This window comes from Tasmannia lanceolata, unplaced genomic scaffold, assembly GCF_043159265.1.
Source record: "Tasmannia lanceolata isolate RefF3 unplaced genomic scaffold, GAP_Taslan_0.1 ptg000003l, whole genome shotgun sequence".
NCBI lineage: Eukaryota > Viridiplantae > Streptophyta > Magnoliopsida > Canellales > Winteraceae > Tasmannia > Tasmannia lanceolata.
This window is the reverse complement of record NW_027518680.1, coordinates 52,400,321-52,472,409: the sequence shown is the minus strand read 5'-3', so window position 1 is coordinate 52,472,409 and position 72,089 is coordinate 52,400,321. Positions and strand designations below refer to the sequence as shown.

The following is a 72,089-nucleotide window of genomic DNA, read 5'->3' as shown; positions in this document are numbered from 1 at the left end:
CCGGTTAGACCTATTCAACCCTTCAAAGGTTCCACCACCTCTGTTTATGCTGCATCAAAGCAGAGGGATGAATCGAAAGGGAAAGAAAAAATGTCAGAATTTGAGCCTCCGAAGAATGTCAGGGCAGAGAGCATGATGCCACCAGCAGGTTTTCAGGGGCAGTTTGGGCCCGGTCGACAGAACTACATGGGACCACCTCTTCCGAGATTCCTATACCAGGACCGAAACCACTAGCCGACAACATCATGGAGGAAGACGTGTACTTCTGAACTTCAGTGCCTAGTCCTTGTCCGCGTCCAAGTGTCATGTTTCAAGTGAGGTGTTCCAAATGTCATGTTTCAAGATTTAACTTCTATCGAGTGTATACCAACTCTTGTGTTGAAAGTTGGTGAGTCATAGTGTCAATGTCAAAAAAAAAAGAAAAAAAGAAGAAGGGGGTGTCCTGTTTGTCAGTCTTTTTCATTTAGAGTCAGTGTTTTATTTTCTGTCAAGTCTGATGTAGAGCCCACTGAGGCGTGTTGAGAATTATTGATGTACTTGAAAGTTTTCAATTCAATAAAGTTTGATTTCAATATCTTCAATGTTTTATGATTCACTCTTGGATCTAATGTTTAAAATAACTAAAGACACCTTTCTCGGGTGAGAATGCAGACGAAATTCCCCTCGAGATCTGAAACATGATCAAACAGGAGGAAGAACGTCGAGCATAGTCACTCAAAGAGGAAATCAAAGCTGTTGATAGTGGTATTGAAATCTGAAACTCGGGAAAGATGGATTGGCAAAATTTTATCTTCTGAGGAGAGCGAGGATTTGATAAACCTGTTTATAAGGGGTTTGAGGTAGTCTTGTTTGATCCTATAAAGATAAACCGGGTGAACGCCCTGTGCAAAGCCAGACTCCATCGGTTTTAGATATCAGTTGTAAAGCAAAATTCAAAAGAGGGAAACATCAGACATCAAGTGAAGTTGATGAGAACATTGAGAGAAGGTTTTCAGATGCAAAGTTGTATTCATAGAACTTGATCCACAAGAAGAACATTCGAGTTGTACATCTTGGTGGGATTTCAAGTCATTATATTCATATAGTAGGGACAATTCTTATGTCCAAAAGAAAGAGTACATCTAGAAGAAACAAGAGCCTGGAAAAGAGAAGGGAATGTGTCCCTAAGACAACTCCTTAGAAAAATCAAAGACCCAAGTGATGGAGTCTATGAGATAGATTGGATATCAAAATTGTCTCCAACATTTGGAGATTATCGAGAGCGGTATAATCTTGAGCATAAATTCAAGATATTCGAGAAGCGCGCAAGTTTAAGTGGAGCACCGTGGTTGAAGTCTTGCTTGCAAATACCGCCAGACTCTCGAAAAAAAAAAAAAAATTCCAAGTCTTGAACCTTAAACATTCAAAAGCTTGTACATCAAAACACCAGGAGGCCATCATTGGACGTTTGAGCCTTTATAGCCAAAATCTCAGCGTTAAAAAAAAAATCCTTTTGTGCCTTTGAGCCACATTTTAAAACCAAACAATTCTTTTAACCATATTATAAACCAGGGGCATTTTATGCACCTGAACTACGTCATGACCTGATCCCCAACTCTTCGGGGGTACGTAGGCAACTTGATCAATTCAGGTTCGGTCAAATCCTTGGGGATAAAAGCTAAATCATCCCCTTTTCAAACTTTTGAAGCTAAAAAGCTAAACCATTCTTTGTTAAACCCAAAGCGAACTACGCGGATCTGATCCTCCATTTTTGGGGTACGTAGGTAGTCTGGCAAGACCAGATTCGGTCCAAATCGTTTGAACTTTTGATATCTAACCCTTTTGAACCCGAGCTTACCTGAAAAGTCCTTATGGTAAAACAAGCAAAGGTTCAAGGCAAATAGAACAAAAACAGAAAGAAAAGAAAAGAACGAGAGTCTGAAGACCCACTAGGTTGAAAACCCGAAAAGGGCAGCTTAGAGAAAAGAAAAGTCTTGCTAAGTCAACAACCAAAGGTGTTGGCTTATGCAAAAGCAAGGGTAGCGGTTTGCTAGATTGAAAACTCAAAGAGACAATCTAGTCAGCAACAAGATTTCCCATGAAAAAGAGCTGATGAGTTGTGGAAGGAGTTCCTCAGCCGTGAAGAACTCAAGAATGCAAGCAGCACAAACAAGAGTTGAGACAGACGGTCTGCAAGACTGAAAATCTGGAAGACATCCGTTTGACTTCCTAGAAAGAAGGAGAATTAAAGAGTTGGAGAAGCAGTCTTCAAACAGGGCAGGATCCCGGAATCTGAGTAGTGTCGGCGAGACTTACTTTGATACCTTTCTAAACTAGGGGCATTAAAACTGAGCAATCCGAAGGGGGTAATAACCATGACGGAAATACCGATGGAGGAAATTAGAACCTCTTGACATGGTTTTCGAAATTACTCTGAGAGTGGCTAGCCTCACCTTAAAAAAAAAAATAAAAAAAAAATAATAATGCATTGGATCTAAGGGTGAATCAAAAGTGAGTCGTCCCTTGAATCGTATAAATTTTCTTTGATCGAGTCATTCGAAGTTTATTCCTCATTCTTGTCCATGTTTCTGTCAAAGTCTCAAGTTCTCAAGGTCTAAAGTTGTCTGGCACTGAAGAGCGAGAGTACACCTTCCAAAATGCGAGGAAAATTTAAAGTGAATCCTGGTTAGGAATCAAAGAGGGGCAAGAGACATCTTGTTTAGACCGGCCAGAGACATCAAAATTTCGAATAGTGAGCATCGACAGAAGAAATTCTTAGCCTCAGCCATGGTAGAGATTGTTTTCCCTATTTCAAAGAAAGAACCCATACCCTATCTCAAAGAAAGAACCCATACAAATTCAAATTTCCCTTACCTATCCTGGTTCCGCTTCCTTAAGACTCTTCTCATGGAATCACAACACACTAGGGGCATCTTTTATGACTTGCGTCATAAAAGATATCAAGCACAAAAGGCAATCAGTGCCAATGTCTTCAGTAAGTTGAGATAAGAGATGTACGAGTATATCTCGAGCCAAACTTCCAACTTCTCAGACGAGTGCACTCTCTGAAAGGTCAACTTCCCCAGAAAATCAGTTTCTCCAGTGGAGTTTAGAATTTGCTCCCACAACCTTCAATCTCCAGTAGAATTCAGTTCTCTCAGAAAAAATGGTCTACTCAAAACCTCAGCACGTTACTTATGTCCGGTCCTCAGCAGAGACCGCACATTCCCAGAGTTCTCGGCAAGAGACAATCAATCTTGTAATGGAATTGATCGAAATCTCGATTTCTTGAATCAAAGTTGTTCCTTCTTGAGTTTCATGTTCTTGATTCCTAGAGTGGTTTGATCATGATGATTGTCTAATTATACCGCTTTGTTGATCTGTCAAGATGCTGTCTTCTCAGATCCTAAATTCAGGTTTGATCATGATGTTGTCTAATCATTCCGCCTTGTCGATCTGTCAAGATGCTGTCTTCTCAGATCCTAATTTAGGTTTGATCATGATGCTGTCTAATCATTCCACTTTGTTCATCTGTCAAGATGCTGTCTTCTCAGATCCCAATTTAGGTTTGATCATGATGCTGTCTAATCATTCCGCTTCGTTCATCTGTCAAGATGCTGTCTTCTCAGATCCCAATTTAGGTTTGATCATGATGCTGTCTAATCATTCCGCTTCGTTCATCTGTCAAGATGCTGTCTTCTCAGATCCCAATTCAGGTTTGATCATGATGCTGTCTAATCATTCCATTCTGCAAATTGTGAGAGTCTGTATCACCATTCCATTGAGAATCTGTCTCACCATTTCATTGAGCCTTTTACTCATTCGCAGTCTCGCTCATATCCTCGACCTTTCGGTTCATTCGCAACCAAGTCAATCCTTTGAGTTTTGACTCATTCGCAGTCTCACTCATATCCTCGACCTTTCGGTTCATTCGCAACCAAGTCAATCTTTTGAGCCTTTGACTCATTCGCAGTCAAGCTTCTATCCCTGACTTTTCGGTTAATTTGTAACCGAGTTTAATCCTGCAACTTCTGATTCTGTCAGATTATTATTTTTTGGTTCATTCGCAACCAAGTCATCATCTCGGCCTTTTGGTTCATTCGCAACCAGGTCAAAATCTTAAGCTTCCGACTCATTCGCAGTCAGGTCTATTTTCTAAATTCTTGTCTCATTCGCAGTCAAGTTAATCTCTTTGACTTCGGTTCGTTCGCAACCAAGTCATCATTCCGGCCTTTTTGGTTCATTCGCAATCGGGTCAAAATCTTAGACTCTTCGGCACGTTCGCTGCCAAGTTTCTCGCTGATTTCTTGATTCATTCGCAATCACGATAATCTCCCCGACTTTGACCCATTCACAGTCGAGTCAATCTACCAATTCTTAGCTCGTTTGCAGCTAAAATCAAATTTCTGACTTTCTGGTTCGTTCGCAACCCAGTCATTATTCTGGTCTCATAGTTCATTCGCAACTAGGCCAATATCCATGACTCTGTCTCATTCGCAGTCAAGCCAATCCTTTTGCTTTTTGGTTCGTTCGCAACTAAGCAAATTTCTGGCCTTCCGACTCATTCGCAGTCAAGTTCAATATCCGATCTTCTGGTTCGTTCGCAACCAAGATAATATTCATGATTCTTAAGCTCATTCGCAGCTAAAATCCAATTCCTGATTCTTTCCGGTTCATTCGCAACCGATCCAATTCTGACTTCGGTTCATTCGTAATCAAGTCATCGATCTGGCCTTTTGGGTTCATTCGCAACCAGGCCAAAATCTTAGACTCTTCGGCTCATTCGCTGTCAAGTTTCTCGCTGATTTCTTGATTCATTCGCAATCAACGTACTCTCCTTGACTCCGACTCATTCGCAGTCGAGTCAATCTTCCAATTCTTAGCTCGTTCGCAGCTAAAATCAAATTTCTGACTTTCTGGTTCGTTCGCAACCCAGTCATTATTCTGGTCTCATAGTTCATTCGCAACTAGGCCAATATCCCTGACTCTGTCTCATTCGCAGTCAAGTCAATCCTTTTGCTTTTTGGTTCGTTCGCAACTAAGCAAATTTCTGGCCTTCCGACTCATTTGCAGTCAAGTCCAATATCCGATCTGCTGGTTCGTTCGCAACCAAGATAATATTCATGATTCTTTGACTCATTCGCAGTCAAGTCAATTCCCCGGCTTCTGGTTCAGTCGCAACCAAGCCGATATCTTTCCCGGCTCTCTCGCAGCCAAGCTAACCTTTGAACCTTGACTCGTTCACAGCTAAAATAATTCTTTCAATATTTCCAGCTCGTTCGCAGCCAATCGATCCTGTCGATACCCTTTGCAAGGGATATCTGAGCAATGTCCCTTCAAAAATTTTCCATTAGATGCTAGAGTAGCGCCATCTAGAACCTTTCTCTTTGAATCATTTTCATCCAATATTTTGGGCCAGTCAAAATGTGTTGTCTGTTCGGCTTCGGCATTCACGCGACCAGCGCCCTCTGCCAAAGAGGGGCATCTGTAGACACCCCATTTTGACCAGGCCCTAAAGCCCCTAAGGTAGAGTCGAGGTTTCAGAGTTGAGTAATTCCCAGAGAGAGTGGGCCCGGAATGAGAGGAAAGCTTAAATTTTCGTCAGCATATGGCCCACATTCGTGGGTACAAATTCCCCGAGAGGTCGTTTGTGTTCCCAAGATTATCCCTGCAAAATTTCGGGGCAATCGGGCGAGAAATGGAAAATAAGACAAGCGGAGTGTGTGCTATAATCAAAGATGGATGTGTTGGGGTGAATTGTCCAGGCATGGGTGTGCAAATATCCCCCCCCTTTTATTATAAAAGCCAAAGGATTTCTATGGGATTCATTATCTTAAGAAGGGCATTTTTGTAATCCCTGCGTAGCTTTGGTAGGAAGCACCCCCTAAGGCCCCTTAGATCAAATAGAAGGCTAGGATTGTGCAAGAAAAAGGGAATCTTCCTTTTCATATCACCCATATTCTACCCGAGCCACCCCCTGCTAGTATAGAAGAATAGTGATAATGCATAGAAAGGGGCTGCCCAAGTGAATCGGAGGGGGGGTAAATTTATTACTTCCCTTTGCTACAAAACCCAACAAATTAGGGTTTTTGGGGGGACCCATTTTCATTGAGCTGCAAGAGGGATAGCAGAGAAAGAGAGAGAGAGAGTCTTCTCCTCCGGCAACCCAACCGGATTCCGGCCACCTTCTCCGGCATCCTCCCAGCCAACCACCGGAGCTCCACCGGCATCCCATCTCCTCCATCTCCAACCTCCCCTCCCTCCAAACCCAAAACCGAAACCCTTCCTTCCATACCCCATAAAACCAAAACCCATTAAAAAAAAATCTCAAAACCCCATCTCTGCAACTCCCAAAATCCGGCATCACCACTTCAGCCGCCATCAAAGCCGGCCATAGAGCTACCCTCTTCTCTATCTTCCATCACCGAGCCGCCACCTCCATTAAACCTCCACCCTCAGCCACCGTACCCCACCACCTCCTCCACAGCCACCCAACCACCACCGAAACCCCACCAAAAATCCATCTCTGCAACCGGCCAATCCCGCCTTCGGCCGGCCAACCCCTACCAATCCCCAACCACAAAACCCCATTTTCCAAAAACCATCAACCCAAACCCATTTCGGAAAAAAACCCGACAACCGCCACCGCCCACACCACCAACAAACCCCCCAACCCTTCGAAAATCCTCTTCCCTCTCCAACCTCCCCTCCCCCCAAACCCAAAACCGAAACCCTCTTTCCTACACCTAAGAAAATCAAAACCCATTCTAACCGAAAACTCCCTTTTCTCGGCAACCACCGCCACCATCCTCACCACCACCAAGCCGCCACCTCCATTAAACCCCCCTCCTCTTCCCACCTCGCCGCACCTCTACCATACCCGAACCACCACCCTCAGCCACCGTTCCCCACCACCTGCAACTCCATCGCCGACCCCCTTTCACCTCCTCCAGCCACCGAAACCCACCGAAACCCTCTCCCCCACCTCGTGGTATCTCCCAAACCCCATTAAACCCAAATCCCCCACCCCATTTCTACCCATTTCGAAAACCCATCCCACCTCCTTTTCTTTATTCCCATCATTTTATTTAACAGAGAGAGAGAGGGAGAGAAGAGAGAGAGAAACAGAGAGAAAGAGGAAGGGAGTTTGAGCCTCACCGCGTCACCACCAACCGCCGTGCCACCTCCGGCCGGCCGATCTTCCCTTCCACCACCGCTACCTCCCATTTTCAAAAAAAAAAAAGGAAAACAGAGAGAGAGAGAGAGAGAGAGAGAGAGAGAGAGAAAGAGAGAGGCTCGTTTTTTTTATTTTATTTTTTATATAGATATATATATATATAGAATAATATAAAAAAAAATATAAAAAATATTTTCCGCAGGAGAACTCGAGCCCCACTTTCCGGACACTCTCCGATCAACCCCGTTTCATCCACCGAGGCCCCATCTCCTCATTTCGTTGTCCGCCATCTGCTATTCGCTTAGGAGAACTCGAGCCCCACTTTCCGGACACTCTCCGATCAACCCCGTTTCATCCACCGAGGCCCCATCTCCTCATTTCGTTGTCCGCCATCTGCTATTCGCTTAGGTAACTCAAATATCTCGTCCATTCATTTATCTTTATTTTTATGTTTATTTATTTATTTATTTTTATTCTTTTTGTGTTTCTAATATTGCATTGCATGTGTGATTGTTCGAAGTTGATTTTTGTTTTGTTTAGCTTGGTTGTTTTGGTGAACTGTAATTGGATCCTAACAATGCCATTGGGTCATATTGGGAATTTGTAAATGTGATTGTGATGGGTTTAATGCTGTTTAATTTTATTGTTTCAAATTTTGTGAAGCCTGATTCATTATCTCCTTGCGTGAGTTTACTTCCCTTATCATCGGTGTCGATACTCATTAAACTCCATTTGGTCCGTGGAATACCCTTACTGATCCGGATTCCTGTGTGCTTACCTCGCCTTTGGTTATTATGGAACTTCAATCCTTGTGATCAGGAATGAATTTTGTTCCTTGACTCATTCATTAAACCTCAATTGTGGACAAAGAGAAGAGTCCGGCCTTGTGGTTAAATCTCATTCTGAGTTTCGAGCTCGTAGGCTATGATGAGGCTACTCGGAGCCCACACTAATCTTCCTCTTTCCTTCCCTTTCGAGGGTCCTCTTAGTTTTAGGATTTTTCCTTAAATCTTAGGGTTCTTATAGATTTTCAAGAGGTTGTCCATCGATTTCAGAGGTCACCTCGGCGGGTCCAGGCTATGACGGAACGCTTCTTGAGCCAACCCCTTCCCTTCCTGCCTTAGAGTTTTCGCAGGTTAAGGGATTTCTTCCTCTTTAGAGTCAGTCCTAGAGAGTTTAGGAGTCTGTCCTACCCCTGTAGAGTTTAGGATTCTGTCCTATCCCTTCATAAAATTTAGGATTCCGTCCCTCCATCTTTCAGAGTCGGTCATCGGCATAGGAGCCAGTCCTTCGGTCTTTCAGGAGTCTGTCCTATCATCGTAGGGGTTAGGATTTTGTCCATCCTCTCATCAAGTCACGTGATTTTATCCGCTCCTGCAAGGTATAGGATGCTGTCCAACCCTTGCAGAGTTGTTATTCTGTTCATTTCCCCCGCAAAGCATAGGATGCTGTCCAACCTTTGTGGGATATTCAGGAGTCTGTCCTCCCCTTATGATGATAGGATTTTGTTCCTCTTATGTCAAAAATTCCAAAAAACATTTCAAAAACACTTGAAAATTCAAAAACATCTAAAAATCAAAATCTCAAAATCTCGAGTCATTAGGAGTAGTCAAGTCCGAACTACGGATGGCTTGATCCCTAGCTGAGGGGTACGTAGGCAGCTCAGGCGTGCTGCTGGCATCCTGAGTTCAGTCACCATTTTGCAAATATTTCCCACAACTTCATAACTTTCACAACTTCAAAACCTTCCAAAACTACAAAAATTCTTCAAAATAACTTTACCAACAATTTTCAAAAGATCCTCCCATAGAGTTAGGAGTCAGTCCTAGGCGTTTGGGGGTGTCGTAGAGTGGGGAGTCTGTCCTGATTGTGTTGCTTTGTCATGTCCGGTCGTGTGAGTGTCCCTAGAGTTAGGAGGCCTCAGGTCGTGGTCGGTTAGATACTTAGTCGAGCCGATGGCTAGACTAGAACGCGCTTAGATAGCGCACGGTTTTCCTTAGGACACACAGCCTAGTCACACCTAGGGTGTAGGGTTCACCTGCATTACTTAGGGCATATAGGGAGTCCTAAAAATTACCATTCACTTGAACTTAAGCAATGGCGCAAGAAGCTTTAAAAACTAGTCAGGTCTAGTTGATCGAGTCTAGGACAGCGGTCCTAGAGGGTTAGGCATTGTAGTTTAGCATAGGTCGCCGAACTACGTTGGCTCTGATTCTTCCCGAGGCCGGGATACGTAGTGCAGCTAGGATGGATGGCCATCCTGGTCCGAGTCAATTATCGCATTAGAGTCTAGGGTTTGTCATATTGTATGTTTTGCTGTGTTTTCTTACTTTCATGTACAGATCCTATACTTTTAGCTGTAGCATGCATGTGTTTGTCCACCAGAACATAGACACCAATTAGGCATAACACTCATAACCTAGCTATTCTTAGGTGGCATGTCTTTCATTTCTTTTTGTGTGTGCTTCTTATTCATCTCCGAGATATGCATGATTAGCTAGACGTTATCTCGGGGATATTCGTTCTCATTTCACATGATTTTTGCCCAAAACTCTTCAAAGTTAATAATAAATGGCATAAGAGACCAGGTGCTCGCACTTGGGCGAATCGGGGGCGCCTAATCCCTTCCCCATTCGTCATCAGGCACGGACCTTTTATATCTCTGGTTATCTGTTGCGACAGAGCACAGCATGGGATCCAGGGCCCACTTCCTTGGATGGCGACTCTTTCTTTGTTCGAGGTGCGTCTCGAATCCGGGCTAGTCCCCGAATCGAGAGGTATCTCACTTCACATCGCCGCTCATGCTGTGAGGGGCACTCTTTCGAGAGTTCCTTGGCGGAGCTCTCCTTCACGTGGATGATCCAGAGACTCGCGTGGGGGCCCGTCCTCCCGCCTGTCTCGGATCGGGGTCCACAGAACCTTACATGGAGGGTCTGCTTAATTGGTTAAAATAGAGAGAAAGAGAGAATTAACAGCTTAATATATATATATATATATATATATATATATATTAAGCAGTTTGAACCTTACATGGAGAGGGAATACTGAGCCGGTAAAAATAAAGGGAGATGATATTTTCACCCCTTTGCAGTACGCATTCGCCCCCTTTTAACGTGATTTTGACGTCAAAAAGCGTTACAATTGCCCACCATTCACACTATCAGGAGCGAATGCAAATGCGTACTACAGATAGGGGTGTAAACGGATCGAATTCGTATCGGATAGTGTTATATCTGAATTTGAATTCGATTACAATATTCAATATCCGTATCCGTATCTGAATCCGACGGATAATTATTATTCGTTACCAAATTCGCATCCGACAGATATTATTCAAATTCGGATATTATCCGTATCCGTTTATCCGGATTCAAATCGTATTCGAATATCCAAATTCGAATAAATCATATCCGAATGTCCGAATTCGTATCCGTATCCAAATTCGATTCATGTCTGTAACTTTAAATCAACTGGTTAAATATCCAAAATTATCTAATTGAAGTTGAATTCGAATGCGAATATCCGCATCCGTAACTGGATAACCGAGTTTGCATGCGAATCCGTATATCCGAATTCGAATACGAATTCAGATATACGGATACGGATGCGGATATTCGGGATAAACAGATGTACTTGTCGGATTCGGATGTTAAACAGATCGGATGCACCATTTACCAGATTCGAATTGTTAAGAACCGGATATCTCCTAAACGGATTCGGATAATATCCGCTTGAAGCGGATGCGGATAATATTCGCTTTAAACGGATTCGGATGCGGACGGTAATCGAATTTTCGAATATCCATTTACACCCCTAACTACAGAGGCGTGAAAATATCATCGCCCAAAATAAGTAGGCAACCTTTAGGGGCTGAATATCACCAAGCAGTACATAGAAATTAACAACTTATCCGTTTAGTAGTAATCGGGGCGGAGGGACATATAGCATGGGGTTGGCCACGGCCCCCAGTACTTGCAAAATCCCTTTTATTGTAATATGTGCAAAAATTATTAGAAAAAGTTAGTTAAGCGGCCCCACAATGACCAATGCTGGCTCCGGATCGTTGAGAAGTGTGCCTTCACTGTAGTTCATGTAATAATAGTGCAAGAAGGGAATTGGCGTTTCTAATGATTTTATACAAAGATCGATTCTCAGTGCATTTTCTCCATTTGCCATCTTCTTGACCATCAAAACTGGTGAAGAAAAATTAAGCCAGGCATGAATAAATATATAGTGTCATTCTGACATTTCTCGAAACAAATGATGTATCTCTTTTCTTTTTCTGTATGGGCGGACAATAACAATGTCCACGCATGTAATTATTGCTCCTCAAATTATAACATAAATCCATCTCCCAAGGACCCTACGATTTGTTTGCTTTCTTTGTTATGGTAGCATGTTTACATTCTTTGAGAAAATGTCGACACATTTAGGTCACAAATGACCCGTAAGAGAATGACCCGAAATCTTACGGGTCACAATTTGGTGAACCCAAACCCCACCTGTATGGGCCGGGTGGACACACAGGTCACTTAGATTTTTTTTATTTTTTTGGCTGTTTTTATTACCACACTATAAGATGATCCAAACCGTCCATGTGATGGGCCATTACGTAAATAGGTTGTGTCCTGAAAATCATTTCCATAGGATGATCCTAGCCTTCTGATCTATGGAGGAATTGCATATTAATATTGATGGAAACCTCTATAGATCGGAGGGCTAGGATCATCCTATGGAAATAATTTTTGGGGCACAACCTATTTACGTTTTGTTTTATCACATGGACAGTTTAAATCATCTTATGATGTCGTCTGTACAGTACTTTCTAAAAAATAGGGGACTATAAGGGCTTTCACCATATAAAATCTCAATCATTTGGGATTTTACGGGCACCCGCAGGTTCCCCCGGCCCGGTCCAGTTTTGATGGGACTCGTACGAGCTGAGTCAAATTTCAACAAGTCACTAATTAGTAACCAGACCCGAAAATTACAGGCGGGCCGGGTGGACCCACGGGTCCGGGTCGCTTTTTGCTAGGTCTGCACACATTGCTGATTAGTGGGTCCTGCCCGCAGATATATTTTTACCGGCCTCAGGCCTTCCGTAATACCCGGCCAAACAACAACTAAATAAGATTTTATGTTAGTTATATAGAAATTAAATATGGAGTGGGGCCCACATGAGTGACACCTTCTGCTTTATGGGCCCTATAATTTTTTCGGTGTCCTGCATTTGCCATTATATATGCATATCAACTCATGTTGCACTCAACTCCACCCAACCCATAAGCCAAGGAAAATATGGCAGCATTGGATCTTGCTAGGGAGCTTATATCTAATGTTTCTTTTTGCCCGACAGAGGTCGGAAACCAGAAATCTGGCGCAAAAATATTGGTTTCCATTGCATTATTCTTGATTGCTTGGTACGTATGGACGGCCAAGAAATCGAGCAAGGGACATTTTCCTTTACCGCCAGGCCCACGACGGTTGCCCTTAGATGATCCTAGCCCTCCGATCCTAGCCCTATGTAGATCGGAGGGCTAGGATCATCCTATGGGAATGATTTTTGGGCCACAACCTATTTACGTTGTGTCCCATCACATGGATGGCCTAAAAGGGCTTTGACTAAATAAAATCTCGATCATTTGAGTTTTTATGGGCTCCCGTAGGTCAACCCGGCCAGACCAAGTTTTGATGGGACCGGTATGGCCTGAGTCAAATTTAAACGTACGGCCTAGGTCCTACCTGCTGATATATTTTTTCAGGCCTTGGGCCTTCGGTAATACCCGGCCAAACAACAACTAAATAAGATTTTCTGTTAATTATTTAGAAATTAAATATGGAGTGGTACCCACTTGAGTGTCACCTTCTGCTTTATTGGCCTTAGTTTAAAATTTGTTTAACACATACTTTTTTCTGTGCCCTGCATTTGCCAATATCTATTTATATCAACTCATATTGCACTCAACTCCACCCAACTCACAAGCCAAGGCAAATATGGCAGCATTGGATCTTGCTAGGGAGCTTATATCTAATGTTTCTTTCTTCCCGACGGAGGTCGGAAACCAGAACTCTGGAACAAAAATATTGGTTTCCATTGCATTATTCTTGATTGCTTGGTACGTATGGACGGCCAAGAAATCGAGCAAGGGACATTTCCCTTTGCCGCCAGGCCCACGAGGGTTGCCCTTAGTTGGATTCCTCCCCTTTCTCAACGAGGAACTCCACCATCAATTCGAAAAACTAGCCAAGATATATGGCCCTATCATGAATGTCCGTCTTTTGAACAAGAATGTCATCGTGGTTAGCTCCCCTAAGCTAGCCAGAGAGGTGATGGGAGACCAGGACCCCATTTTTGCCAACCGCGACGTGACGGCCGCAGCATTGGCCATGAACTATAATGGGGCCGACATTGGGTGGGCCCCCAATGGGCCCCACTTGCGCCTCGTGCGCAGGGTTTGTAGCCGAGAGTTGATGAGCAACAAAGCACTAGGCAATTTCTACCCGCTTCGGCGAAGGGAGGTTCGTCAGGCAGTGAGGGAACTGTATTCAAAGATTAAGACCCCCATCAACCTATCAGAGATTACGTTTCAAATTGTGTTGAACTTGCTTATTAGTACAACGTGGGGTGCAACCTTGGATGGAGAGGGGAGACGTACTCTCGCTAAGGAGTTTCGTCAATGGACGCAGGATGCTTTGGTGCTTCAAACTAAGTTCAATGTTTCTGATCTTTTTCCTCTTATTGCCCGGTTCGACATTCAGGGGATTGTGCGAGAAATGAATAAGTTGTCGGTTTGGCTTGACAGTGTTTTTGATTCCATTATTGATCAACGGAGGAAGATGGATAGCGCGGTAGGGGGTGATGAAAAGAAGAAAGAAGGCAAGGATTTCATGCACTTGCTTTTGCAGTTGACAGAGGATGAAGACCGGAAAACACCTTTCAATATAACCAACATGAAGGCAATGATAGTGGTATTCTCTCTCTCTCTTCCCCCCCCCCCTCTTTTAGAATGTCAATTCAGGAACTTTCCTTTTTGGGTATGGTGGATTTCAACTTTGTGTCGAGTAATAAGTGGATCAACAAAAATCAGCACATTCACTTTTCCTGAAACAGCCTCTTTTGAGTATGTTACTATGAGATGCATAGAAAATATATGCTGAAATGTGGGAGATGATTTTTGACGTCTAATCATGTTACAAGGGGGCGCATTCTCCTACAGGGTCGAAAAAATCATTTTAAAAATTGCGCTGCTGTCGAATCAAATATCAAGGTGCATTATATGATGAATAATGCACCTTCATCATATAATTTCTTTACAAATCAAAGTTACTCTGCATAATAATCCACTTTCTTTCTGGTTGTAATTCAAGTGTAGATCCCAGTTTACACAAATAGCACTCAAATCTAGTCTCTCTTTCTCTCTTATGTAGCAACGATTGGTTTAAAATCATGGCTGGCCATATTAGAGATGTTAACATTGCTACTTACAATGCACTGATTATTGTCTATATCAACCTTGTTAATAGGACCTATTGGTGGGCGGAACGGATACGACATCAACAATGGTAGCGTGGTCCATGGGCGAGTTGCTGGGGCATCCTCACATAATGAGAAAAGTCCAAGAAGAATTAGAACAAGTTGTTGGGAAGAATAGCATAGTAGAGGAGTCTCATTTGCATGAACTCCATTATTTGGATGCAGTCTTGAAGGAAACCCACCGCTTGCACCCTGCCCTCCCTTTCTTAGTCCCCCGAAGCCCAAGCGAAACGTGTGTCGTGGGTGGATATAGAGTCCCCAAGGGCTCCAAAATCTTTGTCAATGCATGGGTAATACACAGAGACCCCATGATATGGAAAGATCCTTTAGAGTTCAAACCAGAGAGGTTCTTAACTGAAGAATTTAAAAAATGTGATATTAGAGGCACGGATTATCGTTTTATACCATTTGGATCAGGGCGAAGAACTTGCGTAGGACTCCCTTTAGCTGAGAGAATGTACCCTTATGTATTAGCTTCTCTCATCCATTCGTTTGATTGGAGGTGGCCGGACGGGACGAACTACGAATTTGAAGATAAGTTTGGGATTGTTACTAAGCAAGCAGTGCCTCTTGTTGCCATTCCAACTCCAAGGTTATCCAACCCAAAGCTCTATTGTTAATATTGTTGGTGGAACCCCTACTTCTATTTCACTAAGAATGGGATCTATTCACCCAAGAGGTGTTTGTGGTGTTTAGCAAATCTCAATTCGGTAAATCTTGTAATCGTATTGTATATGTTGTTGTTCGTTCCACTTTTATGTAGTTCCCTATGTTGCTTCATTTCTTCTTTTCTTTTGAATGAAGTATTACCGAATTTCCTCTAGTGTCTCTTTAGACCCCCGGCAAAGGATTCCAATTCCAATGACTGTTTGGCAGTGTGGGACATGATCCCGCGAGAGGGGCGTGGGGCGCGAGCCGCCGCGCGCTCTCCTTTGGTCTCTCGTTCCCACGCGATTGGCGTGTGCATTTTAATATTGATTTGAATTCGTCTTTCCTGTGGACTTGGGATCACTAAGGCAATCCGAATTCCACACGAAAGAGACTGACAGAGTCGCCACCTAGATGTGGGATCTAGGACCCATAATTAACCAGAAATCTAGACTCGCTACCTGGTTACGAGAATGGAAGGTATGGGGAGTTATCCACCACATGCACCATTCTTGTCCGATAATCGGTCTTCGATTCCAAAAGCTAACTCTTTTAAATTTATTTTAAATGGCTCATTCAACTCTATGTTAATGTGCGAACTAAGTGACATGCATCCTAGAATCTAATTTCAATGTGAATCCTAGATGTGTATCTTGATTTATTAATTTGTCTGGATTCATTCTAAGTGAAAGTTCTCCTAGAATTCTAATTTCATGGAAAACCCTAACTGATTTGATTAAGTATTTACAAGAAAATTAATATACAAAACACCACAATTTGTTGTGGTGCCGACTCGCGGGTGGTATGCCATCAGACATCCAAGCTGCCTACGTACCCAAGCCTCACTGGGATCAGAGTCGACGTAGTTCGGTGCACCTAAGCTAAGCTACTTATGCCTAACTCAACTAGGACACCGACTTAGACGGATTTGACTGTTTCAACAGTTTTGAAAGTAGTTATTTAATTCAAGTTGAGGATTTTATTATCTTAGGATTTCATCTAAGATGCTATATGATTCTTATCTGAATGCAAGTTGTCCCTTAGACTAATGCAGGTTTTGCCTACATCCTAGTTTACTAGGCTTGTCCTAGGGAAAGATCGGGTGACTAGTGTAACTAGACCTATGGTACGGTTGCTATTCATAGCAAGCGTCCGTGATGAGGCTGGATTCCTAACTCTAGGACTCCCTAAAACCTAGGACACGGCACGACACCAGTGTTCCTAAATTGGGCTCTAATGGTTCTTAGATTGGAAACCATAATCCAATGGTTCCGAAAGACACAAGATAAATCGATTTAAGTTCTCGAGGTTAATGAGTTTCAGATTTCGAAGATTTTCAGTTTCTAGACATTTAAGGATTACCAATGGTTCTAGGGTTCACCAATTTCGGCCTTGAATGGCATCCAAAGGAGGGAATCGTGCGCTCTTTCCTTGTGCAATTTAATACTTAGGTTATAGCATCTTATTGCCTGGCAGAATCTCAGGATTTCCGTGGACACTAACCTCGGAGCCAACAACATGCTATAACTTAAATATTCAAATTGTCAAAGATCAAGTTGCAATTGGGATACGATTATGGATGCACGGGCCATTTTTCCAGGAAAATCTAAAGATCCTAAAATTTCTGTTTCAATGGATTAAGGAGTGAACATGTGACAGAATTTTAAAGTTCTTTAGGAATTTTTATATGATTTTCAATTAATTTCGAATTTTCCATGGATTTTATCAATTTTAAGCATATGAGCGGTTTTACAAGTGAAATTGTTGCAAATAAATTCGAAATGATTTGAAATTTCTACAGCAGCAAGATGAAAATGTATGTAGCTTACAGGATGAGTTTTGCATATTTTTACATTAAATTCACATTTAATCTTGATTAAACCATTAAATGTCCAGATTGCACAATTAACACATAAACTAGTAGAAATATAACTCTAAATTCTATGAAATTTCTACAGAAATACTATATGAATCAAAATAGCATGCAGTGAGATTTTCATGAATTTTAGAAATTATTTACTACCAATTTCGGATTTTACAATTTCCAGACCAGATTATAAATTAACACTACATCCCATATTAAAACAGATCCACATCACACGAAAATTTTACAGAAACAAGTAATATGGAAGATAAGACTACTGTAAAAATTTTATGAATTTTAATGATGATCTGATGTTAGTAAAAAGTCTCCTAAAATCTGATAAGTTTCAAAGAAAATATTAAATAATATACCAAATAAACTCCAAAAATCTTTACAAATTCATGGTAAAATGAATCAGTAACATATTATTTTCCCACGAAATTTCATTAATTTTAGAATCTGTTTGGTATATAATTTAATTTTTCTTCGTCAAAAGATGTTTTTTGAAGAGTTTTCCATTTTTAAAACACAATTTGCGGAAAAAATCAGAAAAATTCGGAAAAATACAGAAATATTTTGAGAACAATGCACCTACCTGTGGTGAAGATCTCCGCCCAATCCAAAAAATATAAAAAATCCTGCCGCCGCCGATCCGCTCCGCCGTCTTTCGCTTTCTCTGGAGTGTTTAGAGGGAGTGATTGAGGGAGTGAAGAGATAATGGAAGAAGAATATTAGGGAGAGGGATGGAAGAATATATTGAGGAAAGGGATTGGAGGGAGTGATTAGAAGAGATAATGGAAGAGAAAGAGATAATGGAAGATAAATTTCTTTTTTTTTCCTCTTATGGATGGGAAGGGAGATATATATAGGGAGAGAAAGAGAGAGAGAGAGAGATATGTTGGTGGAGAGCTCATCATGTTGTCCCTCTTAGTGGAGAATCCATCATTATTGTTCTTAGTGGAGGGCCCATCATGTTTCTTAGTGGAGAGTCCATCATTATTGCTCTTAGTGGAGGGCCCATCATGTTTCTTAGTGGAGAGTCCATCATTATTGCTCTTAGTGGAGGGCCCATCATGTTTCTTAGTGGAGAGTCCATCATTATTGCTCTTAGTGGAGGGCCCATCATGTTTCTTAGTGGAGAGTCCATCATTATTGCTCTTAGTGGAGGGCCCATCATGTTTCTTAGTGGAGAGTCCATCATTATTGCTCTTAGTGGAGGGCCCATCATGTTGTCTTAGTGGAGAGCTACCATCATTGCTCTTCATAAGAGGCCTCACAAGAGGCCCCACTGAGGCCCCACAACGCGGGCCCCACAATGTGGGCCCTCGGTTGATTCGATTTTAAACAAATGTTCAATGCGGGCCCACCAAACGAGTCCAAATTTAATCAAAATGCATCATGCGGCCCCACCAAATGGGTCCAACTTTCTCGATCCAAATTTAATCGAAGCACCCAATGCGGGCCCACCAAACGGGTCCCAATTCTCTCTGGTTTAGATTTTTCTGAATAATCCTTCTCAACATTTAGCGGGAAAATACGAAACACGACGGAAACGACCAAAAATATTTAGAAAGGTAACAAACGGATGCGGGAAAGAAAGACATTGGAAAACCGACGGAAAACAAACCCTAATTTCTTTATCGATTAAGGTAGAGCAAAATGGGGTGTCTACAGATGCCCCTCTTTGGTAGAGATGACGTAGTCATCGAATACCAAAGTCAAAATGACAGAGCCATTTTGCGTAGCTTTAATCGACAAAAGACTCTACACAAACGGAACTTAGACGCACACATTTACTACCTAATGCAAGGCCCTAAATGAAATCCTAGAATTAGAACATAATAAGAAATCCTGATGCGGTGCCGTTCACAAACGGGCAACGAGAGAATGAGATACCACTTTCGAATGGATTCCGAACAGAAAGAACAAAGATCGTTCTCAAGCGGTTTTTTTTTTTTTTTTTTTTTTTTTTTTTTTTTTTTTTTTTTTTTTTTTTTTAAAGAAAATGAGACATCTTTCACAAGCGGGCTCAAGGAGGATAAGAGACCATGAAATACCGTATTTGTACGGATTTCAAGGGAATGAGACATCATAGTTGTATGATGTTCAAAGGGGATAAGAGACCATAGTTGTATGGACTCGAAGAGAATGAAAATACCGTATTTGTACGGATTCCAAGGGAATGAGACATCATAGTTGTATGATGTTCAAAGGGGATAAGAGACCATAGTTGTATGGACTCGAAGAGAATGAAATACCGTATTTGTACGGATTCCAAGGGAATGAGACATCATAGTTGTATGATATTCAAAGGGGATAAGAGACCATAGTTGTATGGACTCAAAGAAAAGAGGCACCGTTCTCAAACGGGCTTGAAGAATTTAGAGATTTTTCATGAGCTTGAATTTGACGTAGGAAATGATTTTTATTTTTTTTTATTTTTTTTTTTTTGAATTGGGGATTGGATTTGATGATTTTTTTTTTTTTTAATTTTATTTTTGGGAAATGAGACACCATAGTTGTATGATGTTCAAAGGGGATAAGAGACCATAGTTGTATGGACTCGAAGAGAATGAAATACCGTATTTGTACGGATTCCAAGGGAATGAGACATCATAGTTGTATGATATTCAAAGGGGATAAGAGACCATAGTCGTATGGACTCGGAGAGAATGAAATACCGTATTTGTACGGATTCCAAGGAAATGAGACATCACATTTGTGTGATGGTCAAAGGGGATAAGAGACCATAGTTGTATGGACTCGGAGAGAATGAAATACCGTATTTGTACGGATTCTAAGGGAATGAGACATCATAGTTGTATGATGTTCAAAGGGGATAGGAGACCATAGTCGTATGGACTCGGAGAGAATGAAATACCGTATTTCTACGGATTCCAAGGGAATGAGACATCATAGTTGCATGATGTTCAAAGAGGATAAGAGACCATAGTTGTATGGACTCGGAGAGAATGAAATACCGTATTTGTACGGATTCCAAGGAAATGAGACCATAGTTGTATGGACTCGGAGAGAATGAAATACCGTATTTGTACGAATTCCAAGGGAATGAGACATCATAGTTGTATGATGTTCAAAGGGGATAGGAGACCATAGTTGTATGGAATCGAAGAGAATGAAATACCGTATTTGTACGGATTCCAAGGGAATGAGACATCATAGTTGTATGATGTTCAAAGAGGATAAGAGACCATAGTTGTATGAACTCGGAGAGAATGAAATCTCGTATTTGTACGGATTCCAAGGAAATGAGACCATAGTTGTATGGACTCGGAGAGAATGAAATACCGTATTTGTACGAATTCCAAGGGAATGAGACATCATAGTTGTATGATATTCAAAGGGGATAAGAGACCATAGTCGTATGGACTCGGAGAGAATGAAATACCGTATTTGTACGGATTCCAAGGAAATGAGACATCACATTTGTGTGATGGTCAAAGGGGATAAGAGACCATAGTTGTATGGACTCGGAGAGAATGAAATACCGTATTTGTACGGATTCTAAGGGAATGAGACATCATAGTTGTATGATGTTCAAAGAGGATAAGAGACCATAGTTGTATGGACTCGGAGAGAATGAAATACCGTATTTGTACGGATTCCAAGGAAATGAGACCATAGTTGTATGGACTCGGAGAGAATGAAATACCGTATTTGTACGAATTCCAAGGGAATGAGACATCATAGTTGTATGATGTTCAAAGGGGATAGGAGACCATAGTTGTATGGAATCGAAGAGAATGAAATACCGTATTTGTACGGATTCCAAGGGAATGAGACATCATAGTTGTATGATGTTCAAAGAGGATAAGAGACCATAGTTGTATGAACTCTGAGAGAATGAAATCTCGTATTTGTACGGATTCCAAGGAAATGAGACATCATAGTTGTATGATGTTCAAAAGGGGATATGAGACCATTCACAAATAGACTCAGAAAATGAAGTACCGTTCACAAACGGGCTTAAGGAGAAGATGGGACCATTTACAAATGGACTCGAGAAATGAGGCACCGTTCACAAACGGGCTCAAAGAAACAAGATAGCTTTGATTGATGAACTCAACAACGAAGAATTTAGAGTTTTTTCATGAACTTGAATTTGACATAGGATTGGATTTGATGAATTTTTGATTTTTCAGAAATAAGGCACCGTCCACAAACGGGCTCAAGGAGGACATGAGACCGTAAATGGACTCAGAAAAATGAGACACCGTTCACAAACGGGTTCAAGGAGAAGACGAGACCATTTACAAATGGACTCGAGAAAAGAGGCACCGTTCACAAACAGGCTCAAAGAAACAAGATAGCTTTGATTGATGAATTCAACAACGAAGAATTTAGAGTTTTTTCATGAACTTGAATTTGACATAGGATTGGATTTGATGAATTTTTGATTTTTCAGAAATAAGGCACCGTCCACAACCGGGCTCAAGGAGGACATGAGACCATAAACAAATGGACTCAGAAAATGAGGCACCGTTCACAAACGGGCTTGAAGAGGATATGAGACAATTTACAAATGAACTTCAGAAAATGAGACACCGTTCACAAACGGGATGAAGGGGAACATGAGACCATTTACAAATGAACTTCAGAAATGAGGCGCCGTTCACAAACGGGCTCAAGGAGAACACGAGACCATTCACAAATGGACTCAGAAAATGAGGCACCGTTCACAAACGGGCTCAAGGAAACAAGATAGCTTTGATTGATGAATTCAACAATGAAGAATTTAGAGATTTTTCATGAACTTGAATTTGACATAGGATTGGATTTGATGAATTTTTGATTTTTTGAACTTAATGAAATCGGGGATGTTACAGATCGTGCTTGACAAAGATATCGGAAACTAGGACTTTGACGAATGATGAAACGGCAAACCGTGACGAATGATGAAACGGCAAACCGAAGAACCATTACTAACAAGAATGGATTAGAAACACTTTTATTAAACTTCAACAAGATTTTTCTCAAAGAGACTGCTGGTCTTGTCTTTGGGGATTTGGATAACTGAAACCTTGAACAAGACACTTAAAATTGGTAATCTAGAACAACGGCTCTCTTGGATATAATCATGGAAAAGTGGGACTTGCCTCTTGATAGGTGTTTAGATAAACATTTCTTGACCAGGATAGTATTTAACTAACTGGAAGGAAATTCTGAATTTTAACGGTTCATCTTTCTGAGAAATTGGCTCGACCATCATTGCATCTGAGGCTCTTCCAAGCTTAAGATGCCTTTTTGAGGCATGATCTTTTTACGGAAGCTGGGCTTTCTGATGTTTCTACTTCTGAACTCTTCTGAGTTGATCATCTTTGAAATGAAGCTGTTTGACTGGATTCTCAAGCTCTTTCAGGTACAATCGAAGGGAGCTGACGAAGCCGGGCCTCCTTCACCGAGACAGTTGCATCATTTTGGACATAGGAACGACGATTGGCTCTTTCTAAAGAGAAAACTTAGATGAAAGGCACTACTCAAAGGATTGAGCAGCTCTGAAGGAGTGAACTTAGAATGACAAAGAATGACTAACGACACTGACAGACACAGTAATGCTTCTGACTTAGTTAACGTTTTATTTGGTAAGTCTATCCTTTTGAAGAATGCTTTTTCTTTTTTTTTTTTTTTTTTTTTTTGAAATCGTAAACACTGGACTTCTTCCTTGAAACAGTAATGCCTCAAGAATTTAATTATGACCCCTAAGATTGCTTAGCTTCAATGCCCCCAGTTTTGAGGATATCACTTGCATTTGCTTGAACTTCAGTTGATCTTCAGTCTTGATACCGGCTGTAGCCTTCTTATATCGATTCTCTTACCGTGACCAAGTCACCTCTTCAGGGTTTTTGACATGGCGGACCGCGCTAGCCTTAACTTTTGCCTGAACCACCTTTCTAGGTTTTCGATCCAGCAGGCTATCCCCTTAGCTTTTGCCTAAGCCGCCCTTTCGCGTTTTCAACTTAGCAGGGAATGATCTTAAATTTTGCCTAAACCGCCCTTTCAGGTTTTCAGTCTAGCAGATCTTCAAACTCCATTTTTTTTATTCATCATCATTTTTTTTTTTTTTTTTTTTGGGACCTAGATCATTAGTTCTGAACATCGGAAGGACTTTATAGGTAGGATAGGGCTTTTCAAAGAATGGCTTAAGGTTCAACAAAGATTTCGACCGAACCTGTGAACAGGTTGCCTACATATCCCAAGGTAGGAATCAGGTCGTGTGTAGTTCAGGGCGAATGCCCCTAGTTTGAAGATAAATTGTTCGAAGGTTTATTGATTTTTCTTTTTTTTTCTCTTCTTTCTGGAATAATTGACTTCTCTTCTTTAGGAACTTGTCCCTCTTTTTTCTGAAAGGATTGAATTTCTTTTTTTTTTTTTTTTGGATTGATTGAATTGCTTTTCTTTTTTGAATCGACCGAACTCAGTTTAACCGAGCTGCCTACGTACCCCAGTGTAGGGATCAGGTCTCGCGTAGTTCGGGGCGAATGCCCCTAGTTTGATGGGTTTTCAAGAAAATTTCATTTAGGCTCGAAGGGTTTGCAAACCAGTATTCTTTTGACGTTGGGTTCTGATTTTGGGATTTATTCGGCCAAAGGAGGCCTTCCGATGTTCAGATTGGGAGTCGATCTAGTTTACTAGAGTCCCTCTGGTACTGATTATTTATTTTTTTATTTTCTTTTTCTTTTTTTTACGGAGTTTGACGGCATTTCCAGGTAAGAGATAATAAATCTTCTTCTTTCAAGATTCTAATACGTGCCTTCGACTTTCATAGAGCGAAACTTGTTCTTCGACATCCTCCATCTATGGATTTGTAACTCTTGATATCTGATGATCACTTTTCAATGCTTGCTCTTGAACTTCTTATCTCGAATTTGATGGCTTCATGTTATGAATTTGAGAACCAAGGTCATTGATTGGTAATATGAAAGTTGTTTCCACTCCATGCCCCTTGCATAGCATATGATATTCACTTCATTCTTTCTTGAACCTTCTATCTGGGTCTTTCTCTTGGCATTAATGGTAACACTTACCGGACCATCTTTTTATCCTCAAAATGGGTTTACCAATTCTTCACACTTTTCAGAGGGTAATGTATTTTCAATCGGCATTTACTGGATCAAGGTTTCAGTGCCAGTGTTTACCACTTTAATTTCATCTTTGAAAGGCTGAGATTGGCGCTCCTCCTCTTGTTCAAGTAATCGTTGTGACTCAAGTGGAGTTTCGTCAATTTTGTCCTCATTTGATGAGGGAGTCTTATTTTAAGATCAGAAGCACACTTAAGAAACAGACACCAATGAACTTTTGGAACTGAAATTTTTATTTAAAGAAATGGCTATTACATCTGATGACCTATCCTGAACATTCTTAGGATTCACAACTCTAAATAAAAAAGAGAAGCAGAAGATATCTTGCCTGGACTAGGCATTGACCTTGAAATGTAAGACCGGACTCAACAATTGTACTGACCATGATTACTGATTCGCATAGGGGAACGCCCCTAGTTCAAGGATTATGATAGTGAACTCTGAAGGACTTAGCAAAATATTCTTGAAAAAGGTTGCCCTTAGAGTAAGAAAAGACCAAGGGTACAAGCAAGATTGGATCATCTGGACCAGGCATGATCAGATCATGAGATTGCATAATCGAAAGATTGTGAGATTCTGCTCCTGCCAGTTAGGGGATGGCATGAAGATACGATCGAATCGTATGACAGAAGAATGAAAGACGCACGATCAAGAGATTAGATGAGATAGTATAAGATTGCTTTCAACGGATAGATCATGAATGACTAATCCTATGAGATCTTTGGAAATGATGGGATTTATATCCTAACCCCAAAGGAAAAGTTTTTAGTCTTCGCACATTTTAACAGTGTTACCTGAAGGCATCAACCCTAATCCTAATCTAGCGGAGTGAAGAGAGGATCTCGACTCATGACTTTGTTTGTGTACCTAGGACCGATCGTAGCCATTGGAAGATGGACTACGGCCTAATCTAGACACAAATGGGTAAGATATCCTAAACTAGGCTCACACATGTGGTGCACATGTGTTCGTATACTGCATGCATGTGTGGGTTAATCTAGGGGTAAGGCCAAGAGTCCCCTTAGCGCGAATCCATGTTCGATATACTGTACCAGTGTCCGGCGTATCAGTACGTGAACAAGAGATCCGTTTACGTACCATAAAGGTACTAGGCTAAGGGTGGAATGCTTCTCTAGCACAGAGGCACCAGGTGATGAAATCCCAGTCAACCATGCTAGATAACACTCCGGGTTCCTAAAATAGGACGTGTGTGCATGTGAGATGCAGGGGTTTAGATGAAAGTGATGTAAGTGTGTGCAATAAGTTCGCGCAATCTATGATGCCTTCAGGTTTTGTTAGATTAAGTTTGAATATATATGATGAGAAAATAAAGCATACAAACTAATCTAACAAGCATAAAAGAGATAGAGTTTTCATGAGCCAGTTAAAATAGATTCAAATGAGTTATCCTTTGGAATTGTAATGAAGTTAGGTGGTCCCCAGCAGAGTCGCCAGACTGTGGGACATGATCCCGCGAGAGGGGCGTGGGGCGCGAGCCGCCGCGCGCTCTCCTTTGGTCTCTCGTTCCCACGCGATTGGCGTGTGCATTTTAATATTGATTTGAATTCGTCTTTCCTGTGGACTTGGGATCACTAAGGCAATCCGAATTCCACACGAAAGAGACTGACAGAGTCGCCACCTAGATGTGGGATCTAGGACCCATAATTAACCAGAAATCTAGACTCGCTACCTGGTTACGAGAATGGAAGGTATGGGGAGTTATCCACCACATGCACCATTCTTGTCCGATAATCGGTCTTCGATTCCAAAAGCTAACTCTTTTAAATTTATTTTAAATGGCTCATTCAACTCTATGTTAATGTGCGAACTAAGTGACATGCATCCTAGAATCTAATTTCAATGTGAATCCTAGATGTGTATCTTGATTTATTAATTTGTCTGGATTCATTCTAAGTGAAAGTTCTCCTAGAATTCTAATTTCATGGAAAACCCTAACTGATTTGATTAAGTATTTACAAGAAAATTAATATACAAAACACCACAATTTGTTGTGGTGCCGACTCGCGGGTGGTATGCCATCAGACATCCAAGCTGCCTACGTACCCAAGCCTCACTGGGATCAGAGTCGACGTAGTTCGGTGCACCTAAGCTAAGCTACTTATGCCTAACTCAACTAGGACACCGACTTAGACGGATTTGACTGTTTCAACAGTTTTGAAAGTAGTTATTTAATTCAAGTTGAGGATTTTATTATCTTAGGATTTCATCTAAGATGCTATATGATTCTTATCTGAATGCAAGTTGTCCCTTAGACTAATGCAGGTTTTGCCTACATCCTAGTTTACTAGGCTTGTCCTAGGGAAAGATCGGGTGACTAGTGTAACTAGACCTATGGTACGGTTGCTATTCATAGCAAGCGTCCGTGATGAGGCTGGATTCCTAACTCTAGGACTCCCTAAAACCTAGGACACGGCACGACACCAGTGTTCCTAAATTGGGCTCTAATGGTTCTTAGATTGGAAACCATAATCCAATGGTTCCGAAAGACACAAGATAAATCGATTTAAGTTCTCGAGGTTAATGAGTTTCAGATTTCGAAGATTTTCAGTTTCTAGACATTTAAGGATTACCAATGGTTCTAGGGTTCACCAATTTCGGCCTTGAATGGCATCCAAAGGAGGGAATCGTGCGCTCTTTCCTTGTGCAATTTAATACTTAGGTTATAGCATCTTATTGCCTGGCAGAATCTCAGGATTTCCGTGGACACTAACCTCGGAGCCAACAACATGCTATAACTTAAATATTGAAATTGTCAAAGATCAAGTTGCAATTGGGATACGATTATGGATGCACGGGCCATTTTTCCAGGAAAATCTAAAGATCCTAAAATTTCTGTTTCAATGGATTAAGGAGTGAACATGTGACAGAATTTTAAAGTTCTTTAGGAATTTTTATATGATTTTCAATTAATTTCGAATTTTCCATGGATTTTATCAATTTTAAGCATATGAGCGGTTTTACAAGTGAAATTGTTGCAAATAAATTCGAAATGATTTGAAATTTCTACAGCAGCAAGATGAAAATGTATGTAGCTTACAGGATGAGTTTTGCATATTTTTACATTAAATTCACATTTAATCTTGATTAAACCATTAAATGTCCAGATTGCACAATTAACACATAAACTAGTAGAAATATAACTCTAAATTCTATGAAATTTCTACAGAAATACTATATGAATCAAAATAGCATGCAGTGAGATTTTCATGAATTTTAGAAATTATTTACTACCAATTTCGGATTTTACAATTTCCAGACCAGATTATAAATTAACACTACATCCCATATTAAAACAGATCCACATCACACGAAAATTTTACAGAAACAAGTAATATGGAAGATAAGACTACTGTAAAAATGTTATGAATTTTAATGATGATCTGATGTTAGTAAAAATTCTCCTAAAATCTGATAAGTTTCAAAGAAAATATTAAATAATATACCAAATAAACTCCAAAAATCTTTACAAATTCATGGTAAAATGAATCAGTAACATATTATTTTCCCACGAAATTTCATTAATTTTAGAATCTGTTTGGTATATAATTTAAGTTTTCTTCGTCAAAAGATGTTTTTTGAAGAGTTTTCCATTTTTAAAACACAATTTGCGGAAAAAATCAGAAAAATTCGGAAAAATACAGAAATATTTTGAGAACAATGCACCTACCTGTGGTGAAGATCTCCGCCCAATCCAAAAAATATAAAAAATCCTGCCGCCGCCGATCCGCTCCGCCGTCTTTCGCTTTCTCTGGAGTGTTTAGAGGGAGTGATTGAGGGAGTGAAGAGATAATGGAAGAAGAATATTAGGGAGAGGGATGGAAGAATATATTGAGGAAAGGGATTGGAGGGAGTGATTAGAAGAGATAATGGAAGAGAAAGAGATAATGGAAGATAAATTTCTTTTTTTTTCCTCTTATGGATGGGAAGGGAGATATATATAGGGAGAGAAAGAGAGAGAGAGAGAGATATGTTGGTGGAGAGCTCATCATGTTGTCCCTCTTAGTGGAGAATCCATCATTATTGTTCTTAGTGGAGGGCCCATCATGTTTCTTAGTGGAGAGTCCATCATTATTGCTCTTAGTGGAGGGCCCATCATGTTTCTTAGTGGAGAGTCCATCATTATTGCTCTTAGTGGAGGGCCCATCATGTTTCTTAGTGGAGAGTCCATCATTATTGCTCTTAGTGGAGGGCCCATCATGTTTCTTAGTGGAGAGTCCATCATTATTGCTCTTAGTGGAGGGCCCATCATGTTTCTTAGTGGAGAGTCCATCATTATTGCTCTTAGTGGAGGGCCCATCATGTTGTCTTAGTGGAGAGCTACCATCATTGCTCTTCATAAGAGGCCTCACAAGAGGCCCCACTGAGGCCCCACAACGCGGGCCCCACAATGTGGGCCCTCGGTTGATTCGATTTTAAACAAATGTTCAATGCGGGCCCACCAAACGAGTCCAAATTTAATCAAAATGCATCATGCGGCCCCACCAAATGGGTCCAACTTTCTCGATCCAAATTTAATCGAAGCACCCAATGCGGGCCCACCAAACGGGTCCCAATTCTCTCTGGTTTAGATTTTTCTGAATAATCCTTCTCAACATTTAGCGGGAAAATACGAAACACGACGGAAACGACCAAAAATATTTAGAAAGGTAACAAACGGATGCGGGAAAGAAAGACATTGGAAAACCGACGGAAAACAAACCCTAATTTCTTTATCGATTAAGGTAGAGCAAAATGGGGTGTCTACAGATGCCCCTCTTTGGTAGAGATGACGTAGTCATCGAATACCAAAGTCAAAATGACAGAGCCATTTTGCGTAGCTTTAATCGACAAAAGACTCTACACAAACGGAACTTAGACGCACACATTTACTACCTAATGCAAGGCCCTAAATGAAATCCTAGAATTAGAACATAATAAGAAATCCTGATGCGGTGCCGTTCACAAACGGGCAACGAGAGAATGAGATACCACTTTCGAATGGATTCCGAACAGAAAGAACAAAGATCGTTCTCAAGCGGTTTTTTTTTTTTTTTTTTTTTTTTTTTTTTTTTTTTTTTTTTTTTTTTTTTTTAAAGAAAATGAGACATCTTTCACAAGCGGGCTCAAGGAGGATAAGAGACCATGAAATACCGTATTTGTACGGATTTCAAGGGAATGAGACATCATAGTTGTATGATGTTCAAAGGGGATAAGAGACCATAGTTGTATGGACTCGAAGAGAATGAAAATACCGTATTTGTACGGATTCCAAGGGAATGAGACATCATAGTTGTATGATGTTCAAAGGGGATAAGAGACCATAGTTGTATGGACTCGAAGAGAATGAAATACCGTATTTGTACGGATTCCAAGGGAATGAGACATCATAGTTGTATGATATTCAAAGGGGATAAGAGACCATAGTTGTATGGACTCAAAGAAAAGAGGCACCGTTCTCAAACGGGCTTGAAGAATTTAGAGATTTTTCATGAGCTTGAATTTGACGTAGGAAATGATTTTTATTTTTTTGAATTGGGGATTGGATTTGATGATTTTTTTTTTTTTTAATTTTATTTTTGGGAAATGAGACACCATAGTTGTATGATGTTCAAAGGGGATAAGAGACCATAGTTGTATGGACTCGAAGAGAATGAAATACCGTATTTGTACGGATTCCAAGGGAATGAGACATCATAGTTGTATGATATTCAAAGGGGATAAGAGACCATAGTCGTATGGACTCGGAGAGAATGAAATACCGTATTTGTACGGATTCCAAGGAAATGAGACATCACATTTGTGTGATGGTCAAAGGGGATAAGAGACCATAGTTGTATGGACTCGGAGAGAATGAAATACCGTATTTGTACGGATTCTAAGGGAATGAGACATCATAGTTGTATGATGTTCAAAGGGGATAGGAGACCATAGTCGTATGGACTCGGAGAGAATGAAATACCGTATTTGTACGGATTCCAAGGGAATGAGACATCATAGTTGCATGATGTTCAAAGAGGATAAGAGACCATAGTTGTATGGACTCGGAGAGAATGAAATACCGTATTTGTACGGATTCCAAGGAAATGAGACCATAGTTGTATGGACTCGGAGAGAATGAAATACCGTATTTGTACGAATTCCAAGGGAATGAGACATCATAGTTGTATGATGTTCAAAGGGGATAGGAGACCATAGTTGTATGGAATCGAAGAGAATGAAATACCGTATTTGTACGGATTCCAAGGGAATGAGACATCATAGTTGTATGATGTTCAAAGAGGATAAGAGACCATAGTTGTATGAACTCGGAGAGAATGAAATCTCGTATTTGTACGGATTCCAAGGAAATGAGACCATAGTTGTATGGACTCGGAGAGAATGAAATACCGTATTTGTACGAATTCCAAGGGAATGAGACATCATAGTTGTATGATATTCAAAGGGGATAAGAGACCATAGTCGTATAGACTCGGAGAGAATGAAATACCGTATTTGTACGGATTCCAAGGAAATGAGACATCACATTTGTGTGATGGTCAAAGGGGATAAGAGACCATAGTTGTATGGACTCGGAGAGAATGAAATACCGTATTTGTACGGATTCTAAGGGAATGAGACATCATAGTTGTATGATGTTCAAAGAGGATAAGAGACCATAGTTGTATGGACTCGGAGAGAATGAAATACCATATTTGTACGGATTCCAAGGAAATGAGACCATAGTTGTATGGACTCGGAGAGAATGAAATACCGTATTTGTACGAATTCCAAGGGAATGAGACATCATAGTTGTATGATGTTCAAAGGGGATAGGAGACCATAGTTGTATGGAATCGAAGAGAATGAAATACCGTATTTGTACGGATTCCAAGGGAATGAGACATCATAGTTGTATGATGTTCAAAGAGGATAAGAGACCATAGTTGTATGAACTCTGAGAGAATGAAATCTCGTATTTGTACGGATTCCAAGGAAATGAGACATCATAGTTGTATGATGTTCAAAAGGGGATATGAGACCATTCACAAATAGACTCAGAAAATGAAGTACCGTTCACAAACGGGCTTAAGGAGAAGATGGGACCATTTACAAATGGACTCGAGAAATGAGGCACCGTTCACAAACGGGCTCAAAGAAACAAGATAGCTTTGATTGATGAACTCAACAACGAAGAATTTAGAGTTTTTTCATGAACTTGAATTTGACATAGGATTGGATTTGATGAATTTTTGATTTTTCAGAAATAAGGCACCGTCCACAAACGGGCTCAAGGAGGACATGAGACCGTAAATGGACTCAGAAAAATGAGACACCGTTCACAAACGGGTTCAAGGAGAAGACGAGACCATTTACAAATGGACTCGAGAAAAGAGGCACCGTTCACAAACAGGCTCAAAGAAACAAGATAGCTTTGATTGATGAATTCAACAACGAAGAATTTAGAGTTTTTTCATGAACTTGAATTTGACATAGGATTGGATTTGATGAATTTTTGATTTTTCAGAAATAAGGCACCGTCCACAACCGGGCTCAAGGAGGACATGAGACCATAAACAAATGGACTCAGAAAATGAGGCACCGTTCACAAACGGGCTTGAAGAGGATATGAGACAATTTACAAATGAACTTCAGAAAATGAGACACCGTTCACAAACGGGATGAAGGGGAACATGAGACCATTTACAAATGAACTTCAGAAATGAGGCGCCGTTCACAAACGGGCTCAAGGAGAACACGAGACCATTCACAAATGGACTCAGAAAATGAGGCACCGTTCACAAACGGGCTCAAGGAAACAAGATAGCTTTGATTGATGAATTCAACAATGAAGAATTTAGAGATTTTTCATGAACTTGAATTTGACATAGGATTGGATTTGATGAATTTTTGATTTTTTGAACTTAATGAAATCGGGGATGTTACAGATCGTGCTTGACAAAGATATCGGAAACTAGGACTTTGACGAATGATGAAACGGCAAACCGTGACGAATGATGAAACGGCAAACCGAAGAACCATTACTAACAAGAATGGATTAGAAACACTTTTATTAAACTTCAACAAGATTTTTCTCAAAGAGACTGCTGGTCTTGTCTTTGGGGATTTGGATAACTGAAACCTTGAACAAGACACTTAAAATTGGTAATCTAGAACAACGGCTCTCTTGGATATAATCATGGAAAAGTGGGACTTGCCTCTTGATAGGTGTTTAGATAAACATTTCTTGACCAGGATAGTATTTAACTAACTGGAAGGAAATTCTGAATTTTAACGGTTCATCTTTCTGAGAAATTGGCTCGACCATCATTGCATCTGAGGCTCTTCCAAGCTTAAGATGCCTTTTTGAGGCATGATCTTTTTACGGAAGCTGGGCTTTCTGATGTTTCTACTTCTGAACTCTTCTGAGTTGATCATCTTTGAAATGAAGCTGTTTGACTGGATTCTCAAGCTCTTTCAGGTACAATCGAAGGGAGCTGACGAAGCCGGGCCTCCTTCACCGAGACAGTTGCATCATTTTGGACATAGGAACGACGATTGGCTCTTTCTAAAGAGAAAACTTAGATGAAAGGCACTACTCAAAGGATTGAGCAGCTCTGAAGGAGTGAACTTAGAATGACAAAGAATGACTAACGACACTGACAGACACAGTAATGCTTCTGACTTAGTTAACGTTTTATTTGGTAAGTCTATCCTTTTGAAGAATGCTTTTTCTTTTTTTTTTTTTTTTTTTTTTTGAAATCGTAAACACTGGACTTCTTCCTTGAAACAGTAATGCCTCAAGAATTTAATTATGACCCCTAAGATTGCTTAGCTTCAATGCCCCCAGTTTTGAGGATATCACTTGCATTTGCTTGAACTTCAGTTGATCTTCAGTCTTGATACCGGCTGTAGCCTTCTTATATCGATTCTCTTACCGTGACCAAGTCACCTCTTCAGGGTTTTTGACATGGCGGACCGCGCTAGCCTTAACTTTTGCCTGAACCAACTTTCTAGGTTTTCGATCCAGCAGGCTATCCCCTTAGCTTTTGCCTAAGCCGCCCTTTCGCGTTTTCAACTTAGCAGGGAATGATCTTAAATTTTGCCTAAACCGCCCTTTCAGGTTTTCAGTCTAGCAGATCTTCAAACTCCATTTTTTTTATTCATCATCATTTTTTTTTTTTTTTTTTTGGGACCTAGATCATTAGTTCTGAACATCGGAAGGACTTTATAGGTAGGATAGGGCTTTTCAAAGAATGGCTTAAGGTTCAACAAAGATTTCGACCGAACCTGTGAACAGGTTGCCTACATATCCCAAGGTAGGAATCAGGTCGTGTGTAGTTCAGGGCGAATGCCCCTAGTTTGAAGATAAATTGTTCGAAGGTTTATTGATTTTTCTTTTTTTTTCTCTTCTTTCTGGAATAATTGACTTCTCTTCTTTAGGAACTTGTCCCTCTTTTTTCTGAAAGGATTGAATTTCTTTTTCTTTTTTTTTTTGGATTGATTGAATTGCTTTTCTTTTTTGAATCGACCGAACTCAGTTTAACCGAGCTGCCTACGTACCCCAGTGTAGGGATCAGGTCTCGCGTAGTTCGGGGCGAATGCCCCTAGTTTGATGGGTTTTCAAGAAAATTTCATTTAGGCTCGAAGGGTTTGCAAACCAGTATTCTTTTGACGTTGGGTTCTGATTTTGGGATTTATTCGGCCAAAGGAGGCCTTCCGATGTTCAGATTGGGAGTCGATCTAGTTTACTAGAGTCCCTCTGGTACTGATTATTTATTTTTTTATTTTCTTTTTCTTTTTTTTACGGAGTTTGACGGCATTTCCAGGTAAGAGATAATAAATCTTCTTCTTTCAAGATTCTAATACGTGCCTTCGACTTTCATAGAGCGAAACTTGTTCTTCGACATCCTCCATCTATGGATTTGTAACTCTTGATATCTGATGATCACTTTTCAATGCTTGCTCTTGAACTTCTTATCTCGAATTTGATGGCTTCATGTTATGAATTTGAGAACCAAGGTCATTGATTGGTAATATGAAAGTTGTTTCCACTCCATGCCCCTTGCATAGCATATGATATTCACTTCATTCTTTCTTGAACCTTCTATCTGGGTCTTTCTCTTGGCATTAATGGTAACACTTACCGGACCATCTTTTTATCCTCAAAATGGGTTTACCAATTCTTCACACTTTTCAGAGGGTAATGTATTTTCAATCGGCATTTACTGGATCAAGGTTTCAGTGCCAGTGTTTACCACTTTAATTTCATCTTTGAAAGGCTGAGATTGGCGCTCCTCCTCTTGTTCAAGTAATCGTTGTGACTCAAGTGGAGTTTCGTCAATTTTGTCCTCATTTGATGAGGGAGTCTTATTTTAAGATCAGAAGCACACTTAAGAAACAGACACCAATGAACTTTTGGAACTGAAATTTTTATTTAAAGAAATGGCTATTACATCTGATGACCTATCCTGAACATTCTTAGGATTCACAACTCTAAATAAAAAAGAGAAGCAGAAGATATCTTGCCTGGACTAGGCATTGACCTTGAAATGTAAGACCGGACTCAACAATTGTACTGACCATGATTACTGATTCGCATAGGGGAACGCCCCTAGTTCAAGGATTATGATAGTGAACTCTGAAGGACTTAGCAAAATATTCTTGAAAAAGGTTGCCCTTAGAGTAAGAAAAGACCAAGGGTACAAGCAAGATTGGATCATCTGGACCAGGCATGATCAGATCATGAGATTGCATAATCGAAAGATTGTGAGATTCTGCTCCTGCCAGTTAGGGGATGGCATGAAGATACGATCGAATCGTATGACAGAAGAATGAAAGACGCACGATCAAGAGATTAGATGAGATAGTATAAGATTGCTTTCAACGGATAGATCATGAATGACTAATCCTATGAGATCTTTGGAAATGATGGGATTTATATCCTAACCCCAAAGGAAAAGTTTTTAGTCTTCGCACATTTTAACAGTGTTACCTGAAGGCATCAACCCTAATCCTAATCTAGCGGAGTGAAGAGAGGATCTCGACTCATGACTTTGTTTGTGTACCTAGGACCGATCGTAGCCATTGGAAGATGGACTACGGCCTAATCTAGACACAAATGGGTAAGATATCCTAAACTAGGCTCACACATGTGGTGCACATGTGTTCGTATACTGCATGCATGTGTGGGTTAATCTAGGGGTAAGGCCAAGAGTCCCCTTAGCGCGAATCCATGTTCGATATACTGTACCAGTGTCCGGCGTATCAGTACGTGAACAAGAGATCCGTTTACGTACCATAAAGGTACTAGGCTAAGGGTGGAATGCTTCTCTAGCACAGAGGCACCAGGTGATGAAATCCCAGTCAACCATGCTAGATAACACTCCGGGTTCCTAAAATAGGACGTGTGTGCATGTGAGATGCAGGGGTTTAGATGAAAGTGATGTAAGTGTGTGCAATAAGTTCGCGCAATCTATGATGCCTTCAGGTTTTGTTAGATTAAGTTTGAATATATATGATGAGAAAATAAAGCATACAAACTAATCTAACAAGCATAAAAGAGATAGAGTTTTCATGAGCCAGTTAAAATAGATTCAAATGAGTTATCCTTTGGAATTGTAATGAAGTTAGGTGGTCCCCAGCAGAGTCGCCAGACTGTGGGACATGATCCCGCGAGAGGGGCGTGGGGCGCGAGCCGCCGCGCGCTCTCCTTTGGTCTCTCGTTCCCACGCGATTGGCGTGTGCATTTTAATATTGATTTGAATTCGTCTTTCCTGTGGACTTGGGATCACTAAGGCAATCCGAATTCCACACGAAAGAGACTGACAGAGTCGCCACCTAGATGTGGGATCTAGGACCCATAATTAACCAGAAATCTAGACTCGCTACCTGGTTACGAGAATGGAAGGTATGGGGAGTTATCCACCACATGCACCATTCTTGTCCGATAATCGGTCTTCGATTCCAAAAGCTAACTCTTTTAAATTTATTTTAAATGGCTCATTCAACTCTATGTTAATGTGCGAACTAAGTGACATGCATCCTAGAATCTAATTTCAATGTGAATCCTAGATGTGTATCTTGATTTATTAATTTGTCTGGATTCATTCTAAGTGAAAGTTCTCCTAGAATTCTAATTTCATGGAAAACCCTAACTGATTTGATTAAGTATTTACAAGAAAATTAATATACAAAACACCACAATTTGTTGTGGTGCCGACTCGCGGGTGGTATGCCATCAGACATCCAAGCTGCCTACGTACCCAAGCCTCACTGGGATCAGAGTCGACGTAGTTCGGTGCACCTAAGCTAAGCTACTTATGCCTAACTCAACTAGGACACCGACTTAGACGGATTTGACTGTTTCAACAGTTTTGAAAGTAGTTATTTAATTCAAGTTGAGGATTTTATTATCTTAGGATTTCATCTAAGATGCTATATGATTCTTATCTGAATGCAAGTTGTCCCTTAGACTAATGCAGGTTTTGCCTACATCCTAGTTTACTAGGCTTGTCCTAGGGAAAGATCGGGTGACTAGTGTAACTAGACCTATGGTACGGTTGCTATTCATAGCAAGCGTCCGTGATGAGGCTGGATTCCTAACTCTAGGACTCCCTAAAACCTAGGACACGGCACGACACCAGTGTTCCTAAATTGGGCTCTAATGGTTCTTAGATTGGAAACCATAATCCAATGGTTCCGAAAGACACAAGATAAATCGATTTAAGTTCTCGAGGTTAATGAGTTTCAGATTTCGAAGATTTTCAGTTTCTAGACATTTAAGGATTACCAATGGTTCTAGGGTTCACCAATTTCGGCCTTGAATGGCATCCAAAGGAGGGAATCGTGCGCTCTTTCCTTGTGCAATTTAATACTTAGGTTATAGCATCTTATTGCCTGGCAGAATCTCAGGATTTCCGTGGACACTAACCTCGGAGCCAACAACATGCTATAACTTAAATATTGAAATTGTCAAAGATCAAGTTGCAATTGGGATACGATTATGGATGCACGGGCCATTTTTCCAGGAAAATCTAAAGATCCTAAAATTTCTGTTTCAATGGATTAAGGAGTGAACATGTGACAGAATTTTAAAGTTCTTTAGGAATTTTTATATGATTTTCAATTAATTTCGAATTTTCCATGGATTTTATCAATTTTAAGCATATGAGCGGTTTTACAAGTGAAATTGTTGCAAATAAATTCGAAATGATTTGAAATTTCTACAGCAGCAAGATGAAAATGTATGTAGCTTACAGGATGAGTTTTGCATATTTTTACATTAAATTCACATTTAATCTTGATTAAACCATTAAATGTCCAGATTGCACAATTAACACATAAACTAGTAGAAATATAACTCTAAATTCTATGAAATTTCTACAGAAATACTATATGAATCAAAATAGCATGCAGTGAGATTTTCATGAATTTTAAAAATTATTTACTACCAATATCGGATTTTACAATTTCCAGACCAGATTATAAATTAACACTACATCCCATATTAAAACAGATCCACATCACACGAAAATTTTACAGAAACAAGTAATATGGAAGATAAGACTACTGTAAAAATTTTATGAATTTTAATGATGATCTGATGTTAGTAAAAATTCTCCTAAAATCTGATAAGTTTCAAAGAAAATATTAAATAATATACCAAATAAACTCCAAAAATCTTTACAAATTCATGGTAAAATGAATCAGTAACATATTATTTTCCCACGAAATTTCATTAATTTTAGAATCTGTTTGGTATATAATTTAATTTTTCTTCGTCAAAAGATGTTTTTTGAAGAGTTTTCCATTTTTAAAACACAATTTGCGGAAAAAATCAGAAAAATTCGGAAAAATACAGAAATATTTTGAGAACAATGCACCTACCTGTGGTGAAGATCTCCGCCCAATCCAAAAAATATAAAAAATCCTGCCGCCGCCGATCCGCTCCGCCGTCTTTCGCTTTCTCTGGAGTGTTTAGAGGGAGTGATTGAGGGAGTGAAGAGATAATGGAAGAAGAATATTAGGGAGAGGGATGGAAGAATATATTGAGGAAAGGGATTGGAGGGAGTGATTAGAAGAGATAATGGAAGAGAAAGAGATAATGGAAGATAAATTTCTTTTTTTTTCCTCTTATGGATGGGAAGGGAGATATATATAGGGAGAGAAAGAGAGAGAGAGAGAGATATGTTGGTGGAGAGCTCATCATGTTGTCCCTCTTAGTGGAGAATCCATCATTATTGTTCTTAGTGGAGGGCCCATCATGTTTCTTAGTGGAGAGTCCATCATTATTGCTCTTAGTGGAGGGCCCATCATGTTTCTTAGTGGAGAGTCCATCATTATTGCTCTTAGTGGAGGGCCCATCATGTTTCTTAGTGGAGAGTCCATCATTATTGCTCTTAGTGGAGGGCCCATCATGTTTCTTAGTGGAGAGTCCATCATTATTGCTCTTAGTGGAGGGCCCATCATGTTGTCTTAGTGGAGAGCTACCATCATTGCTCTTCATAAGAGGCCTCACAAGAGGCCCCACTGAGGCCCCACAACGCGGGCCCCACAATGTGGGCCCTCGGTTGATTCGATTTTAAACAAATGTTCAATGCGGGCCCACCAAACGAGTCCAAATTTAATCAAAATGCATCATGCGGCCCCACCAAATGGGTCCAACTTTCTCGATCCAAATTTAATCGAAGCACCCAATGCGGGCCCACCAAACGGGTCCCAATTCTCTCTGGTTTAGATTTTTCTGAATAATCCTTCTCAACATTTAGCGGGAAAATACGAAACACGACGGAAACGACCAAAAATATTTAGAAAGGTAACAAACGGATGCGGGAAAGAAAGACATTGGAAAACCGACGGAAAACAAACCCTAATTTCTTTATCGATTAAGGTAGAGCAAAATGGGGTGTCTACAGGCAGACATGAATAGGGGTAGTAACTAGTAAGTAGGAACAATGGATAAAAAGTACGAGAGAGAGAAGAGAGAGAATCACTTGTTAAAAAGTAAGAGAGTGAGAGGTATAAGAGAAAGAATCTCTCCTCAAAAGTAAGACAGATATAAGTGAGAATCTGTTAGAAATTTAAAAAGAGATATATGAGAGAGAATTTCTCAAGGGAAATGGTTTCGGTGCTCCAATGATTTGATAAACACGCGCTCCCATGTTTGTCATGTAGAGTTTAAAGGGCTTTAAGAGCTTTTTGAGAACCGTAATATCCCCTGACAGCCCTTTAAATACTACACAAACATGTGTAACATCACATGTTTTCTAACTTCTTTTGTAACCTAGCTACATACTCAAATAAAACCAATCTCCTACATATCAATTATCTTATCTATCATTTTCCTGAAAAGGGAAACACGGCTCTCGCTATGCTCCCCGAGCTTCTCATACTTGGTGATAGGGCACAAATACGGCTACGCTCCCAAATATCACCACGTGTCATCCATGCACGAGCAGAGCCCAACCATCATGAAGAAGGGTGTTGGAAAACGGCAAAGACCACACATTCATGACACATGTCGCTCTCTCACCACCCAAACCTCATCATCACAAATTAGGGAAGGAAATGACCGCCAAAGCCACGCGCGCCGGCGAGGCAGAGGGACGGCCCAATCCTGCAAAGGAAGTTCTTCTCACCACCCAGGCCTCATCATCACAAATTGGGGAAGGAAATGGCCGCCAAAGCCACGCGCGCCGGCGAGGCAGAGGGACGGCCCAATCCCACAAAGGAAGTGTTTCCCTCCATAATGATGAAAAGGGCCGCACACCTCCCTTTAAAAGGGGAGGGAAAGGAAGAAGAGGGGGACCTTTTTTTTCTTTTGACCCCGGAAAAAGCAGGGAATTCACCCATCCTCCACCCCGCAACACCGGAAAAAGAGGCGAGGCAACAACAGAGGAGGCCAGGAATCCCATCCTGCCCTCCCTGCTAGTCCCCTCTGACTCACTCATTTACGCACCCAGAAATGTCTCCGCGCACCGGCCCTGGTAACCCTGGTCAAAACCCCCTCCCTTTCTAGCTGTTCTTTATATTGACTGGTCGAAGGATCTGACTTGGGTGTCGAAGTGGTCGTCCGGGACCCACCCCGGACCCCCTGACCCCCTTTTTGTTTGTGATTGCAGACCCCGCGGAGGCCCTCTACCGACCGCGCGATCGCAGACCCGGATCCAGACGCCATCATATTGGCGCCATCCGTGGGACTCGCCGAGTAACTGAACGCCTTATGGCGATGAGAAACCACACCCAACAGCCAGAAACAGGGGTAATAACCAGGAGTCAGGCCTAGCGCGCACAAGCCAGCTCCTCAAGCTCCCAAGAGCGAAACTCACCGCCTTCGGACCAACCCCGACCCTCCTCCAGCACGCCGCAGATGGTCCCCACCATGGAGATGTCCAACGAACTTTGCAACGAACTACTCCAGCGTTTGCCTCTCCCGGCTTCGAAAAAGCCCGGGACGACACAGGACTGGACAGAAGCCTACGACGAAGGCAACGAGGAACAATCAGGGGAACGACATCCCCGGCGAAAGCGAGCACCGACTCGCAGAACGCCGTCCCCATCAACAAATAGCCCCTTGCCCCACGCAGCCGGGGGACATCAGCGAGGCAGCAGGGGACAGGTTACTAATAGCCGCGCCCCCCCTGTCCAAGATACCCGTCTCCGGGAACCGCCTTTGGCTCGGGCAGAAGAAGTTGCAACCTCGGCGCAACCGCCCAGCTTGGATCCAATAGCGGACCTGCAAAGGCAAATCCGAGAGGTAAAACTAGAAATGAAAAAACCCTACGCCCACGGCATCCTCGATGAGTGGGAAAGGGAAACGGCATCCCCGTTCACCTCAGAGGTCTTAAAGACCCCCGCAGAAGCAGGCATAGACCTCTCCCGCTTCGGTCTATACGACGGGAGCACGGACCCCCTCGAGTTCCTCCAGACTTTCAAGAGAGTAATGACGCTTCGAGGCGCGTCGGATGGATTCATGTGCAGAGCCTTTGCATCCCTACTAAGAAAAACCGCCAACGACTGGTACATGAGATTGGAGCCCGACTCCATCGCATCCTTCCACGAATTCGGACGAAAATTCAGCACGAGGTTCGCCAACAACCGCCTCCGCCATGATCCTGCGGATGCCCTCCTAGCCCTCCGCCAAGGCAGAAACGAGACCCTAAGAGACTTCATGTTGAAGTTCAACGCCGAATTGGCCCAACTCTCCAACATGGACGTCCAGATAGCGGTCGCCACACTAAAGCATGCCACCACCGATCCGAATCTTAAGCTGCACCTCACCCTCAAGCCCCCGCGGGACCTACAGGAGCTTGAATCAAATGCTGATAAGTTCGTCCGAGCAGAGGAAGCCTGCGCTCGAGAACAGAATTGGCCCTGCCCCGACGAGAGAAAAAACGACGGCCGAAGGGCCATAAGGCCACGAACCGATGAAAGACAGACGGGCCGCAACCCCATCCCCGTCTTCGAAAGGCTGGGAACCGCCCCACTAAAGTTCCCCCTCTCCCACGTTCTATCGGCTATTAGGGATCAGGGTCTCCTGACCCCCCCCCAAGAAAATGGCCACAGATCCAAAGAAGAGGTCCGCCAGGAAATTCTGCGAATTCCACGGGGACCACGGCCACGAAACTGACCACTGCTTCCACCTCCGCCTCCAGCTGGAAAGGCTGGCCGAGGAAGGACACCTAAACCAGTACCTCAGGAGTCCTGACAAAAGCCCATGCGAGGCCCAGCGCCCGCTCGACGAACCCAGAGGTAGGCATCGGTCACCAAACCGCCGCCGGTCCACAAGCTGACACCGATCCCCCGGTAGGCATCACTCACGAAGCTGACGCCGATCCCGCAGCAGACATGACACGAGCCGCCACCAGCGCCCTCGAAAGGGCGAGCCCCCTGAACAGCCACAGGCTCGCGAGCAACCGCCTACCATCATAGGAAAAATCAACATCATCGCAGGCGGGCCCGCGGCGGGAGGGCCGACAACAGCCGGTCGGCGGGCATACGCGGAACGGGTATTCTCCATGGATATACCTTCCAAGAAGGCCCGAACAAATCCACCCCATGAAAACTAGATCATCACTTTTTCCAACAAAGACCTCGACGGGCTACAAGTCCCGCATGACGATGCACTGGTCATCAGGCTAGTCATCGCCAACTTCGATATAGGAAAAATCTTGGTGGACACAGGAAGCTCCGTCAATGTTGTACACCTCGAAACTTTCGAAGAAATGAAGCTGGGCAGGGAAAGGCTGGGACCCGCGGAATACTCCATCTACGGTTTCTCCGGGGCATCCGTACAGGTAGACGGCAAGATCGACTTGCCCGTGACTTTCGGAGCGTACCCCTTGCAGAAAACCATCCTGACCACCTTCCTGGTCGTAGACATACCGTTCACCTACAATGCCATCATTGGGCGCCCTGCTCTCAGAGACTTGGGAGCCGTAGTCTCCACCCCCCATCTCAAGATGAAATTCCCCACTCCGGACGGAGTGGGAGAGGTCAGGGGACAGCAAATGATAGCACGCCAGTGCTACGCGGCAAGCCTGAAAGGAACCAACGCCCCAGCCGAAAATTTCACCATCGGCAGTGAAGACCCTCGGCAGCGGGCTCACGCAATCAGAGGAGAGCCCGCCGAGGAGCTAGACTCCATCCCCCTGACCCAAGATCAGTCGGAGAGACAAGTCCGGATAAGTTCCATGTTAACAGGCCCCCTGCGAGACCAGATGATCAACTTCCTCAGAATAAACAAAGGCATGTTCGCATGGTCTGCCAAGGACATGCCCGGGATACCCAAGGAAATGGCCGTCCACAAGTTGAATGTGAACCCCGCCCTTAAACCCGTCCGGCAGAAAAAGAGGAACTTCGCAGTAGAGCGCCAAACTCACATAAAGGCCGAAGTGGAAAAACTGCTACAAGCCGGATTCGTCAGGGAAATCCGGTATCCCGAGTGGCTGTCAAACGTCGTGATGGTCAAGAAAGCTAGCGGAGGATGGCGGGCCTGTATAGACTTCACCGACCTCAACCGGGCCTGCCCAAAAGACCCCTATCCCCTCCCGCGCATTGACCAACTCATCGACGCCACCTCCGGACACGAACTTCTCACCTTCTTAGACGCGTTCTCAGGTTACAATCAGATCAAAATGCACGAGTCAGACATCCCGAAAACAGCGTTCATCACCGATCAGGGCGTCTACTGCTACACTGTCATGCCCTTTGGGTTAAAAAACGCAGGCGCCACCTACCAGCGGCTCGTGAATAAGCTATTCCAAACGCAAATTGGAAGGAACGTGGAGGTGTATGTCGACGATATGCTGGTAAAAAGCCTGGAAGCCGCCAGACACATCTCCGACCTTCAGGAAACTTTCGACACCTTACGACGAGCCCGAATGAAGCTGAACCCCGCGAAATGCGCCTTTGGGGTAACTTCCGGAAAGTTCTTGGGGTTCATGGTCAGCCAAAGAGGGATCGAGGCCAACCCAGAAAAAATCCAGGCCATCCTAGACATGGAACCCCCGACGACAGCAGTAGAAGTACAGAGGCTCGCAGGACGGATCACGGCCCTCGGCCGATTCATGCCCAAATCAGCAGAGAAGTGCCAACCCTTCTTCAAACAATTAAAAAACATATGGGAATTCGAATGGACCCCGGCCTGCCAAGAGGCCTTCGACTCTCTGAAGCAATACCTCCAGACACCGCCCGTACTCGCCAAACCCGAGCCGGGGGAAGAGCTGTTTTTATATCTGGCCGTCAGCCTCACGGCAGTAAGCGCGGTGTTGGCCAAACAAAGCGACAAAAAGGAACACCCTGTGTACTACGTGAGCAAGACTCTCCACGGTGCGGAAATCTGATATTCGAACATAGAGAAATTCGCCCTCGCAGTCGTCAGTGCCGCTCGAAAGCTCCGCCCCTACTTCCAGGCCCACCCCATAGTCCTGCTAATCGACAAGCCCCTCAGGAAGATTCTCCAGAAACCAGAGACCTCGGGTAGGATGGTAAGTTGGGCCGTCGAGCTGGGCGAGTTCGACATACAAGTCCGCCCAAGGCCGGCTATCAAATCTCAAGCCCTCGCTGACTTTATAGTGGAATTCACGGCCCCGGCCGAAGAACCAGCAACAATGGGGAGCAGCGAGGGCCCCACTGCGCACACGGTTTGCGACGACGGGATGCAGGACCCCTCGGAATAGAACAGCGAAACCCCTTGGATCCTGCACGTTGATGGCTCCGCCGGCAATAAAGGACACGCAGCGGGAGTGGTCCTCCACGGCCCAGAAGAGTTCACACTGGAATATGCCCTCAGGTTGGATTTCAAAGCCTCCAATAACGAGGCCGAATACGAAGCCTTACTAGCAGGACTAAGTCTAGCCGCGGAGCTCGGCGCAGGCAAATTGAAAGTCTATAGCGACTCACAGCTTGTCGTTAACCAAGTAAACGGAATATACGAAGCCAAGGGCTTCAGAATGAAAAAATACCTCCACAAGGTAAAAGAGAAACTGCAGGGGATGGGAGAGGTAGAGATCCTCCAGGTGCCGCGAGACATGAACAACCGAGCGGATGCATTATCAAGAATGGCCGCCGAAGAGACCCATGACTTCGGCACCGTGCTCACAGAAATCCTGCCCCACCCCAGCATCGACGAGATACGAGTTCTGGAGATTCCACCGGGGCCAAACTGGATGGACCCCATCATACGATACCTGAAAGACGGTATAGTACCCGCAGATAAGCTGGAAGCCCGGCGCCTAACCGCAAGAGCCACCCATTACGTGGTCCACGGGCCCAGGCTCTACAAACGGTCCTACACATGGCCGTACCTCCGATGCCTGGTGCCCTCCGAATCAGACTACGCGCTACGAGAAGTACATGAAGGGATCTGCGGAGACCATGGAGGCGGCAGGACCCTAGCCCAGAAAATCGTAAGGCACGGCTACTTCTGGCCCACGGTCCTTAGGGACGCCAAGGAATTCGTCAAAAAATGCAACCCCTGCCAAAGGTACGCAACCACCCCCCACCAATCGGCTACACCGTACACCGCGATAGCAGGACCCCTGCCTTTCGCCATGTGGGCCATGGATCTACTCGGACCATTCCCCAAGGCCCGCGGGGGGCATACAATGTTATACGTCGCCATCGACTACTTCACCAAGTGGGTTGAGGTCAAAGCCGTGGTAAAACCCAATTCCAAAGCGACGGAGAAGTTCTTCTATCACGACGTCGTTTGCCGTTTCGGCATTCCAAAGACCCTTGTAACAGACAACGGTCCCCAGTTCGCAAGCGCCGAATTTGGCAGATTCTGTGATAGCCTAAGCATCGAACACCGTTTCGCCTCCGTAGCACACCCGCAGGCCAACGGGCAGGTCGAGGTAACCAACAGGATTTTGCTACAAAGTCTCAAGAAGAGATTGGGAGAAGCAGGAAAAAACTGGCTGGACGCACTCCCTAGCGTCCTCTGGGCCTATCGAACAACACCACGAACCGCAACTGGAGAATCTCCTTTTAGCTTAACCTTTGGGACCGAAGCGGTCATTCCGCTAGAAATTGGCCTCCCCAGCTTCCGCACCGCGAATTACGACGAGCAGGGACATTCCGAACTCCTCCGGAACAACCTCGATCTCGTTCTCGAGAAAAGAGAGCAAGCCCTCCTCCGAACCGCCTCCTACCAGCAAAAGGTGGCATGATACTACGATGCCCGGGTTAAAAAGCGTTCGGTAAAGCCCGGAGATCTGGTGCTACGGCGTGCAGAGGTATCAGACCCCCGCAACACGGGTAAGCTCGCACCCAAATGGGAAGGACCGTACAAAGTCGTTCGGGCACTTCGACCCGGGGCCTACCAACTAGAACGCCTTGATGGGACCCCGGTCCCTCGCAGTTGGACCATGGACAACCTCCGAAAGTTCTATCAGTAAAACGACAGGGGAAGTTCTGTGCCTTTCTTTTAAAAATATGACAAGTGTTTTGGTTTCCTTTTTGTGTCCTAGAAGCAAAGATGTATTCTTATCAACAAATTAATGGAAAAGCACTTCTACAAAAGCAGCGTACATCTCCACTTTCCGGCCCACGATAAATGAGGGACCCGAAAGAAAACAGGGAGTGAGACAGAGGTAACATCGAGGCCGATCCCCCCGAGAATACCCTAAAACGCTCCCCATGAAAAAAAAAAAAGACCTCCCCCTTTAAGGGCAGGCGGGACCCATTAACCCCGAACTGATCATTCGAGGGGAAGATAGTCCTCCCATAAACAGACGCCCTACGGGGTGCACTAAGAATACTCTCACCAACACAATTCGCAAAGGCCTGAGGACCTCGAAAACCTCGCGGCGCATCGTGTATATGCAGAGATGTCAATACGGTTACACAACAAACAACACAAAATAGGTAGTTCAAAAGTTATTACAGACCAAATAACCAGGAACATTGAAAGAAAAGAGCAAGCCCCCCGAGGCATTCACAACATCACTGGGCCCCCCTCGGAAGTCTCGGCAACTACGCGATCCACCGGGGCGGGCACCTCCTCTCCTACCGGCTCCACCACTTCCGCCGGTGCCGGCAAAGGATCGACCTCAGACTCATGCATCAGCTTATCGAGAGGGAAGGAGGGATCGACCTCTTGAACGCGCCGCCGGCATTCAGCAAACGCATCAATATCCACGCTGAATGCAGCCGCAGCCTTAAAAAACTCCGCAGAGTCGCGCCATTCCTCCCGTGCCTTCGCCAATTCCCGGGCATGAGTTCGCCGGGCCAGCGCCAACTTGTCCGACGCACGACTCCTCCCCTCCACAGTTACCCGGAGATCTTCCCGGAGTTGAGCAACAGTGTCATCAAAGGTCGCTCTCTCCGCCCGGGCTCTGCCCAATTCCTCGAGTAACTGCCGGTTTAGCTCCCCCACAGCACTTATCTCAGCCTCATCCTCAAGAAGGCACTGCACCATCCTCCTGGCATAACTTTGGGACTACAAAAGGCAAGTTATCAAGAAAATTCCAACACACAATCTCGAAAACAGCGAGGAGAGAAAAATACCATCAGAAAACCGGCCACCCATTACTTACGCAGGAAATTGATTGAAAATACTGAGCCCCCAGGGCCCTACGATCATAGCCCTTCAGCTCAGCCTCGTCACAAGGAAGGGCAGTTGTCACCCCTAGCTCCACCCCAACCCGGGGATTCGCAAGAACGCTGTCCTCAACACCAATCCTCCAGCCAGGCTTAAACAGTTCCCCTCGCATCTGGAAACTTTGCGGGGGAAGCTCCGCCCGCTCCAGAAGAAGCTTGGTCATTACCGCCCCTTCCATCCGACTTGGCACGTCCTCCGCAAAGATTGAAGGACGCGCCACGCGGCTGGCGACCCTCCTGGCAGGATGCTCAGACCCCGGGGGTGAGGAACTAACCGGCCCTTTCTCTCCAACCGCTCGACCAGAGGGGCTGGAAGGCATAGATGTTGCGAGCCTCGCTTGCGACCGACCCAGTCTGGCCGCGGCCATAAAGTCAGAAGGAATTTTCTTCCGGCTCGACAAGCCCGTTGTCACCGCCGCAACCTCCTTCCCCTTACCAACGTCACTAGAAGAAGACATCTCTCCTGCCACAAACAAGAGAATAACAATCGCTCAAAGCAAAGGAAAACCAAAAAAAAAAAAAACAGAGATAGCGCCCGGAAGGGTCGGAGCATCGCCAATCCTTGCAAACACAGAGATTCTCCAACACAAGCCAAGAACAACATTAAGAGATATGGACCAAATACACATAAACTACCCATTAACATCCTCCTGGCCCATAGGCCTACAAAAATGAAGGGAAACCAAAAAATAAGCACAGGGCACATAGGCCTCAGAGATCCCCGCCAGAGAAGGGGATAGACACGCAGGCCTCAGAGATCCCCGCCAGAGAAGGGGATAGACACGCAGGAAAAACATAGAAAGCCAAAGCTTAATCGGAGAACGACTCCTCCCCAGAGGAGCTCCCCTCCTCCTCCCAAGAGGTCTCCAGCAGGGGTTCCACCTCATATTCCAACAGCTGCTCGTTGAGAAGATGAACTTTCATCTGTAGAACCTCGTTCTCCCGCTTCAAGTCCTCGATCTCCTGACCCATCTTCGAAACACGCCCACGCAGTTCCGTCCCCTGACGATAGGCTCGAGAGAAAAACGACCACTCCCGGGCAACGCGGGACCTGGACAATCTGTCCTTCCTAGGCAGGGAAGAAAGGCGAATGGGGGGGGAAGCCCGACGAAGCGCTCGGGCCCCTCTTAGCCTTCTTCCGACGAGCCACGAGATCCTCCCCCGGATCGGAGGACAAGTCAGGGTCGCTCGACGACTCCTGGAGGAGACAGGCCTTGCCCCTAACTCGTGAAGAAGAGCCAGACATGTTGCTGGAGAATATACGAAAAGAACCCCTACCGCAAAAGAAAGAAGAAAGAGCGATGAGGAGCCACAAAAAGACACCAGGGTAATTCTCCTCTTTTAAACTCGGGAAAGAAATCCTGGTGCCACGAGACAACGCAGCCTCCCTAACGACGCCGGCGCTTCCCAAGGACAGCTGCCGGATAAAACGGCACGTCTCCACGCACCCCGGAGCCCTCGTAAATATCCTCATCATGACTTAGCTCGAACAAAACGTTACTCCCTTGGCCCATTCAATGGACCAAAGGAGTAAGGGGGAGTTATGATGGGGCACAAATACGGCTACGCTCCCAAATATCACCACGTGTCATCCATGCACGAGCAGAGCCCAACCATCATGAAGAAGGGTGTTGGAAAACGGCAAAGACCACACATTCATGACACATGTCGCTCTCTCACCACCCAGGCCTCATCATCACAAATTAGGGAAGGAAATGGCCGCCAAAGCCACGCCCGCCGGCGAGGCAGAGGGACGGCCCAATCCTGCAAAGGAAGTGTTTCCCTCCATAATGATGAAAAGGGCCGCACACCTCCCTTTAAAAGGGGAGGGAAAGGAAGAAGAGGGGGACCTTTTTTTTATTTTGACCCCGGAAAAAGCAGGGAATTCACCCATCCTCCACCCCGCAACACCGGAAAAAGAGGCGAGGCAACAACAGAGGAGGCCAGGAATCCCATCCTGCTCTCCCTGCTAGTCCCCTCCGACTCACTCATTTACGCACCCAGAAATGTCCCCGCGCACCGGCCCTGGTAACCCTGGTCAAAACCCCCTCCCTTTCTAGCTGTTCTTTATATTGACTGGTCGAAGGATCTGACTTGGGTGTCGAAGTGGTCGTCCGGGACCCACCCCGGACCCCCTGACCCCCTTTTTGTTTGTGATTGCAGACCCCGCGGAGGCCCTCTACCGACCGCGCGATCGCAGACCTGGATCCAGACGCCATCAGTTGGTTTGCTGCGATAGACATTTAACCGGGTGTCGAACTCCGAAATCAAGAAAGGCGCGCATCGGTAAAGACATTATAGTTAGCGGTTCAGGACAAGTGGCATCAGTTCTTTGCCTTAGGGAAATTAGCCCGGTCCTTGAGAAAGGCCGAATCCCCGTGCTATTTTCTATTAGCATAGTATGCTTTTTTATTCAATAGTGTAGTGAGTGTACCATCCTTAATCAAACAAAATAACAAGAGAGCCGTAGTTTTCTATTGAAAAACTAGCAAGAGTACTACCCTTTCCACAATGCACCTCGCTCAGAAAGGCTGCTATACTATACCTTTTTACTCAACTCTACTCTACTATACTCAGCCTATTATACTCTAGTAGTCACTAGACTCACTATAGTAGTCCGTCCGGCTGCTCTTACTGAAATCATTACTCTTCATTCTCCCCTTCACGAGCCCTCTCCCTAACAGTCGAGTGGTTCCATCTCCTCAAAACTAGTCCTTCTATTCCATGTCCGATTCGTGAGGCTAGAGCTCATTCACCCTTCGGAAAGACATGTTCTTAGAAGCACCTTTTCTTAGTAGCTGTCTATCAAGCAACACACTTTGAAACAACGGCCTTCCCTTGAACCTTAAGCAAAGAGACCTAACAGACCATAATGGAATATAGCAATTCAAATAGCCGCCGTATATAGGCCTGTATTCCTTATTACCCGGGGCTCGTAGCACGGGGTCCCCCCCGCCTAGGCACAGTTCTCCGCAATACTATACTATAAACATCGTCTCCCTATAACATAGCTTCTCAACTCTATCTCAACCAAAAGATAAATATAGACTTCTAGAAGATTAATCCAAAACACATGTACATGACCGTCCAACACACATACCATTATCACATGGATTCTAAAAATCTAAACTTGGGTGGGGTTCTTTGGTGGACCCTACCCATTCACGTCTAAATTACTTCTTCTAACACTATTCTCTGAGGTAATTCCAAGCAAATCAACAAGACAGCCGCCACTAATGGAAAAGCTCTAAATATTAATGAAAATTGAATTTATTGATCTGAAATTAAGAATAGTTCTTACAGTCCCAAGAGCATTTAAATACTTGAACAAAATATTTTTGGAGATATCTAGGCCAAGCTCAAGCAAACATGGTAAAGAATTTGTAGATTACAAAGAAGAATTATCCTTTTTCCCTCTTCGTTGGAGGGTTTTTCCACGTAAATCTTTGTGTTCTTTTGTGTGATTGCTCTCTTGATTATTTGGTACTTAAAATCCACATATTTATTTGCTTCGTAATTAAAGTGGGTTTTCTTTGGCGAAAAACCGAACAAGTGGTATCAGAGCTGTGGTTGTTTGGAAGCATTGTTGTTTGTGTGGATTGAGAATGGAGAGTTCTTCAGGAACTATGATCAAGTTGACTGGGTCAAATTGGATGATTTGGAAACGAAAGATGAAGGATATTTTTTTTTGTAAGGATTTGTATGAACCCATTTAAGATGATGCGGCTAAGCCGACTAGCATGTCTGAGAGAGATTGGCAAAATTGAACAGAAAGGCTATCAGACATATTAGGCAATGGTTGGATGACAGTGTGTTCCATCATGTGTCTAATGAAACATTTGCACGTTCTCTTGGGACGAAGTTAGAGGGCCTTTATGAGAGAAAGACTGCTGGAAACAAAGCTTTCTTAATTAAAAAGCTTGTAAACATAAAGTTCAAAGAAGGTGGTTCAATTGCAGAGCATTTGAATGAAGTTCAGAGCATAGTGAACCAATTGTCTTCAATGAAGGTGGTGCTAGATGATGAGGTGCAGGTATTGTTATTTTTGAGCTCATTACTTGACAGTTGGAAAACTTTGGTGTTGTCACTTAGTAATTCTGATCTAGATGGTGTACTTAGTATGAGCCAAGTTACTAGTAGCTTGCTTAATGAAGAGACTAAAAGTAAATCAACGGGTATAGACCATGCACAGGCTCTTGTCATAGAGAACAGTGGAAGGAGTAAAAGCAGAGGGTCACAAAATCACAACAAATCCAAAGAATTTTTGAATTCAAGAGAGAAGAAAAAATGCTTCCACTGTGGCGAAGATGGCCATATAAGGAAGAATTGTTGGGTTTACAAAAGAGAATAAAAAGAAAGTAAAAATCAGAGAAACGATGATGATAAAGACATTACAGCTACCGTGTTTGATGAAGAAGTGATAACACTCTCTTTTGGAGAAGATGAGTGTTTATATGTTACAGATCAGGGTATAAAGTGGGTTGTTGATACAGGTTCTTTTTACCGTGCTAGTCTCAACAGGGAGTTCTTCACTTCATATAAAGTAAGTGACTTTGGTATGGTGAAGATGGGCAATACTAGTCTCTCAAAGATTGTTGGAATTGCTGATGTGTGCATAGAAACCAATGTTGGGTGCACCTTGACTTTGAGAGATGTGCGACATGTTCCTGATTTGTGCCTTTCTGATTTTTGGGATAGCCATGGATAGGGAAGGTTATGAAAGCTACTTTGGTAAGGGAGCTTGGAAGCTCACCAAAGTTTCACTTGTTGTTGCAAAGGGGAAGGTTTGTTGCACATTATACACGACTTATGCAAAAGTGTGCAAGGATATGGAAAATATTACTAAAGACATTTCTCCTAGCTTGTGGCATAATAGGCTTGCTCATATGAGTGAGAAGGAGTTGCAGATTTTGGCAAAGAATGCACTTATTCTATTCGTCAAAGGTACGCATCTTGACCCATGTGATCATTGTTTATTTGGTAAACAACGCAGGGTCTCTTTTGTTATGTCATCAGAAAGAAAAATTAATGTTTTAGACATGGAGTTTTCTTATGTGTGTGGTCCCTTTGAGGTGGAATCCCTTGGTGACAATCGGTATTTTGTCACTTTTATTGATGATGCATCCAAGAAAATGTGGGTTTATTTTTTGAAAACAAAAGATCAGGTGTTCAAATGTTTTCAGATATTTCATGCCATAGTAGAAAGAAAGTTAAGAAAACCTTTGAAGTGTCTCTGTACTGGTAACGGTGGAGAGTATATATCAAACAAGTTTAAAGGTTATTGTTCTAACCATGGTATAAGACATGAAAAGACACTTCTTGGTAATGGGGTAGCAGAGAGGATGAATCGCACTATTAGTGAGACAGTCAGATGCACAGTGAAGATGGCTAAGTTGCCAAAGTCATTTTGGGGTGAAGCAGTTCGCACTGCTTGCTACTTAATTAACAGGTCTTCCTCGGTTGCGTTAGATTTTGATATTCCAGAAAGAGTGTGGACAGGAAAAGATGTTTCCTACTCTCATTTGAGGGTGTTTGGGTGTAAAAGTTTTGCTCACGTGCCCAAAGAGCAAAGGTTAAAGCTTGACGTTAAAGCTACTCCGTGCATATTTGTAGGCTATGGAAATGAAGAATTTGGCTACAAACTATGAGATCTTGAAAAGAAGAAGATAGTTAGAAGCAGAGATGTTGTGTTCTACGAAGACCATACTTTTACAGATTTTGAGAGGGTAGAAAAATCTAAGAGTGTGGATGATGGTATTATTGATCTTCCATCTATTCGTTCTCCGTTCGAGCATGTTACACATGGGGGAGAAGTGCAAGGAGATGGTAGTGATCATGGATCAGATACCGATGGTCATGATACTGTGATAAATCAAGAGCAGGCATAGCAGCTTCCACAGACAGAGATAGTGGAATCTCAGGTTAGAAGATCTGCTAGAGAGAATCGACCATCAATTAGATATCCTACCTCAGATTACATATTGGTTACTAGTGAGGGGGAGCCAAAAAGGTTTCAGGAGATACAATCTCATAAAGGTAAAGAATATCGGGCAATAGTGGAATGGATTTTTAGGAACCGATGGATTCGTTATGTGATCGAAACACGGTTGGTGCAGTTGGAGAATATATGTATTGACAAGAATTCGTTTGATATGTTGACTATGATTGTTTCCACAGGAGAGCTTGAGCTATGCCTAGACATATCTCGTTTGGACTCCAAGTGAGAGTCAAGGTTGGTGTCTCCTCTTCATAGGCATGGAGGGGGAGATTGTAGTGGGTCTAGCCCATGTAGGGCCCACATACACATACACACATACTGATCCTATTAGAATAGGAAAGTGAGTTTTCCTATTTGTAAAAGGAAACTCGTGGGGTTGTTTCCGATTGGAAAAGTAAAAGGGCCGAGAGTTGTGTTGTTGACGTTTTGGTGAAAAACTTCAAGAGAGAGAGAGAGAGAGAGAGATAGAAGAAGAAGAAGAGGAAGAAGAAAACAAAAGGGTTTTTCTTGTGTTTTAGGGTTTTGGCTTAGGACCAAAATCTAGGGCTCTTTTTAGAGTGTTCTTCATGAAGATTTTCACTGCGCCGTTGAATCCTCTCGTTGCACGGAGACTTCGCGAGGATTTCAGTTTCTTCAACTTGAAGATCGAAAGTGGGATTTGTTGTTCCCTACGAGCTAACCTTTTATCTCTCTTATTTCTTGTATGGTCTCATGTTTTGGGTGAAAAACTTGAGAAAGGGACGTTGTATTACTTTTTTGATTAGTAAATATTTGGTCGGATTCGCCCTGTAGTTTTCCCCTCTTCGTTGGAGGGTTTTCCACGTAAATATGTGTTCTTTTATGTGAATTCTCTCTTGATTGTTTGGTACTTTAAATCCACATATTTACTTTCTTCATAATTAAAGTAGGTTTTCTTTGGCGAAAAACCCAACAAGTGGTATCAGAGCTGTGGCAGTTTGGAAGCATAGTTGTTTGTGTGGATTGAGATGGAGTGTTCTTCAAGAAAAACCATGGAGCGAATCCGGCGAAATATTCACTAATTTTTTGGGTTTTGTTAACGAGTGCCCACGGGGTACTCGTTAAGGTGCTTTTTGGAAAAGAAAATTCACAATCAATTTTCACCTGTTTGAGACTTCTATAAATGTTTTTAGCTTTTTCTATCAAGACATGTGTAAATTTCCTTTTGCAAAGCACCTTAACGAGTGCCCCGGGGGCACTTGTTAACAAAACCTTTTTCTCAGTGGCCATTGTCTTTGACCAGCAAAACTGGTGAAGAAAAAAGAGCCACGCATAAGTAAATAGTGTCATCCTGACATTTCTCGAAACATATGCTCTATCTCTTTCTTTTTATGTTTGGGCGGACAATAACATTGTCCCCGCATATGTAATCACTGTAGGAATTTTTAAGAAGTAAAAAAATCTATTATAATATCGCAAAATTGTTAGCAATATTGTTTTGCTGAAATTTGCTCGATTAAAATGGTACTGAGGTAGGGAAGAGATGTGAAAGGATAGTTAGCAAAATGGATTTGGTAGGGACCATTGCAGAAGGAATTTCACGGAACAGCTGTTGCATGTGAGTGCAGCCACATAAATTCAGATTTTGACTTGTTCATTTAATTCATATGAGGTGGTTGCACTCTGATGGAACAGCGGTTCCGTGAAATTCCTTCTGAGATCGTCCCTAGCAAATCCCATTCGTTTTATGTTACTTAATAGATCAGGGAAGTTTAGCCATTGGGCTAAAATTTAGCGTTTAATTGAAATGCTATTAAGAAGGATGCCACGTAGATCTCAATGAGGATGGGGAGGCTGTTCACGTGGGCGTGAACATGAAAACTCCATCCTGCTATATTATAATAGATAGATAATGGATTTGCTAGCCAATTTGAGGAAAGTACCAAAGTGGATAGGGATTTTAGTTTATAGGTAACTTTCTCTATACTGTCATGATTTTATTTGTCCTTTAATCAATATTTAAATATTGTGTATGTGATTGATTCATCAAACCTCTGTAGATCGGAGGGCTAGATTATGAAAACCTCTGTAGATCAGAGGGCTAGGATCATCCTATGGAAATGATTTTTGGAGCACAGCCTATTTACGTTGTGGCCCATCACATGGACGGATTGGATCATCGTATAGTGTGGCCCGTAGAGGACTATAAGGGCTTACACCATATAAACTCCATTTATTCAACCGACTTTTTTCTATGTAATGTCATGTTCTTTTATCAATATTTAAATACTGTCGATGTGAATATGTGATGGATTATCAATATCATTGTAGAAAATTAAATCATTTTGTTTCTCAAATAGCCTGTTCATTATACGATAATGATAGATAAGGCTTACAACTGTAAGGTATTTAATTTTCTTCGGACAAAAAAAATTGTAACTTTAAATTTTTGGTATTCCCCCCTAATTGCTCCTAGATATTTTAACGGATCTTCTTTGTATCATTTATTTTTCTTCGCACGCCATGCATCTCACGCCGACGCCCAATAACCAGTTTTGAACTCCAAATCAATTTGAAAAAAAAAAAAAGAGAATAAAATTGCAAATTCATGTCCTCTAACTACCGGATTCCACCTGCTTTCGAATTGAAAATGAAAATGATTTTTTCACCCCTACGATCTTTCAAATTTTCAATTACTCCATTTTCAAGAGAGAACAGACAAAAGAGGGTGGACATACTAGGAAATTACAAATAAAGGGCATCAAAAATTGATAAATTTGATTTTAGTGTTTTTACTGACAAGTGTCTCTCTCCCATGTTTGTCGTGTAGAGTTTAAAGGGCTTTAAGAGCTTTTTGAGAACCGTAATATCCCGCTGACAGCCCTTTAAATACTACACCACAAACATGTGTAACATCACTTGTTTTCTAACTTCTTTTGTAACCTAGCTACGTACTCAAATAAAACCAATCTCCTATATATCAATTCTCTTATCTATCATTTTCCTGAAAAGGGAAACACGGCTCTCCCTATGCATCCCAAGCTTCTCATACTTGGTTTGCTGGGATAGACATTTAACCGGGTGTCGAACTCCGAAATCAAGAAAGGGGCGCAACGGTAAAGACATTACAGTTAGCGGTTCAGGACAAGTGGCATCAGTTCTTTGCCTTAGGGCAATTAGCCCGGTCCTTGAGAAAGGCCGAATCCCCGTGCTATTTTCTATTAGTATAGTATTCTTTTTTATTCAATAGTGTAGTCAGTGTACCATCTTTAATCAAACAAAATAAGAAGAGAGCCCTAGTTTTCTATTGAAAAACTAGCAAGAGTAGTACCCTTTCCACAATGCACCTCGCTCAGAAAGGCTGCTATACTCTACCTTTTTACTCAACTCTACTCTACTATACTCAGCCTATTATACTCTAGTAGTCACTAGACTCACTATAGTAGTCCGTCCGGCTGCTCTTACTGAAATCATTACTCTTCATTCTCCCCTTCACGAGCCCTCTCCCTAACAGTCGAGTGATTCCATCTCCTCAAAACTAGTCCTTCTATTCCATGTCCGATTCATGAGGCTAGAGCTCCTTCACCCTTCGGAAAGACATGTTCTTAGAAGCACCTTTTTTTAGTAGCTGTCTATCAAGCAACACACTTTGAAACAGCGGCCTTCCCTTGAACCTTAAGCAAAGAGACCTAACAGACCATAATGGAATACAACAATTCAAATAGCCTCCGTATATAGGCCTGTATTCCTTATTACCCGGGACTCGTAGCACGGGGTCCCCCCGCCTAGGCACAGTTCTCCGCAATACTATACTATAAACATCGTCTCCCTATAACATAGCTTCTCAACTCTATCTCAACCAAAAGATAAATATAGACTTCTAGAAGATTAATCCAAAACACATGTACATGACCGTCCAACACACATACCTTTATCACATGGATTCTAAAAATCTAAACTTGGGTGGGGTTCTTTGGTGGACCCTACCCATTCACGTCTAAATTACTTCTTCTAACACTATTCTCTGAGGTAATTCCAAGCAAATCAACAAGACAGCCGCTACTAATTGAAAAGCTCTAAATATTAATGAAAATTGAATTTATTGATCTGAAATTAAGAATAGTTCTTACAGTCCCAAGAACATTTAAATACTTGAACAAAATATTTTTGGAGATATCTAGGCCAAGCTCAAGCAAACATGGTAAAGAATTTGTAGATTACAAAGAAGAATTATCCTTTTTCCCTCTTCGTTGGAGGGTTTTTCCACGTAAATCTTTGCGTTCTTTTGTGTGATTGCTCTCTTGATTATTTGGTACTTAAAATCCACATATTTGTTTGCTTCGTAATTAAAGTGGGTTTTCTTTGGCGAAAAACCGAACAAGTTGTATCAGAGCTGTGGTTGTTTGGAAGCATTGTTGTTTGTGTGGATTGAGAATGGAGAGTTCTTCAGGAACTATGATCAAGTTGACTGGGTCAAATTGGATGATTTGGAAACGAAAGATGAAGTATATTTTTTTTTGTAAGGATTTGTATGAACCCATTTAAGATGATGCGGCTAAGCCGACTAGCATGTCTGAGAGAGATTGGCAAAATTGAACAGAAAGGCTATCAGACATATTAGGCAATGGTTGGATGACAGTGTGTTCCATCATGTGTCTAATGAAACATTTGCACGTTCTCTTGGGACGAAGTTGGAGGGCCTTTATGAGAGAAAGACTGCTGGAAACAAAGCTTTCTTAATTAAAAAGCTTGTAAACATAAAGTTCAAAGAAGGTGGTTCAATTGCAGAGCATTTGAATGAAGTTCAGAGCATAGTGAACCAATTGTCTTCAATGAAGGTGGTGCTAGATGATGAGGTGCAGGTATTGTTATTTTTGAGCTCATTACTTAACAGTTGGAAAACTTTAGTGTTGTCACTTCGTAATTCTGCTCAAGATGGTGTACTTAGTATGAACCAAGTTACTAGTAGCTTGCTTAATGAAGAGACTAAAAGTAAATCAACGGGTATAGATCGTGCACAGGCTCTTGTCATAGAGAACAGTAGAAGGAGTAAAAGCAGAGGGTCACAAAATCACAACAAATCCAAAGAATTTTTGAATTCAAGAGAGAAGAAAAAATGCTTCCATTGTGGCGAAGATGGCCATATAAGGAAGAATTGTTGAGTTTACAAAAGAGAATAAAAAGAAAGTAAAAATCAGAGAAAGGATGATGATAAAGACATTACAGCTACCGTGTTTGATGAAGAAGTGATAACACTCTCTTTTGGAGAAGATGAGTGTTTGTATGTTACAGATCAGGGTATAAAGTGGGTTGTTGATACAGGTTCTTTTTACCGTGCTAGTCCTAACAGGGAGTGCTTCACTTCATATAAAGTAAGTGACTTTGGTATGGTGAAGATGGGCAATACTAGTCTCTCAAAGATTGTTGGAATTGCTGATGTGTGCATAGAAACCAATGTTGGGTGCACCTTGACTTTGAGAGATGTGCGACATGTTCCTGATTTGTGCCTTAATCTGATTTTTGGGATAGCCATGGATAGGGAAGGTTATGAAAGCTACTTTGGTAAGGGAGCTTGGAAGCTCACCAAAGTTTCACTTGTTGTTGCAAAGGGGAAGGTTTGTTGCACGTTATACACGACTTATGCAAAAGTGTGCAAGGATATGGAAAATATTACTGAAGACATTTCTCCTAGCTTGTGGCATAATAGGCTTGCTCATATGAGTGAGAAGGAGTTGCAGATTTTGGCAAAGAATGCACTTATTCTATTCGTCAAAGGTACGCATCTTGACCCATGTCATCATTGTTTATTTGGTAAACAACGCAGGGTCTCTTTTGTTATGTCATCAGAAAGAAAAATTAATGTTTTAGAAATGTGTTTTCTTATGTGTGTGGTCCCTTTGAGGTGGAATCCCTTGGTGACAATCGGTATTTTGTCACTTTTATTGATGATGCATCCAGGAAAATGTGGGTTTATTTTTTGAAAACAAAAGATCAGGTGTTCCAATGTTTTCAGATATTTCATGCCATAGTAGAAAGAAAGTTAAGAAAACCTTTGAAGTGTCTCTGTACTGGTAACGGTGGAGAGTATATATCAAACAAGTTTAAAGGTTATTGTTCTAACCATGGTATAAGACATGAAAAGACACTTCTTGGTAATGGGGTAGCAGAGAGGATGAATCGCACTATTAGTGAGACAGTCAGATGCACGGTGAAGATGGCTAAGTTGCCAAAGTCATTTTGGGGTGAAGCAGTTCGCACTGCTTGCTACTTAATTAACAGGTCTCCCTCGGTTGCGTTAGATTCTGATATTCCAGAAAGAGTGTGGACAGGAAAAGATGTTTCCTACTCTCATTTGAGGGTGTTTGGGTGTAAAATTTTTGCTCACGTGCCCAAAGAGCAAAGGTTAAAGCTTGATGTTAAAGCTACCCGTGCATATTTGTAGGCTATGGAAATGAAGAATTTGGCTACAAACTATGAGATCTTGAAAAGAAGAAGATACTTAGAAGCAGAGATGTTGTGTTCTACGAAGACCATACTTTTACAGATTTTGAGAGGGTAGAAAAATCTAAGAGGGTGGATGATGGTATTATTGATCTTACATCTATTCGTTCTCCGTTCGAGCATGTTACACATGGGGGAGAAGTGCAAGGAGATGGTAGTGATCCTGGATCGGATGCCGATGGTCATGATACTGTGATAAAGCAAGAGCAGGCACAGCAGCTTCCACAGACAGCGATAGTGGAATCTCAGGTTAGAAGATCTGCTAGAGAGAATCGACCATCAATTAGATATCCTACCTCAGATTACATATTGGTTACTAGTGAGGGGGGGCCAAAAAGGTTTCAGGAGATACAATCTCATAAAGGCAAAGAATATCGGGCAATAGTGGAATGGATTTTTAGGAACCGATGGATCCGTGATGTGATCGAAACACGGTTGGTGCAGTTGGAGAATATATGTACTGACAAGAATTCGTTTGATATGTTGACTATGATTGTTTCCACAGGAGAGCTTGAGCTATGCCTAGACATATCTCGTTTGGACTCCAAGTGAGAGTCAAGGTTGGTGTCTCCTCTTCATAGGCATGGAGGGGGAGATTGTAGTGGGTCTAGCCCATGTAGGGCCCACATACACATACACACATACTGATCCTATTAGAATAGGAAAGTGAGTTTTCCTATTTGTAAAAGGAAACTCGTGGGGTTGTTTCCGATTGGAAAAGTAAAAGGGCCGAGAGTTGTGTTGTTGACGTTTTGGTGAAAAACTTCAAGAGAGAGAGAGAGAGAGAGATAGAAGAAGAAGAGGAAGAAGAAAACAAAAGGGTTTTTCTTGTGTTTTAGGGTTTTGGCTTAGGACCAAAATCTAGGGCTCTTTTTAGAGTGTTCTTCATGAAGATTTTCACTGCGCCGTTGAATCCTCTCGTTGCATGGAGACTTCGCGAGGATTTCAGTTTCTTCGACTTGAAGATCGAAAGTGGGATTTGTTGTTCCCTATGAGCTAACCTTTTATCTCTCTTATTTCTTGTATGGTCTCATGTTTTGGGTGAAAAACTTGAGAAAAGGACGTTGTATTACTTTTTTTATTAGTAAATATTTGGTCGGATTCGCCCTGCAGTTTTCCCCTCTTCGTTGGAGGGTTTTCCACGTAAATCTGTGTTCTTTTATGTGAAGTCTCTCTTGATTGTTTGGTACTTTAAATCCACATATTTACTTTCTTCATAATTAAAGTAGGTTTTCTTTGGCGAAAAACCGAACAAGTGGTATCAGAGCTGTGGCAGTTTAGAAGCATAGTTGTTTGTGTGGATTGAGATGGAGAGTTCTTCAGGAAAAACCACGGAGCGAATCCGGCGAAATATTCACTAATTTTTTGGGTTTTGTTAACGAGTGCCCACGGGGCACTCGTTAAGGTGCTTTTTGGAAAAGAAAATTCACAATCAATTTTCACCTGTTTGAGACTTCTATAAATGTTTTTAGCTTTTTCTATCAAGACATGTGTAAATTTTCTTTTGCAAAGCACCTTAACGAGTGCCCCGGGGGCACTTGTTAACAAAACCTTTTTCTCATTGGCCATTGTCTTTGACCAGCAAAACTGGTGAAGAAAAAAGAGCCACGCATAAGTAAATAGTGTCATCCTGACATTTCTCCTAGCTTGTGGCATAATAGGCTTGCTCATATGGGTGAGAAGGAGTTGCAGATTTTGGCAAAGAATGCACTTATTCTATTCGTCAAAGGTACGCATCTTGACCCATGTCATCATTGTTTATTTGGTAAACAACACAGGGTCTCTTTTGTTATGTCATCAGGAAGAAAAATTAATGTTTTAGACATGGTGTTTTCTTATGTGTGTGGTCCCTTTGAGGTGGAATCCCTTGGTGACAATCGGTATTTTGTCACTTTTATTGATGATGCATCCAGGAAAATGTGGGTTTATTTTTTGAAAACAAAAGATCAGGTGTTCCAATGTTTTCAGATATTTCATGCCATAGTAGAAAGAAAGTTAAGAAAACCTTTGAAGTGTCTCTGTACTGGTAACGGTGGAGAGTATATATCCAACAAGTTTAAAGGTTATTGTTCTAACCATGGTATAAGACATGAAAAGACACTTCTTGGTAATGGGGTAGCAGAGAGGATGAATCACACTATTAGTGAGACAGTCAGATGCACGGTGAAGATGGTTAAGTTGCCAAAGTCATTTTGGGGTGAAGCAGTTCGCACTGCTTGCTACTTAATTAACAGGTCTCCCTCGGTTGCGTTAGATTCTGATATTCCAGAAAGAGTGTGGACAGGAAAAGATGTTTCCTACTCTCATTTGAGGGTGTTTGGGTGTAAAATTTTTGCTCACGTGCCCAAAGAGCAAAGGTTAAAGCTTGATGTTAAAGCTACTCCGTGCATATTTGTAGGCTATGGAAATGAAGAATTTGGCTACAAACTATGAGATCTTGAAAAGAAGAAGATAGTTAGAAGCAGAGATGTTGTGTTCTACGAAGACCATACTTTTACAGATTTTGAGAGGGTACAAAAATCTAAGAGTGTGGGTGATGGTATTATTGATCTTACATCTATTCGTTCTCCGTTCGAGCATGTTACACATGGGGGAGAAGTGCAAGGAGATGGTAGTGATCATGGATCAGATGCCGATGGTCATGATACTGGGATAAATCAAGAGCAGGCACAGCAGCTTCCACAGACAGAGATAGTGGAATCTCAGGTTAGAAGATTTGCTAGAGAGAATCGACCATCAATTAGATATCCTACCTCAGATTACATATTGGTTACTAGTGAGGGGGAGCCAAAAAGGTTTCAGGAGATACAATCTCATAAAGGCAAAGAATATCAGGCAATAGTGGAATGGATTTTTAGGAACCGATGGATCCGTGATGTGATCGAAACACGATTGGTAGAGTTGGAGACTATATGTACTAACAAGAATTCGTTTGATATGTTGACTATGATTGTTTCCACAGGAGAGCTTGAGCTATGCCTAGACATATCTCGTTTGGACTCCAAGTGAGAGTCAAGGTTGGTTTCTCCTCTTCATAGGCATGGAGGGGGAGATTGTAGTGGGTCTAGCCCATGTAGGGCCCACATACACATACACACATACTGATCCTATTAGAATAGGAAAGGGAGTTTTCCTATTTGTAAAAGGAAACTCGTGGGGTTGTTTCCGATTGGAAAAGTAAAAGGGCCGAGAGTTGTGTTGTTGACGTTTTGGTGAAAAACTTAAAGAGAGAGAGAGAGAGAGAGAGAGAGAGAGAGAGAGAGAGAGAGAAGAAGAAGAAGAAGAGGAAGAAGAAAACAAAAGGGTTTTTCTTGTGTTTTAGGGTTTTGGCTTAGGACCAAAATCTAGGGCTCTTTTTAGAGTGTTCTTCATGAAGATTTTCACTGCGCCGTTGAATCCTCTCGTTGCACGGAGACTTCGCGAGGATTTCAGTTTCTTCAACTTGAAGATCGAAAGTGGGATTTGTTGTTCCCTACGAGCTAACCTTTTATCTCTCTTATTTCTTGTATGGTCTCATGTTTTGGGTGAAAAACTTGAGAAAGAGACGTTGTATTACTTTTTTGATTAGTAAATATTTGGTCGGATTCGCCCTGTAGTTTTCCCCTCTTCGTTGGAGGGTTTTCCACGTAAATCTGTGTTCTTTTATGTGAATTCTCTCTTGATTGTTTGGTACTTTAAATCCACATATTTACTTTCTTCATAATTAAAGTAGGTTTTCTTTGGCGAAAAACCCAACAAGTGGTATCAGAGCTGTGGCAGTTTGGAAGCATAGTTGTTTGTGTGGATTGAGATGGAGAGTTCTTCAAGAAAAACCACGGAGCGAATCCGGCGAAATATTCACTAATTTTTTGGGTTTTGTTAACGAGTGCCCACGGGGTACTCGTTAAGGTGCTTTTTGGAAAAGAAAATTCACAATCAATTTTCACCTGTTTGAGACTTCTATAAATGTTTTTAGCTTTTACTATCAAGACATGTGTAAATTTTCTTTTGCAAAGCACCTTAAGGAGTGCCCCGGGGGCACTTGTTAACAAAACCTTTTTCTCATTGGCCATTGTCTTTGACCAGCAAAACTGATGAAGAAAAAAGAGCCACGCATAAGTAAATAGTTTCATCCTGACATTTCTCGAAACATATGCTCTATCTCTTTCTTTTTATGTTTGGGCGGACAATAACATTGTCCCCGCATATGTAATCACTGTAGGAATTTTTAAGAAGTAAAAAAATCTATTATAATATCGCAAAATTGTTAGCAATATTGTTTTGCTGAAATTTGCTCGATTAAAATGGTACTGAGGTGGGGAAGAGATGTGAAAGGATAGTTAGCAAAATGGATTTGGTAGGGACCATTGCAGAAGGAATTTCGCGGAACAGCTGTTGCATGTGAGTGCAGCCACATAAATTCAGATTTTGACTTGTTCATTTAATTCATATGAGGTGATTGCACTCTGATGCAACAGCGGTTCCGTGAAATTCCTTCTGAGATCGTCCCTAGCAAATCCCATTCGTTTTATGTTACTTAATAGATCAGGGAAGTTTAGCCATTGGGCTAAAATTTAGCGTTTAATTGAAATGCTATTAAGAAGGATGCCACGTAGATCTCAATGAGGATGGGGAGACTGTTCACGTGGGCGTGAACATGAAAACTCCATCCTGCTATATTATAATAGATAGATAATGGATTTGCTAGCCAATTTGAGGAAAGTACCAAAGTGGATAGGGATTTTAGTTTATAGGTAACTTTCTCTATACTGTCATGATTTTATTTGTCCTTTAATCAATATTTAAATATTGTGGATGTGATTGATTCATCAAACCTCTGTAGATCGGAGGGCTAGATTATGAAAACCTCTGTAGATCAGAGGGCTAGGATCATCCTATGGAAATGAATTTTGGGGCACAGCCTATTTACGTTGTGGCCCATCACATGGACGGATTGGATCATCGTATAGTGTGGCCCGTACGGGACTATAAGGGCTTACACCATATAAACTCCATTTATTCAACCGACTTTTTTCTATGTAATGTCATGTTCTTTTATCAATATTTAAATACTGTCGATGTGAATATGTGATGGATTATCAATATCATTGTAGAAAATTAAATCATTTTGTTTCTCAAATAGCCTGTTCATTATACGATAATGATAGATAAGGCTTACAACTGTAAGGTATTTAATTTTCTTCGGACAAAAAAAATTGTAACTTTAAATTTTTGGTATTCCCCCCTAATTGCTCCTAGATATTTTAACGGATCTTCTTTGTATCATTTATTTTTCTTCGCACGCCATGCATCTCACGCCGACGCCCAATAACCAGTTTTGAACTCCAAATCAATTCTATAAAAAAAAAAAAGAAGAATAAAATTGCAAATTCATGTCCTCTAACTACCGGATTCCACCTGCTTTCGAATTGAAAATGAAAATGAATTTTTCACCCCTACGATCTTTCAAATTTTCAATTGCTCCATTTTCAAGAGAGAACAGACAACAGAGGGTGGACATACTAGGAAATTACAAATAAAGGGCATCAAAAATTGATAAATTTGATTTTAGTGTTTTTACTGACAAGTGTCTCTCTCCCATGTTTGTCGTGTAGAGTTTAAAGGGCTTTAAGAGCTTTTTGAGAACCGTAATATCCTGCTGACAGCCCTTTAAATACTACACCACAAACATGTGTAACATCACTTGTTTTCTAACTTCTTTTGTAACCTAGCTACATACTCAAATAAAACCAATCTCCTACATATCAATTCTCTTATCTATCATTTTCCTGAAAAGGGAAACACGGCTCTCGCTATGCATCCAAGCTTCTCATACTTGGTTTGCTGCGATAGACATTTAACCGGGTGTCGAACTCCGAAATCAAGAAAGGGGCGCAACGGTAAAGACATTACAGTTAGCGGTTCAGGACAAGTGGCATCAGTTCTTTGCCTTAGGGCAATTAGCCCGGTCCTTGAGAAAGGCCGAATCCCCGTGCTATTTTCTATTAGTATAGTATGCTTTTTGATTCAATAGTGTAGTGAGTGTACCATCCTTAATCAAACAAAATAAGAAGAGAGCCCTAGTTTTCTATTGAAAAACTAGCAAGAGTAGTACCCTTTCCACAATGCACCTCGCTCAGAAAGGCTGCTATACTCTACCTTTTTACTCAACTCTACTCTACTATACTCAGCCTATTATACTCTAGTAGTCACTAGACTCACTATAGTAGTCTGTCCGGCTGCTCTTACTGAAATCATTACTCTTCATTCTCCCCTTCACGAGCCCTCTCCCTAACAGTCGAGTGATTCCATCTCCTCAAAACTAGTCCTTCTATTCCATGTCCGATTCGTGAGGCTAGAGCTCCTTCACCCTTCGGAAAGACATGTTCTTAGAAGCACCTTTTCTTAGTAGCTGTCTATCAAGCAACACACTTTGAAACAGCGGCCTTCCCTTGAACCTTAAGCAAAGAGACCTAACAGACCATAATGGAATACATCAATTCAAATAGCCGCCGTATATAGGCCTGTATTCCTTATTACCCGGGACTCGTAGCACGGGGTCCCTCCGCCTAGGCACAGTTCTCCGCAATACTATACTATAAACATCGTCTCCCTATAACATAGCTTCTCAACTCTATCTCAACCAAAAGATAAATATAGACTTCTAGAAGATTAATCCAAAACACATGTACATGACCGTCCAACACACATACCATTATCACATGGATTCTAAAAATCTAAACTTGGGTGGGGTTCTTTGGTGGACCCTACCCATTCACGTCTAAATTACTTCTTCTAACACTATTCTCTGAGGTAATTCCAAGCAAATCAACAAGACAGCCGCTACTAATGGAAAAGCTCTAAATATTAATGAAAATTGAATTTATTGATCTGAAATTAAGAATAGTTCTTACAGTCCCAAGAGCATTTAAATACTTGAACAAAATATTTTTGGAGATATCTAGGCCAAGCTCAAGCAAACATGGTAAAGAATTTGTAGATTACAAAGAAGAATTGTCCTTTTTCCCTCTTCGTTGGAGGGTTTTTCCACATAAATCTTTGTGTTCTTTTGTGTGATTGCTACTTAAAATCCACATATTTATTTGCTTCGTAATTAAAGTGGGTTTTCTTTGGCGAAAAACCGAACAAGTGGTATCAGAGCTGTGGTTGTTTGGAAGCATTGTTGTTTGTGTGGATTGAGAATTGAGAGTTCTTCAGGAACTATGATCAAGTTGACTGGGTGAAATTGGATGATTTGGAAACGAAAGATGAAGGATATTTTTTTTTGTAAGGATTTGTATGAACCCATTTAAGATGATGCGGCTAAGCCGACTAGCATGTCTGAGAGAGATTGGCAAAATTGAACAGAAAGGCTATCAGACATATTAGGCAATGGTTGGATGACAGTGTGTTCCATCATGTGTCTAATGAAACATTTGCACGTTCTCTTGGGACGAAGTTGGAGGTCCTTTATGAGAGAAAGACTGCTGGAAACAAAGCTTTCTTAATTAAAAAGCTTGTAAACATAAAGTTCAAAGAAGGTGGTTCAATTGCAGAGCATTTGAATGAAGTTCAGAGCATAGTGAACCAATTGTCTTCAATGAAGGTGGTGCTAGATGATGAGGTGCAGGTATTGTTATTTTTGAGCTCATTACTTGACAGGTGGAAAACTTTGGTTTTGTCACTTAGTAATTCTGATCTAGATGGTGTACTTAGTATGAGCCAAGTTACTAGTAGCTTGCTTAATGAAGAGACTAAAAGTAAATCAACGGGTATAGACCATGCACAGGCTCTTGTCATAGAGAACAGTGGAAGGAGTAAAAGCAGAGGGTCACAAAATCACAACAAATCCAAAGAATTTTTGAATTCAAGAGAGAAGAAAAAATGCTTCCACTGTGGCGAAGATGGCCATATAAGGAAGAATTGTTGGGTTTACAAAAGAGAATAAAAAGAAAGTAAAAATCAGAGAAAGGATGATGATAAAGACATTACAGCAACCGTGTTTGATGAAGAAGTGATAACACTCTCTTTTGGAGAAGATGAGTGTTTATATGTTACAGATCAGGGTATAAAGTGGGTTGTTGATACAGGTTCTTTTTACCGTGCTAGTCCCAACAGGGAGTTCTTCACTTCATATAAAGTATGTGACTTTGGTATGGTGAAGATGGGCAATACTAGTCTCTCAAAGATTGTTGGAATTGCTGATGTGTGCATAGAAACCAATGTTGGGTGCACCTTGACTTTGAGAGATGTGCGACATGTTCCTGATTTGTGCCTTAATATGATTTTTGGGATAGCCATAGATAGGGAAGGTTATGAAAGCTACTTTGGTAAGGGAGCTTGGAAGCTCACCAAAGTTTCACTTGTTGTTGCAAAGGGGAAGGTTTGTTGCACATTATACACGACTTATGCAAAAGTGTGCAAGGATATGGAAAATATTACAGAAGACATTTCTCCTAGCTTGTGGCATAATTGGCTTGCTCATATGAGTGAGAGGAGTTGCAGATTTTGGCAAAGAATGCACTTATTCTATTCGTCAAAGGTACGCATCTTGACCCATGTGATCATTGTTTATTTGGTAAACAACACAAGGTCTCTTTTGTTATGTCATCAGAAAGAAAAATTAATGTTTTAGACATGGTGTTTTCTTATGTGTGTGGTCCCTTTGAGGTGGAATCCCTTGGTGACAATCGGTATTTTGTCACTTTTATTGATGATGCATCCAGGAAAATGTGGGTTTATTTTTTGAAAACAAAAGATCAGGTGTTCCAATGTTTTCAGATATTTCATGCCATAGTAGAAAGAAAGTTAAGAAAACCTTTGAAGTGTCTCTGTACTGGTAACGGTGGAGAGTATATATCAAACAAGTTTAAAGGTTATTGTTCTAACCATGGTATAAGACATGAAAAGACACTTCTTGGTAATGGGGTAGCAGAGAGGATGAATCGCACTATTAGTGAGACAGTCAGATGCACAGTGAAGATGGCTATGTTGCCAAAGTCATTTTGGGGTGAAGCAGTTCGCACTGCTTGCTACTTAATTAACAGGTCTTCCTCGGTTGCGTTAGATTTTGATATTCCAGAAAGAGTGTGGACAGGAAAAGATGTTTCCTACTCTCATTTGAGGGTGTTTGGGTGTAAAAGTTTTGCTCACGTGCCCAAAGAGCAAAGGTTAAAGCTTGATGTTAAAGCTACTCCGTGCATATTTGTAGGCTATGGAAATGAAGAATTTGGCTACAAACTATGAGATCTTGAAAAGAAGAAGATAGTTAGAAGCAGAGATGTTGTGTTCTACGAAGACCATACTTTTACAGATTTTGAGAGGGTAGAAAAATCTAAGAGTGTGGATGATGGTATTATTGATCTTACATCTATTCGTTCTCCGTTCGAGCGTGTTACACATGGGGGAGAAGTGCAAGGAGATGGTAGTGATCATGGATCAGATGTCGATGGTCATGATACTGTGATAAAGCAACAGCAGGCACAGCAGCTTCCACAGACAGAGATAGTGGAATCTCAGGTTAGAAGATCTGCTAGAGAGAATCGACCATCAATTAGATATCCTACCTCAGATTACATATCGGTTACTAGTGAGGGGGAGCCAAAAAGGTTTCAGGAGATACAATCTCATAAAGGCAAAGAATATCGGGCAATAGTGGAATGGATTTTTAGGAACCGATGGATCCGTGATGTGATCGAAACACGGTTGGTGCAGTTGGAGAATATATGTACTGACAAGAATTCGTTTGATATGTTGACTATGATTGTTTCCACAGGAGAGCTTGAGCTATGCCTAGACATATCTCGTTTGGACTCCAAGTGAGAGTCAAGGTTGGTGTCTCCTCTTCATAGGCATGGAGGGGGAGATTGTAGTGGGTCTAGCCCATGTAGGGCCCACATACACATACACACATACTGATCCTATTAGAATAGGAAAGTGAGTTTTCCTATTTGTAAAAGGAAACTCGTGGGGTTGTTTCCGATTGGAAAAGTAAAAGGGCCGAGAGTTGTGTTGTTCACGTTTTGGTGAAAATCTTCAAGAGAGAGAGAGAGAGAGAGAGAGAGAGAGAGAGAGAGAGACAGCTAGAAGAAGAAGAAGAGGAAGAAGAAAACAAAAGGGTTTTTCTTGTGTTTTAGGGTTTTGGCTTAGGACCAAAATCTAGGGCTCTTTTTAGAGTGTTCGTCTTGAAGATTTTCACTGCGCCGTTGAATCCTCTCGTTGCACGGAGACTTCGCGATGATTTCAGTTTCTTCGACTTGAAGATCGAAAGTGGGATTTGTTGTTCCCTACGAGCTAACCTTTTATCTCTCTTATTTCTTGTATGGTCTCATGTTTTGGGTGAAAAAGTTGAGAAAGGGACGTTGTATTACTTTTTTGATTAGTAAATATTTGGTCGGATTCGCCCTGTAGTTTTCCCTTCTTCGTTGGAGGGTTTTCCACGTAAATCTGTGTTCTTTTATGTGAATTCTCTCTTGATTGTTTGGTACTTTAAATCCACATATTTACTTTCTTCATAATTAAAGTAGGTTTTCTTTGGCGAAAAACCCAACAATTGGTATCAGAGCTGTGGCAGTTTGAAAGCATAGTTGTTTGTGTGGATTGAGATGGAGAGTTCTTCAGGAAAAACCACGGAGCGAATCCGGCGAAATATTCACTAATTTTTTGGGTTTTGTTAACGAGTAAGGTGCTTTTTGGAAAAGAAAATTCACAATCAATTTTCACCTGTTTGAGACTTCTATAAATGTTTTTAGCTTTTTCTATCAAGACATGTGTAAATTTTCTTTTGCAAAGCACCTTAACGAGTGCCCCGGGGGCACTTGTTAACAAAACCTTTTTCTCATTGGCCATTGTCTTTGACCAGCAAAACTGGTGAAGAAAAAAGAGCCACGGATAAGTAAATAGTGTCATCCTGACATTTCTCGAAACATATGCTCTATCTCTTTCTTTTTATGTTTGGGCGGACAATAACATTGTCCCGGCATATGTAATCACTGTAGGAATTTTTAAGAATTAAAAAAATCTATTATAATATAGCAAAATTGTTAGCAGTATTGTTTTGCTGAAATTTGCTCGATTAAAATGGTACTGAGGTAGGGAAGAGATGTGAAAGGATAGTTAGCAAAATGGATTTGGTAGGGACCATTGCAGAAGGAATTTCGCGGAACAGCTGTTGCATGTGAGCGCAGCCGCATAAATTCAGATTTTGACTTGTTCATTTAATTCATATGAGGTGGTTGCACTCTCATGCAACAGCGGTTCTGTGAAATTCCTTCCGATATCGTCCCTAGCAAATCCCATTCGTTTTATGTTACTTAATAGATCAGGGAAGTTTAGCCATTGGGCTAAAATTTAGCGTTTGATTGAAATGCTATTAAGAAGGATGCCACGTAGATCTCAATGAGGATGGGGAGGCTGTTCACGTGGGCGTGAACATGAAAACTCCATCCTGCTATATTATAATAGATAGATAATGGATTTGCTAGCCAATTTGAGGAAAGTACCAAAGTGGATAGGGATTTTAGTTTATAGGTAACTTTCTCTATACTGTCATGATTTTATTTGTCCTTTAATCAATATTTAAATATTGTGGATGTGATTGATTCATCAAACCTCTGTAGATCGGAGGGCTTGATTATGAAAACCGAGGGCTTGATTATGAAAACCTCTGTAGATCGGAGGGCTAGGATCATTCTATGGAAATGATTTTTGGGGCACAGCCTATTTACGTTGTGGCCCATCATATGGACGGATTGGATCATCGTATAGGCTTACACCATATAAACTCCATTTATTCAACCGACTTTTTTCTATGTAATGTCATGTTCTTTTATCAATATTTAAATACTGTCGATGTGAATATGTGATGGATTATCAATATCATTGTAGAAAATTAAATCGTTTTGTTTCTCAAATAGCCTGTTCATTATACGATAATGATAGATAAGGCTTACAACTGTAAGGTATTTAATTTTCTTCGGAAAAAAAAATTCTAACTTTAAATTTTTGGTATTCCCCCCTAATTGCTCCTAGATATTTTAACGGATCTTCTTTGTATCATTTATTTTTCTTCGCACGCCATGCATCTCACGCCGACGCCCAATAACCAATTTTGAACTCCAAATCAATTCTTAAAAAAAAAAAAAAAAAAAAAAGAATAAAATTGCAAACTCATGTTACCGGATTCCACCTGCTTTCGAATTAAAAATGAAAATGATTTTTTGACCTCTACGATCTTTCAAATTTTCAATTGCTCCATTTTCAAGAGAGAA

At 41.9% G+C, this 72,089-nt stretch overlaps 1 pseudogene; it reads left to right on the top strand.

Moving 5' to 3' along the window:
• The first annotated feature begins 13,150 nt into the window (after nucleotides 1-13,150).
• LOC143869893 (flavonoid 3'-monooxygenase CYP75B137 pseudogene) lies at nucleotides 13,151-51,735 on the top strand (annotated as a pseudogene).
• Nucleotides 51,736-72,089: the final 20,354 nt, after the last annotated feature.